Below are 62,868 nucleotides of genomic sequence, written 5' to 3' on the forward strand. Positions count from 1 at the left end.
ATCAGTCTACCTCTGCCTCCCCAGTGCACCACAACCGCCAGGCCAAAAGGGAGGATTTTTTAAAAATCTTATTTATGATAAAGCTGTGCCTTCTGGTTTACAGGTAAGATCTCTACAAGCTTGGCAGCAGACAGTGGAGCAGCGTCTGATTTCCTGGCATACTGATGTGCCTCCTATATCAAGTACTCTGGTGTCACCTAAACCTCCATTATTTCCACAACGTCAAGGCCCCTCTTCTGATCAGAGTTCTGATTGGTTCATTGCTGAGGATGAAGCTCCTCAAGAGAAATCTCTTCCGGAATTTCCAGACTCTGGTTTTCATTCCTCCCTAACAGATCAAGTTCGATGTTTGAAGGATTCTTTGGATTTTGAAAAAAGTTCCATAGAAAGCAGCGAAAGCTCCATGTTGGGGAATTCCATGGACACAGTGAAACACGGCAGAGACCCCAGCTCAGAGGCCATGATTGAGGAGCATGGTTGCTGTAGTAAGGAAAGCTCCAACAGTGAGCAGGATAACACGCTGCTCGAACAGTATTTAACTTCAGTCCAGCAGCTAGATGACGCCGAACAGAGGACAGACTCTGACGAGGTGGCAGGAGACAGTATGTGCCAGGTAGCCTGTTCTCAGGACCATGTGGCAGGAGACAGTATGTGCCAGGTAGCCTGTTCTCAGGACCATGTGGCAGGAGATAGTACGTGCCACGTAGCCTGTTCTCAGGACGATATGGCGGGAGACAGTATGTACCAGGTAGCCTGTTCTCAGGACCATGTGGCAGGAGATAGTACGTGCCACGTAGCCTGTTCTCAGGACGATGTGGCAGGAGACAGTATGTACCACGTAGCCTGTTCTCAGGACGATGTGGCAGGAGATAGTACGTGCCACGTAGCCTGTTCTCAGGACGATGTGGCAGGAGATAGTACGTGCCACGTAGCCTGTTCTCAGGACGATGTGGCAGGAGACAGTATGTACCACGTAGCCTGTTCTCAGGACGATGTGGCAGGAGACAGTATGTACCAGGTAGACTGTTCTCCGGAAAGCTTAGATGCCTCATCTCATAGTGAGGCTCACAGAGTATCTCCCATTTTACAGGATGGGATTAGCCAGACACCAGAGAAATGTGAGTTAAGTGCAGACGTTCAAGGGCAGTCCCCGGAATGTGATGCTACATTTCAGGTGTTGCATGTGGGTGTCATTGTGTAGCAGTGACAGAAACTCACTTGGATTTCTTAATGTTTTCAGTTGTTTCTTTTCTTTTGCAAAGGAGCAATCCTTCCCCCATTTTGTTATTGTTTATATGAAACTTGTATTCTTGCCCCCATATTTTTCAGATTTGAGATATTGAGCTAAGTCTTCGTTTTGATTGTACTAATGTACTAAAAATATTGATATTAAAAGGCATATGCACTTTATTTCTTAATAATGACACCAACAATGTTTCTTTTACATATTTCCTTTCAAAAACAGTTTCTTGAAGTAGTTTTGGCAATTTTAACAGGAGAAGTTGGTTCTTCTTAATTACATAGTAAAGAATATATATGTAAAGCATATGAGGACTATGAACCACTGAAATTGGCTGGACAGTCTCCTTGGACATAAAATGTTTTTTCCCCTTTGAGTTGAAGAAAGCCTTCTTATATAAGAACATTTAGGGAGAATAGGTTTATAGGAGTGTGTGTGTGTGTGTGTGTGTGTGTGTGCATGTGTGTGCTGGCGGTTAAACCAGAGAATGCCCTGAGAATGGTAAGCGTGTGCTCTGACACTCAACTATCAGCTTAACCTCTAGATTATGAGATTTTTAAGTGGGGTGATTAAGTTGCCTCATGACAAACTTTAGCTAATTTGTAGATCAGTTTTGAAGTAAATTATTCCATATAGGATTACTTGGGCTTACTTGGGCAAAGATTTTCTCTTTGATATGGAGAAAGCAGAACTGAGATTTATCACTTGAAATAATGCTGCTTTTGTAGCCTACTGACATTTATGTGCCAATAGTTTGGGAAGAAATATGTTGTAAGAAATCAGAATGCATTCATCATTATGTTCCTTACTTTTATTTCTCTTTTTAAAAAAGATTTATTTATTTATTATGTATATACTGTTCTGTCTTCATGTCAGAAGAGGGCACCAGATCTTATTATAGATGGCTGTGAGCCATCATGTGGTTGTTGGGAATTGAACTCAACTTCTGGTAGGGCAGTCAGTGCTCTTAAACTCTGAGGCCATCTCTCCAGTCCTTCTTGCTTTTATTTCTTTATGTATTCCACTAGAAGGGCCAAAATTATTCATTTTTCACCGTGTATGTGTGTGTGTGTGTGTGTGTGTGTGTGTGTGTGTGTGTGTGTGTGTGTATGAGAGAGAGAGAGAGAGAGAGAGAGAGAGAGAGAGAGAGAGAGAGGACCAAATCTAGGGCCCTGTGCATGCTAGGTAAGTACTGTGCCACTGAGCTGTGTCTCTGTCCTTACTTCACTCTTGACCATTGTCCCAAAGTGAAGAACGTTTAAAATCCTGCTACTGATAGATTGGGAATGCATTTCCCCCCCCCCCATATTGAATGTTTTATTGAGGGGGAGATAAGAAAATAAGGAAAGAGGAAAAAGGTAAGAGACACAGAGACAGGGCAGAAGGGGTGAGGAGACAGGAAAGGGCTTGTCTGCCCTTTAGAGAAACCATGGGGGTTGGGGGAGAATGTGGGAATGCATTTTTAAAAAGGATGTTTTCATCTAATCACTGAAAAGTGCCACCTTTGAAAGACAATTTAATTGTGGTGATTAAAAAAAAATAAACAAATAAACCAGGCTGGGTCTGGTAGGACATGCCTTTGACCCCAGCACTGGGGAGGCAGAAGCAGGTAGATCTCTATGAGTTCAAGGACAACCTGGTCTACATACTGATTTCCTGGTCAGCCAGGGCTACATGTGAGGCACTATCTCAAAACAAACAGAAAAACCTAACAATAAAACAAGAAAAACATCAACAATGAAAAAAAAATAAAAAGAAAGAAAAGGAAAAGAATAAACCTAAAAAAGAATATACCTGTGTTTTTAGAAATGACAATATTTGTTGGAATGTTGAAGATACATCTGTAAATCAAAGGTGACATTTGGGAGCTTGGCGTTGTATATTTTAGAATGTTCTGTATCATTTAATAGCACAAAGTACAAACAGTGCTTTAAAATTCCAGCAATACTTCTGTTCTCTAAATTTAGTTACTAAATATCATCAATTACTCTGTTACAGCCATTAGAACCCCCTTAACTGGAAGTATATAAAACAAAAGTTCTGCTCCTTCCAAATTAAAGTTGAGGACCACATGGTAGTCTTTGCTGACAGGTACATCATGGTGGCTGTACTTCCCTAGTTTATAAATACATAGCACTTGGCCGGGCGTTGGTGGCACACACCTTTAGTCCCAGCACTCGGGAGGCAGAGGCAGGCAGATCTCTGTGAGCTCAAGACCAGCCTGGTCTACAAGAGCTGGTTCCAGGACAGCCTCCAAAGCCACAGAGAATCCCTGTTTCAAAAAACGAAACAAAGTATGTAGCACTCAGGTTGAGAAGGCTTGCATTTCATCCTCAGAACTCCGGAATCCTTTGGAAAGGATGTGTTTCCTGTGTTTCATAAACAGAGCGACAGTCCTGTCTTCAGAATATTTTCTCTAATATAGGGTGTGTAACATTTGAGTGCATGGTGAATAAGAAGTGAAAATTTAACTCTCTGAATAATAATTACCTTTTTTACTTTGCATTTCTTTTAATATTTGATTTGTGTGTCATATCTGTGAAAGAGCGTGTGTGAGAGTATGTGAGTGTGAGAGAGTGTGTATGTCAGTGTGTATGTATGTATATGAGAGTGTGTGTGTGGTAGAGTGTATGTATAGAGTGTGTGTGTTTGTGAGAAAGTGTGTGTGCATTTGTATGTATGTTTGTGTGTGACAGAAAGAGAGTGTATGTGTGTGCGCGCGTGCACATGCGTGCGCGCATCTGCTGGAGGAGGCCAAAAGTTGGTGCTAGCTCCCTTGAGTCTGGGAGTTACAGGTGTTTGGGAGCTGTCCATGTGGGTGCTGGGATCCACACTCCAGCTCTCTGATGGAGCAGTAAGCACCTTAACTACGAGCCATTCTCAGCCTGATCTTTTATTCCTTTTTAAATATGAGATGAGGAAGTTTCGTATTTTTCTATTTTTGCAGTTAAGTGCCTCCTTTGCTGTCCACAGTTAAAGAAAAAGCATCTTACTGAGCTGTTACCAAAACTGTTCAAATTAATTTTCAGAAAGATGGCTGAAATGCCATGGTTTAGTTTCCCTGATTATGTTTCCGTTAGCTTTGTCCTTCTTTTTCTAATGGCAGGTACAGCCATTTGACCTGATTGACATTGTCAGCAGAATTTGTTTTGCTTGTTTTTCTACTCTGAAAAATGGCATTCAACATATTTTTATGAAAACTTTGGCAGGCTATGATAATTATTAATATTCTGCCTTTTCTTTTGTTTACACTAGATTTTAGAAGCGTGAGACTATTAACTAGCCTGCTTTGAGCTGTAGAGTATCTTGAATGCAGTTGAAAATACTGTAGAATCAGGATGTAGGAAAACTAAGGCATAGATTTAATATATTTTTATTGATTTAAATTATTTAAAAGTAATTTATGTAACTAAGAAATAATAACTATGTGACTGCATTCTTTATTAGATTGGCTGAAGAGGCAACAGACCAGGTAATGTTTAGGGAGCTGAAATTTGGGCTTCTTTTAACAGGAGAGATTTTGTTCAATTATGCTATTTTGCCTCATATAAGTTCTCTTAGTTATGGATATTTGATTATCAATTTAAATTACTGCAGAAGCATAAACTTGTACCATGTGAGAGTCAAAAGGAATCTTAAAGTTGTCAACTGAATTTTGTTATTATTATTATTGTTATTATTATTATTCAGTTCAAAAGAGGTACTGGCCTCACAGCAGGGACTGACTCCTTTGTTTTGAGTAGAAGCAGAAGCCTGGGGATGATGTCCGACTTGTGTACTGTTGTACAGTCAGTGGAGATATATTTCTGTATTCCAAACTTTTCTTAGACCTTCTCTGTTACCCTTTCTATTTAGTGAGGGAGAAAGTCTCTGTATTTTAAAGAGGAACACAACTTTTAAGGAGTACCTTTAACAGCCGAATTGTAGCAAACAGCTACATCTTGCAAAACTTTGAATGAATGTACTTCAAACAAACGTGACTTCATTACAATTGTTTATAAAGAGCAATGGTAGCAGTAGGGAATGGTGGTGTACATTTGTTATCACAGCACTTGGAAGTGGAGGCAGGGGGATCAGGAGTTCAAGGCCACCTTTAGCTACATAGTGAGATTCAGGCCAGCCTGGGCTACCTGGGATTCTGTCTCAAAACACAGCAATAGTGAAGTTAAAACTTCAGGAAAGAATCACTGTCTGGCTAGGCGGTGGTGGCACATACCTTTAATCCTAGCACTGGGGAGGCAGAGGCAGGCGGATATCTGTGAGATTGAGGCCAGTCTGGTCTATAGAGTGAGTTTCATGAAAACCTTCAAAGCTACAGAGAAACTCTGTCTTGAAAAACAAAGCAAACAAAAAATCACTGGGACTGCATTTATTTGATGACAGGTAATGTTGATGCCAAAGTAGATACAATTTTCTCAAGAAGTACTGATTTTGATGTTTCATCTAGCCTCTTATAGAACAACAGACCAGTATCTGTTCTGTTCTGTTCTATTCTATTCTAATCATGGCAGCTGATAATATTTAAGTAGTTTACTCTTATATGTCTCTTATAAAAGGACACTGTAATATGCATGTTTTAGAAAATGTTTGTTTGGTCATATAGTTGTATATTTGTAAATAACTTCATTCTTTAATTACATGAGTGCCATTCTTGAGTGTATGTTTTTCCTTTATTTAGTTTATTTTATTTTAAATATTAACTACATGGGTACCATTGTTGAGTGTATGTTTTTCCTTTATTTTAAATATATAAGCATCATAATAGTATATTTCCCTGTTGTCTATTTAAGACAAGTCTAGTTGTACTTTCCATAAATACTTTCAGGATAAATACTTTGCCTCAGCCTCGAGAGTAGTTGGGACTATAGGCATAGAAACATTAAATTTTAAATTTTAGTGATAAAGCCTGTTGTGCCATATTAAAAAAAAAAAAAAGTCAAGTAAACAAGGCCGTCCTCATAGCCTTGGAGAGAAATTCATCAAATTCATCACTTTCTTCTTAGGATGAGGTGCTTCTTGTCTGTGAATGAATAGAAATCACAACGAATTTTAATTCTTTTCTTGATTTTAGTGGCTACTCAATTCTTGTAATAATCTGTGTGTGTGTATGGTGCTGGCACTCTAGGCAAGCACTGTACTGCTTAACTACACTTCAGCCCTGTGTTTCAGAATATTATTAATGTTGGCAATAAGAGTTTAAAATTTGATTTTGTACTATTTCTTGATTTTTTTTTAATGTTACTATAGTGTATAACCTAAGATGGCTAGAGTATGATTGATGAAGGTTTACTATTTCATACTGTACTCTTCATTTGTATTTGAGTCTAATTTTAAATAAAAGCTTTATACATTTGGGTGTGACATCTGGTTATTTCAGTGATCAGCAGCCACGGTTATGACTCATGTACTCACAGTTAATGTGTAGGTAAAGCTCGGAGCAGTTTTAGTTCAGAAACTCCAGAGTGTTGATATTGTATAAAGAGAGTATGAGAGTCCTTCCCAAAGCCTCGCTCTTTCTTCACAAAGGAAGCATGGGGATTTATCCAAGGGACCTGTACATATTCATATGAGGGTGAGTCCACTTGGAAGCATCCTCAGTTAAGGAGTACATTTCTAAACACGATCAGTGTAAAGTCATAATTTAAAAGAAATGATAGACTGATACAGGGCCCCACGGGTCGCCCTTAGGGGAGAGGGCAGGTAAATACGGATTCAATGAGGAAGACAGCTTGGTTTACTAAGGAAGGGACAAGCCTAATATACCCTCCACCCTACCAGGGAGTGGGGGGAGGATCTGTTCTGTTTGCATCTGCTCATGTGACATGGCTGCTTTTCCTTGGTCCATGTCATCTCTTGCCATGGCTTGGCTGCTGTTGTCAAGGCCCCCAGGCTGACCCAGGTCGGCTTTCGGGAAGTATTTTCTACACATGCTCTTAATATTAGTTAGGAGCTATCTAGATAGGTCGGCTGTTAGGGCTTAGTCATCCCACAATAGACACATTATTTTAGGTGTGCTTAGTGCTAGGTCATGTTACAATGATGGACAAATACCTCTGGGCATGCTCAGATTTCACTATAACATTTTATAAATAATTTTTGGATGACTATTTTGTTTATGGTTTTAAGATTTACTTTTATTTTATGTGTATGGGTGTTTAGTTTGCACGAGTGTCTGTGCACCAAGTGTGTGTCCGTATAGAGGCCAGAGGAGGCTATGGATCGGCTACTGGATCTTTTGGAACTAGAGTTGCAAAGAGTTGTGGGACTTCCCCTTCCTGCCCCAAAAAGTTTTAGCTGAAAATAAGGAATGGATGCATTGAAGATGTATTAACATAAGCCTTGGCCCCCAACATTGCCTGCCCTTCATAGACACTAATATAGATAACCCTTGGCTTATGATCCTTGATTATTTCTACACACAGCACATGATGCCTATGCCTGGCATAGTGACGAGCCATGCTTGGCACCCCATGGTCTCACTGTGTAGTTCTGACTGTTCTGTGTCCTGGAACTCACTGTGTAGGAGGTTGTCCTTCAACTCACAGAGATCAACTTGCCTCTACCTCCCAAGTACTGGGACTAAAGGTTTGTGCCACTCTGTCCAGCCAACCACATACAACTCACATGGTGAGTGCCCTGGTCTCAGAAGGCAGTCCCAACAGAGGCAGGTACCCCATGTCAGGGCAGCAACAGCTATCAAGTTGTATCAAGGGTCAGGCAGTGGCTTATCTGGCAGCTGAAGAAGCAGAAGAGTCTCCAGGGCAGGAAGAGGGGAAGCGAGAGTTGAGAAATCAGAACTGAAAGCTGGTAAAAGACTGTAAGGAACAAAACAAGAGCACATGCTAGCCCTCTCTCTAGAACCAGTGAGCTGTCAAATCCTCAGGCCAGAAGTCTCACATGCTAGCCCAGCTCTAGAACCAGTGAGCTGTCAAATCCTCAGGCCAGAAGGTCTCACATGCTAGCCCAGCTCTAGAACCAGTGAGCTGGAAATCCTCAGGCTAGAGAGTTGTAAATACAGGCTGCTTAAGGGTCCTGGTCAAGGACTGTAACACTAATAGGCTTCTGATATCAAGGTATGGTCAGAGACTAACGACAGAGGGTGCCACTTGCAGCCACTCACTGCTGCTCAGTGCATGACAGAGGCAATGGAAACCTCTCCAGCCAGCTGACATTGACACAATGGTGATCAAGCTCAAAGCCTTGTAAGTACCAGAGAAGGGTCCTGCTACTCTCTTGGTACCTAGCCTCAGAATCTATACCTTGTTTTGTTTTTTTGAGCCAGGATTTTTTTCTGTGTAGCTGGGGCTATCCTGGAACTCACTGCAAAGATCAGGCTGGCCTTGAACTCAGGGATCAGCCTGCCTCTGCCTCCTATGTGCTGGCAGAACCTATACATTTTAAATGTAAATTTTTATTAATTCTTTAGAACTTCAGGAAATGTATTTTGATCATTTTCACCCTCAACTCTCCCATGATCCACCCCCAACTCCTTTCAATAACTTTATGCACTCTTAAAATAAAAATAAAAACAAACAAACCCAATTTGTGCTGCCTATATATTCACAGGTGTAGGACCATCCACTGGAGAGTGGTTGACCTACCAGGGCCCATACCCTTAAAGAAAACAGCATCTTCTTCCCCCAGGAGACACCAACAACTCAGTTAAGGGAGTGCACTCATGAACCCTTTCTCCCACCATGCTTGAATGTTGGTTGGTTTGATTTGTTCAAGTCGTGTGCGGGCAACCACAAGTGCTTGAGTTCGTTAGTGCGGTAGTCCTATCATGTCCTAAAGACAGTTGTTTTGCTTCAGTACTCTCTGACCTCAGGCTCTTACAGCGCTGTGGTCAATAAATATAAAGATAATTAAAGCCAGTTGTAATCCATATTAATTCTTCAACCTGTGGACACAATCTGACATCAGGGCTTCCTCCCCAGTCCCGCCTCTTTCTCAGATTAAAAGACCGACCCCACTGTGCTCCTTGAACTTTCGAGAAACACAGCAGATATCTTTTGTCCCATAATGGCCCTTCTATCCTCTAGGGAGTCCTCTCTGCTTCTCAGATTCACCAAACTGCTTCTGACATTTCTCCAGTTAAAATCTCCAAACTAGGACAATGAAGAATTGAGGATGGGGTTGGGTGGAGCATTCTGTCACTTTTGCCAAGAGACTAACTTCAAAGCAAGACACTTTCAAGGCTCTTCTATCCCCATGCTCTGGTACCAGGAACCAGCAACTCCATCACCGCAGGGACAGCGTTGTGGTTAGTTCTCAGGCACAGAAAATCCTGCTGAGGGAAGCTGCAGGACAATGCTAATGTCCTACGGTCACCCGTATTTGGGTTTCCAGAGGGGGACCAGCTCTCGGGCCAGAGTGCGGGAGGTGCACAGTCACCCGAGTACTAGAGCCCTGTGGCAGCAGACAGCACAGGCGGTGCCAACTCCTTGTCCTCGCCTCCGGGCACAGCGCCCTGCTTGCGCGACTGTCCGTCAACATCCCTGCCCCGCCTCTCCCGTAGTTGGACCAATCGTAGCTGGGGGTCGGGGGTGAGGCGCCGTAGCGGGGGGTCAGGAAGCCGGGAAAGAACGGCCTGGCTCCGAGGCCACTGATCCGAGAGTCCACGTCCTGTGGGAGGGCGAGCGGCGGGTGAGACTCGAGACCCGGTGAGTGCCAGCCTCGACTGTGCGCGGAGTGGGGCGGAGCTTGTCCCGGGAGCGCCGGGTGCCGCGTGCCTCGCGCGCCCCTCGGCTGCAGAGCCCTGTGTTCCACGAGAGGACCCCGCGTCCTTGGCGACCCCAGCCGGATGTGGGGAGCTGCGGCCCCGGGAGTCCGGAGTGCGTGCGAGGGCCCCGGAGCAGAGGCTCCGACCGAAGGCGCAGGCAAAGCTTCAGCCCTGGGTTGCGGCAGCCTGGGACAGGAGGATCCCAGCCGCCGCAGAGATGGGGCGGGGCCAGGCTGAGCATCTCCATCCTCAGTTTCTCCGCTTGCTGCAGCGGCGCTGCACAGGGGAGCGGACACTTGAGGTGGCCCGCTTCCCGAGAACGCAGCCAAGCCCCCTGTATCCACCTCCCATCCGTAACTCCCTTCTCTTTCCACACCCTGCGCAGAGAGATTGGCGACACAGCTCTCAGCCTCTATCGCTAGTCTCATTACTGCTCTGAGAGCCAGCTGTCCCTTGGCTGGTTGTCCTGTTATACTTTGGATTACTCTGGCCTTACTGAGCTGCAGTTTTGGAGGCATCAGGGTAATCATGTAGGGAGAAACGAGTGTGTGACAGGACTCAGTGTGATGTTAAGATCTTGGCTTGTGGTTCATTCTGCTTGACCGAAGGGCAGTGTGCTAAGGGGTTAAGAGGCAGGATTTTGCAAAATGAACATGAAATTGTTAATTTTCCTCTTGCTTTTCATCATTTACTTTGAAGGAAGAATGTTGCCATATTTACAAAAGATGAAGGATCACACTGCTCTGGTGGTCGTGTCCTCGTCCTCCCACTGCCATTATTTGTCATTTGGAACATTGGGTGTGTTTGAGCTGGCAGGATGCCTGGACCCTTGTGACTGATTCCTCTCAAGGGGACGGTGCACCATACTTTAACTCTACAGTGCTGGGCTCTGCCCCCTTTTGAATGGGTTTAACATCTTCTTTTCATGTCTGTTATTCTTATATATCCTCTGGGTTGACAAAGTGCTATAGTTTGCTACTGAGTAAGGAAACAAAGGGATCAATAGGTTTTCTCTACTGCTCCAGAATTAAGAACTCGGTAAGGCACAATTCAAAATTCACTTTAGTATTACCAACCCTTACTGATGTAAGTAATATTCTTGGCCACTCTATTTATGGCTCTTCTACTTGACTGTATAATATAGCTATCTAGGGACCATTAAGGAACAGTTTCAAGCTTACTCCTGTAGATTCTGGTTTCATTTGTTGTATGAGCCCATACATAAAAAACTTTTTTTTTATGTTTTTTTTTAAAGTTTTCATGCTGGGCAGTGGTGGCACACGCTTTTAATCCCAGCACTTTGGAAGCCCAGGCAGGAGGATCGCTATGGATTCGAGGCCAATCTGGTCTACAGAGAATGCCAGGAGAGGCTCCAAAGCTACACAGAGAAACCCTGTTTCGAAAAACCAAAAAGAAGAATAAATAATAATAATAATAATAATACTAAAAGGTTTCACAATGATTGTTAATGTGCCATGGCCTATTTCTCTCCTTATAGCACTTAATTTTGTGTGACTTACTAAGTGTCTCCATTTGTCATGCAGTCTCCATGAATGTATTGAGTCCTGCCTTGGAATACTTGGATTGAGGTCTAGGTGAGTGAGCATGGAAAGGAGTCCTGCTTCATCTGTGTTCACAGTTTGGTCCTGGTCTTGGATGGATCTCCAGTTCTTTCTGTACATCTTACTCTCTTGAGTCTCAAGTTCATTTTTGCTTGTTTGTTTTTTTTTAAGGCAGGGTTTCTCTTCATATCCCTGGTTGTCCTGGAACTCACTATATAGATCAGGCTTATAGATATCTGCCTGCTTCTGCCTCCTGAGTGCTGGGACTTCAGCTGTGTGTCACCACGCCTGGCTGTTTCTCAATATTTCTAAACTCCAGTTTTTGATTTCAGAGACCAGTTTTCTCTTCTGCTATTATTATTTCCAGATGAAAAATTAGAACATGCAAAGGGAGCAGGGTGGAAAAGCTTCATGGAGGTGATCCTATGAGCATATTAGTGTGACGTCTTTTTCAAAGACAGATCTCTATAGACTCTCAGCAGTGTCTAGGTAGGGCTCTGTGTGCTGTAGAACGACGTCTAGTCTTTCCCTGGCATGACTGTCCATGAGTAAAGCCAACAGAAGTCTCCAGCCACAAGGGGTGTCTTGTATTGCTCTGTAACCCTGTAATCCTGTTAGCTTTGTGTGCCTATACTCTCTGTCTGCATCACTGACCACTGCTTTGCGGATGCTTTGTGGCTCTGAATCACTGATGTACTAGTCTGAGAGGCTCCTGTTGGTGCAAACCCACAGACTATACCCATCCATGATGCAGCTGGACTTCTGTGCCTCCTTGGTCTCCCACTCTGAACACCGGCAGGGAAACCTATGTCCTCCAGGCCAGCTCTTTGAGAAGAGTTTCTGTAGTAGAGTATGTGGGGTCCTGATGACAGAGTCATTCTTTGTATTCGGAGCTATTTCCTGCTCAGAACTTATAGATATTTCACGGTGAGTGAGTGCCTTGGTATGGGAAAACTGCACCGAGGTGGGGCATGAGATATTAAATTAGTTTGGGCATTGTGTGGAGTTGTTTAGGATGGTGGATTTATTGTCTTTTTCATCTTGTGTCTTCTTCTCTCCTCTTCCTCCATCCTGAACCTGGGTCATGCGTTCTAGGCAAGCATTTATGTTACTTATATCCTCAGCTCACTTCCCTCTTCAACAAAGGAACTAACTCACTATAATATGAATGTCAATTTTTAGAAGGGAATTTCTGGCCCTCAGTACAGTGTGTTACAGAATGGACCTCTGAAATATTTGTTTTATGGATTGAATCAATGGGTATCATGTAAAGAGCTAATACTGTGGGGAACTGAAAAACATAAAATATTAGTCCAGGCACTGTGTCACATGCCTTTAATCCTAAACACCTGGGAAGCAGAGGCAGCTGGATCTCTAGGAGTTCTAGGCAAACCTGGGCTGCCTAGTAAGTTTCAGGCTGGCCAAGGCTACATAGTAAGACCCTGACTCAAATAACAATGACAAAAACACCTCTCAGAAAAGAAAAAAATATCATTAAGTTGCTTTTATTCTGATTAACTTCTTTAATTTTTAAATTGTATTCATTTTTATTTTATGTGCATTGGTGTTTTGCCTGCATTTATGTCTTTGCGACAGTATCACAGATCTTGGGAGTTACAGATGGTTGTTAGCTGCATGTGGGTACTGGGTCTTGAACTCAGGTCCACCTGGAAGAGCAGTCAGTGTTCTTAACCACTGAGCCATCTGTCCATCCTCTTTATTTTTTTTAAAGGATAGTCATGACTGGTAGATGTGTGGAGCGATTAGAAACACATACAAAGAGTAAGCAGCTGAAAATAAGTGCAGTGGGATTCTGAGAAGGAGGGCACGATCCTTCAGCTTAGTCTTGTCTCTTTCTGCAGCTAGGCTGGGGAAGGGCTAACGTGGTTCTTGTGGGATGGGAATGGTCCAGACAGGTGGAGTGGAGGAGTGAGAATAGGGGGCTTCTAGATCCAGCAGAAAGCCGAAGGGAGTGATGATGCATTTGGGTTATTGTAGCTACTTTGAACACTTTCCATCTTTGATGGGTGCCTGCCTACCCTCCAAGAAACTGCCCTTGAGAGCAAAATACTGGTATCTCTCTGTTTACCTGTATCAAATATCAATGATGTATTTGTTGTTTTGGGATTTTAATTCAATATGTGTATTACTTTTGCTATATGTCACTCAAACTTCATAGTTCCCAATTCATATGGACTGTATAGCACTTAATGTTCTTGTTTTTACACTTATTCCATCCTCCTTCAGTGTGTGTGTGTGTGTGTGTGTGTGTGTGTGTGTGTGTGTGTGTGTGGCCCACATGTGGAGGGTCAAGGACAACTTCTAGGAGTCAGTTCTCTCCTTCTATTTTGTGGGTCCTGGGGATCAAATGAAGGCCGTTGGGCTTGCCAGCAAGCACCTTTACCTGCTGAGTCATCTCACTGGCCCATTTTTAAGGAATAATCATTTCTTATAGAGGAAGAAGGTAGCAGCACCCCTTGGCTTACACCAAACAATGTCTCTAAGTGTATACACTGTCTCTCCCTAAGGTCTATAGTCCTGTATTTGATTTCCAGCCACAGGCTACTGGAGCAGTGGGTGCCGTAAACAAGCCTTTATCAGCTCTGGCACAGAGACTGGAAACACCGTCAGTGTTGGTGCAGAGCTGAACCCTTCAGCTGGAGCATGCCAGGGAACTGGTCAGAAGCAGCAGAAACTGGCGTTGTGAAAATGCAATTATTTGGGCCCCAACTCTAAACATTCAGGAGCGTAATTCCGATCAGGCCTTCTAGGGCAGCATCGAAATGACTGAGGAGAGAAAAGATCCCTCACAGCAGCAGGTGGAGAGTTTAATAATTAAGTAAATTTTTAAATGATGCTTCCAGTACCTACACATCTGGGGTCTAAAGCCATAATACATCATCAATTTGTATGCTTCAAGTTTTGTTTTTATAGAAAGTAACAAAATGTCCTTACACTAATACAAAAATTAACCAATTATTGAACCAGGAATTCTCATGGTATACAAGTTAAAAAAAATTCTCTATAGAAATTACTATGCTTTAGTGTTTTTTTTGTTGTTGTTTTTTTGTTTTTTGTTTTGGTTTTGTTTTAGGGAAGAGATCAGAGCAAATGTTTCATGTTTCTTTGTTTTTCCTCCTGGAAAATGTTGTGCATTATTCTTTTTTGTTTGTTTGTGTTTTTGAGATAGGGTTTCTCTGTGTAGCCACCCTGACTGCTCTGGAACTTGCTCTGTAGACCAGGCTTTCCTGACACTCATGGAGATCTGCCTTCTTTGCCTCTGGAGTCTGAAACTAAAGGTGTGCACCACCACCTTCCAGCTTGTATAAAAATAAGATGTGCAGATATCTGTTCTCTGCTATAAAAAGAGAAGTTATGGTATTCTATAAGTGTTATAAAATTATCAGAGCGAGAAAATAATTAAAATCATTACTGATTTGCAATACCTCCTCCCCAAACCCAACATCAGGAACAACAACATAAAGCCAGCAACTGGAAAAAAACATTTTGAATTTGTTGTGAGACTCTAGTCCTTTGTCTCTAAACATCTGGGAAAAAGGAATCAGGACCTCTTACAAACTCTTCAAGCTAAGTATTTTCCCCACATCTTCAGGGCAGGTGTCTTTCTTCCTACACCTTGTTACTTTGCTGAAGGACAAAAGGACCACCTGTCTGGAGCTGTAAACTTAAAGGCTGCTTTGTATCTTGCTGGGGAGATTGTGGTGTTCTGGCTTTCCAGAGGGTCAGGATGGCTTGCGTAGTGTTCTGGAACTCTGTACAAAAACATGGGTCCCTTCCTAATACTCTTTACATCTAATGAACACGGTGATCTCTTTTCTTGCTCTCCTCTATCCTTTCCCTGTCTCAATCTTCCTGCTCCCTCATGCCCACCTCTCCCCTCCTCTTCCTCCTAACTCCCTTTCCCTTACCCCAATGCTCCCAATTTGCTTGGGAGATCTAACCCTTTTCCCTTCTCCAGGGGACCATGGGTCCTCCTTTTTTTCCTAGATTTTCTGGTGGTGTGGATTGTAGGCTGGTGATCCTTTGCTCTATGTCTAAAATCCATATATGAGCGAGTACATACCATGTTCCTCTTTTTTGCGACTGGGTTACCTCATTCAGGATGGCTTCTTCTAGTTCCATCCATTTGCCTGAGAATTTCAAGATTCCATTGTTTTTTCTGCTGAATAGTACTCCATTGTGTAATTGTACCACATCTTCTTTATCCATTCTTCAGTAGAGGGGCATTGAGGTTGCTTCCAAGTTCTGGCTACTACAAATAATGATGCTATGAACATAGCTGAACAGATGCCCTTGTTGTATGAATGTATGTCTTTAGGTATATGCCAAAGAGTGAAATTACTGGATCTTGAGGTAAACTGATTCCCATTTTCCTGAGGAACCACCATACTGATTTCCAAAGTGGCTGTACAAGTTTGCACTCCCACCAGCAGTGGAGGAGTGTTCCCCTTTCTTCACATCCTCCCCAGTATAAACTGTCTTTGGTGTTTTTGATTTTAGCCATTTTGACTGGAGTAAGATGGTATCTCAGAGTTGTTTTGATTTGCATTTCCCTGATGGCTAAGAATTTTGAGCACTTTCTTAAGTGTCTTTCAGCCATTTTAAATTCCTCTATTGAGAATTCTCTATTTAGTTCTGTATCCCACTTTTTAATTGGATTATTTGGCGTTTTGGTGACTAGCTTCTTGAGTTCTTTGTATATTTTGGAAATCAGTCTTCTGTCAGATGTGGGGTTGGTGAAAATCTTTTCCTATTCTGTAGGCTGAGGTTTTGCCTTGTTGACTGTATCCTTTGCCTTACAGAAGCTTCTCAGTTTCAGGAGGTCCCATTTATTAATTGTTGATCTCAGTGTCTGTGCTACTGGTGTTTTGTTCAGGAAGGGTACATCCTACTTTCTCTTCTAAGAGGTTCAATGTGGCTGGGTTTATATTGAGGCCTTCGATCCATTTGGACTTAAGTTTTATGCATGGCGATAGATATGGATCTATCTGCAGTCTTCTACATGTCAGCACCCAGTTATGCTAGCACCGTTTGTTGGAGATGCTTTCTTTTTTCCATTGTATAATTTTAGCTTCTTTGTCAAAAATCAGGTGAGTGGGTTAATATCAGGTTTTTCAGTTTGATTCCATTGGTCCACCTGTTTATTTTTGTGCCAATACCAAGCTGTTTTCAGGACTATAGCTCTATAGTAGAGCTTGAAGTCAGGGATGGTGATGCCTCCGGAAGTTCCTTTATCGTACAGGGTTGTTTGACTATCCTGGGTCTTTTTATTTCCATATAAAGTTCTTTCAAGGTCCATGAAGAATTGTGCTGGGATTTTGATGGGCATTGCATTGAATCTATATATTGATTTTGGCAAGATTGCCATTTTTACTATGTTTATCCTACCTATCCAAGAGCATGGGAGAGCTTTCCATTTTCTGGTATCTTCTTTAATTTCTTTCTTTGAAGATACAAAGTTCTTGCCATACAGGTCTTTCACTTGTTTGGTTAGCATCGCCCCAAGATAATTTATGTTGTTTGTGGCTGTTGTAAAGAGTGATGTTTCTCTGATTTCTTTCTCAGCCCCTTTGTCATCTATACATAATAGGGCTACTGATTTTTTTTTTTTTTGAGTTAATCTTGTATACTGCAACTTTGCTGAAGGTGTTTATCAGCTGTAGTCCCTGGTAAAGTTTTTCGGGTCACTTATGTAAACTATCATATCATCTGCATATAGTGAAAGTTTGACTTCTTCCTTTCCAGTTTGTATCTTCTTGATCTCTGTTTGTTGTCCTGTTGTTCTAGCTAGAATTTCAAGTACAATATTGAAGAACTATGGAGAGAGTGGGCAGCCTTGTTTTGTTCCAGATTTTAGAGGAATCACATTGAGTTTCTCTCTGTTTAGATTGATTTTGGCAGTTGGTTTTCTGTATATTGCTTTTATTATGTTTAGGTATGTTCCTGTTATCCCTGATTTCTCAAAGACCTTTATCGTGAAGGGGTGTTGGATTTTCTCAAAGGCTTTTTCAGCATCTAGTGAGATGATCATGTGGTTTTTCTTTTTCAGTTTATATGGTGGATCACATTGATAAATTTTCGTATGTTAAACCATCCTTGCATCCCTGGTTTGAAGCCTACTTGGTCATGGTGGATGATTTCTCTGATGTGTTTTTGGATTCGATTTGCAAGTATTTTATTGAGTATTTTTTGCATCAATGTTCATCAGTGATATTGGTCTGTAGTTCTCTTTCTTAGTTGTGTTTTTGCGTGTCTTGGGTACCATGGTAATTGTAGCCTCGTAAAAAGAGTTTGGCAATGACCCTTCTGCTTCTGTTATGTGGAACATTTTAAGGGGTATTGGCATTAACTGTTCTTTGAATTTCTGGTAGAATTCTGCACTGAAACTATCTGGCCCTGAGCTATTTTTGGTTGTGAGACTTTTGATGGTCTATTTAAATTGCTTATCTGTTCTTGATTTAATTTTGGTAAGTGATGTCTAACCAAATTGTCTATTTCCATTAAATTTTCCAATTTTGTGGAGTACAGGTTTTAAAAGTATAACCTGAAGATTCTTTGGATTTCTTCAGTGTTCGTTTTATGTCTCCCTTTTTATTTTTGATTTTGTTAATTTGTATGTTCTCTCTCTTACTTTTGTTTAGTTTAGGTAAAGGTTTGTCTATCTTGTTGATTTTCTCAAAAAACCAACTCTTTGTTACATTGATTCTTTGTATTGCTTTCCTGGTTTCTACTTTATTGATTTCGATCCTCAAATTGATTATTTCCTAGCATTTACTCCTCTTGGGGGTGAGTTTGCTTCTTTTTGTTCTAGAGTTTTCAGTTGTGCTGTAAATTCTCTAGTGTGATTATTCTCCAGTTTCTTCATGTGAGCACTTAGTGCTATAAACTTTACCATATTTGCTGAGTAAGTGGTCGATTTTAGAGAAGGTTCCATGTGGTGCTGAGAAGAAGGTATATTCTTTTGTGTTTGGATAGAATGTTCAATAAATCTCTGTTAAGCCCAATTGGGTAATGACTTCTGTTAGTTCCTTTGCTTCTTTGTTAAGTTTTTGTCTGGTGGACCTGTCTAGTATTGAGAGTGGGATGTTGAAATCTCCCACTGTAAGTGTGTGAGGTTTTATGTACGATTTCAGTTTTAGTAATGTTTCTTTTATGAATGTGGGTGCCTTTGTATCTGGGGCATAGATGTTCAGAACTGAGACTTCATCTTGATGGATATCTCCTGTGACGAATAAGAAATGACCTTCTTCATCTCTTTTGATTGATTTTAGTTTAAAGTCTTATTTGTTAGATATTAGGGTAGTTACACATGGTTGTTTCTTGGGTCCATTTGATTGGAAAGTCTTTTCCCAACCCTTAACTCTGAGGTAATGTCTGTCTTTGAATTTGAGGTGTGTTTTCTTGTATGCTGCAGAAGGATGGATTCTTTTAGTCTGTGTCTTTTTGTAGACGAGTTAAGACCATTAATATTGAGGGATATTAATGACCATTGATTGTTAATTCTTGTTTGTTTTAGATTTGTTGTTGTTGTTGGTATTGTGTGTAGATTCACCCCCACCCCCCATTTCTTTTGGTTGTTGGTAAAGTGGGATTATCTATTGCCTATGTTTTTGTGGGTGTAGTTGACTTCCTTGGGTTGGAGTTTTCCTTCCAGAACTTTCTGTAGGGCTGGATTAGTGGATATGAATGTTTAAATCTGGTTTTGACATGGGATATCTTGGTTTATCCATATATAGTGATTGAAAGCTTTGCTGTGTATAGTGGTCTGGTTTGGCATCTGTGATCTCTTAGTGTTGGTAGAATATCTATCCAGGACCTTCTGGCCTTCAGAGTTTCCATGGAGAAGTCAGGTGTAATTCTGATAGATTTGCCTTTGTATGTTACTTGGCCCTTTTCCTTTGCTGCTCTTAATATTCTTTCTTTATTATGTATGTTTTGTGTTTTGATTATTATGTGGCAAGGGGATTTTTTTGTGGTTCACTCTATTTAGTGTTCTGTAAGCTACTTGTACTTTCATTAGCATGTCTTTCTTCAGGTTGGGAAAGTGTTCTTCTATGGTTTTGTTGAATATATTTTCTACACCTTTGAGTTGGGTTTCTTCACCTTCTTCTTTACCTATTATTCTTAGGTTTGGCCTTTTTACAGTGTCCCATATTTCATGGATACTTTGTGTCGAGATTTGTTGGACTTAAGATTTTCTTTGGCCAATGAATCTATTTCTCCTAGTGTATCTTCAATGTCTGAAATTCTCTCTTCCATCTTTTGTATTCAGTTGGTTATGTTTGCATCTGTAGATCCTGATCATTTGCCAAGTTTCCTATTTCCAGCATTCCCTCAGATGGTTTTTTTTTATTTTTGTCTCTATTTCAGCTTTCAAGCCATGTTTTGTTTGAATTATTTCTTGAAAATTTTGGTGTGTCTTTTCCTCCATTTCTTGAAATTTTTTTTTTTCGTTTTTTTCTTCCATTTCCTTAAGGAATTTTCTCATTACCTCTTTGTTGTCTATCATTGTCATAAAGTTGTTTTTAGGGTCACTCTCTTCTGCTTCATCTGTGTTGGGATATTCCAGCCTTGCTGGTATAGAGTCTCTAGACACTGTGGGGTGTCATATTGATCTTTCTGTTGTTGACTGTGTTCTTGTACTGTCCTCTACCCATCCCTTATTCCAATATGCTGGTAAGGTCTCCCCCCTCTACTGGTGGGTACAGGACAATGGTTCTCTTCAGGTGGGTGCAAGTAGGTCCAATATGCCAATGGCTCTCCTCTTCCAGTGGGCAGTGGTGGGAATCCTCCTGCGGGTGGAGGTGGGACCAGGATGCTGGTAGACTCCAGATAGGCCTGTCCACCAGGGCAGGCTCCCCCAAACACAATCTTCATGATGCTCCGAGCAGGACACTGGAAGGTGGGCTCTAGAACTCTAGAAATTTAATGTGCACTTTTATTCCATAATTTCTGAGTTTGAAGACATTTTCCATTAAAATTATAAGCTAAATAGTTAATATTCAATTATTAGCATCTCTGCATAGAAGCCTGGAGTTGGAAAAGGAAATTGAAACAATTATTTGGAGATAAGGTATTACTGTACCCGTTGGGTGGTGGTGGCACACACCTTTGATCCCAGCATTCAGGAGGCAGAGGCAAAGGCAGAGGCAGGAGGCCTGGACTACAGAGCTAGTTCCAGGACAAGCTCCAAAGCTACACAGAGAAAAAACCCTGTCTCGGGGAGGGGGGCAGATGTTACTGTTCCCAGGCCCTTTGCTTTGTCTTTGTGACTGGACCTTGGAGAAGATCCAGGGAAGGAAATGGACTTTTCTTCCTGTTGTAATTGATGAGACTTTCATTTCTCTTGTCTATTGATGGAAAACATGCCTCTTGAATCATTGCAGTCTCTCCTCTACAGAACTCTTAAGCTTGCTGGCAGAATAGAAGCAAATTAAACTGAATGCTCATCAGCGCTCAGCTCAGAACAAACGACGACATGGAGCTTTGAAGGTGGAAGTAGCATGGTGTCGGCCATGGGTCATCAGGACAAAGCCAGACAATGTGGACCACTTTCTTCAAACTACGAGTCTTCTGCTGTCTGTTTGCAGTGCTGATGGTGGTGGTGTTGGTCATCAATATCACTCAGGTGGAGGTGAGTGCTCAGATCTGGGGGTTTGGGCTTCAGTAGCCTGAGGTCATCAGGCAGCTTAGGCCAGCTGCATCTTTCCATCACTGTGGTATGCATTTGAGCATCTTAGCATCCATCTGCTGTGCCGGTCACCAAGGATGCAGGAGTGGCCTCTCTTGTGGTGCTAACATCTGAGCATATGTGGGAAAATACACAGAATAGTTATTGGAAATGCTTAGACTCGATAGAATGTGTTGTACTCTGGAGCTTTTTGTTTTGTTTACAAACAAGGGAGGTTCATTTAGCTCATGAATATCAGTAATTTCTGGATTTGGGAGATTTATTTGAGACAGAGTCTCACTATGTAGCCATGACCTCAAGCTCAGAGATGTCATTCCCTTTGGTTTTTTGAGTCAGGGTTTCTCTGTGTTATAGCTCTGTGTTATAGAACTCACTCTGTAGATCAGGCTGACCTTAAACTCACCAAGATCCACCGGCCTCTGCCTCTTGACTCCGGCCTCTTGGTGCTGGCTGGGACTAAAGGCGTGCACACCCCCACAGTCCTGTTGCCTCTGTCTCTTGAGTGCTGAATTTAAAGCATTCACTAGCACTCTGGACTTGGATTTGGGAGTTTTACATAGACTTCACTGACAAATATTTGTAATTCGAAAATCTTGAAGTCAGGTAGGTATATGCCCAAACCTGAACACTCAAAAATTTAAGTTTGGACTTTGGAGTAGTTCAGATTTTGGTGTTTTGGATTAAAAATGTTACCTACTGTATTAGGTTTTATTGTTATTCCTTAGGTGTCTGTTTGTTTCCCATGGAGAGACGGAAATGTTGTGGTTCTGGATGAGAGGGGAGGTGGGGAGTAATCTGGGAGGAGTAGGAGGAGGGGAAACTGTAATCAGAATATATTGTACACAAAATTGCAAACAGCTTTTTAAACCTCTTTTCAGTAAAAGAAAAAAAAAATAATGTTACCTACAACCATAGGTAATAATCATAATTGGATAATGTAGTAATCATGACTGGTATTGCTTGTGAAAGGAAGTGGGAGGTCTCCCTTCCCCCACTTAGGTCTCAGCCGCAGGCTGGCTTCCAGCTAGGTAGAGGCAGAGCACACCTGGTCATCTTGACTCCATTAACTCTGGCTTTTGCATCCCGTACAGTGAAGCCATGGCTTCTAAGGCCTGGCCTACTGGGGACTACTGTAACTAGCCTTGCAGCTGCCCTTGCGGTGGCGTGTGGCGTTGGTAGGGGCATAAGGCAAAAGCCAAATCACCAGCTCTTCTTTTCCCCCCGGGAGCAAGGAGAATGGCTACTTTATGGCTGCTTTAGAGTAAGGAATGTAGGGCTTCCCGAAGGAGGGGACCATGGAGCCTGGCCATGGGCTGAAGGACAGTTGTACAGGAGGAATTGATGTGTCTCTTTTGAGTACTGCTGTATGGCTGAAGGGCTGGGAACATGGCTCCCTGAGCCCCTCACAAGTGCTTGAGAGATAGTAGCTTGACTCTCTCTGCTGGACCCATATATGACCAAACTGAGTGAGTGGTTTCTATAGGAAAGATGGTAGCCCTTTTATTTTGTTGCGTGTGGTGACTTTTAGGATGCATTAGCTAAAACAAGGCATTTCTTCGCTTATTCAGGTTAGCAGAAGAATTTCTAGAGGCTAAGCCATAGGCCTTTTCATTTCCCCTGCTGGAAATTGTTCTCTGTTGTGTAGCAGAATGAGAACTTTCACGGTAAAATGGACACAGAGTCCTCCATGGTTTTTGCAAGCCATTGGGAACTTTGAAGAGCACAAAGTGATCCTGTTCAAGATTAACATCTTGAAGATTAAATATAACATCTAGGAATTAATCTCTTTTATTTGCTTACATGGTTCTCATGTTTTGCTGTAGGCAAGGCAGAGTCGGTACCATATTGACAATTCCTTCCACCTGAGAGCTGTGCTATAAATATACATCTAAGTATTGTGACAACATAACACAGCTCACAATACCTTTTGATTATTTTAAATACATCCGTGTGTGTGTGTGTGTGTGTGTGTTTATGTTGAGTGTGAATGCTGCTTGCCACAGCATGCATATTGATGCTAGAGAACAATATTGGATATTGGTCCTCGCCTTCCACTTTGTTTGAGACAGGGTCTTTTGTTGTCCTTCACTGGGGACACCAGTCTAACTGGCATGTGATCTTCTCAGCGGTCTCTTGTCCCCACCTCCCACCCCACTGCAGGAGTGCTGAAATGGCAGACACCTGCTATTGCATCTGGCTTTGCACCGGTTCTGGGGATTCAAACTTAGGTTCTCAACATTGGGTGGCAAGAGCCATCTCCCCAGCCCCAGGCCATCGAAGTGGCATTTCAGTGGCATTGAGCACATTCACTTTGTGCAGCTACCCTACTGCCTGTCTCTGGATCTGTTAAACAACGATCCATTCCTTCCTCTCCCTCAGCTTCTGACATCTAATTATCAATTTTCTGTCTGTGAATTTCATGAGTCTAGATGTTGCACTCAATAGGATCATATGATATCTTGTGACTGGCATATAGTGTAACTGGCATATAGTGTAATGTTCTCAAGATTCATCTATGTTGTAGCATGAATCACAAGTTCTGTTCCTGGGTAGGGTCTCATTCTATAGTCCAAACTGTAATGACACTCGCTATACAGCCAACACAGCTTCAAGGTCTTGGCAATACTTATGCCTCAGGCTCCCAAATGCTGGGATTACATCTGTGAACCACCATGCACCATTAACTTTTGATTCTTACTTGGGATGTTTAGACTCTTTATATTTAATGTATTTGCTGAGAGGATTGTGGTTATAGCATTCTGTTGTCCATCTTATTCTCTTCCCCCTTTCTGTCTTGTTTCACATTGAGAAATTCTTTTAATCCATTTTATCTCTTTTTGGGGGGATTCTTATCAATGAGTCTGTTATTTTAGTAATTCTTTTGGTACTTACAGTATATATATCTAGTATCACACTCTGTGGTCAAATGGTATTCCACTTCATGTAGGAGAGCACCTTGCCACACAGATATTCATTCCCTCCTCTGTGATTTTTGTGCTGTTAACATATATTTTACCTCAGCATGTTACACCCCACCCCCATTGTTTAAAAATTGTTTTGACATTGTCTTTAAGAATAATAAAAACCTGGTATCATATATTTAGCACATGACTTTGCTTTTTAAATTTTTAAAATATTTTTTAACTTAAGTTTGAAACACAAGCTTGTTTTACATGTCAATCCCAGTTCCTACACCCTCCCCTCCTCCCCTGTCCTCCCCCCCCCCCCCGACCAACCTCCATCCCATCCCCTTTCTGCTCCCCAGGGAGGGTGAGGCCTTCCATGGGGAGTCTTGCTTGTGCGTCTGTATTTCAGTCTTCGTAATAGTTTCTTTCTTTCTTTTTTTTTTTTTTTTGAACTGTCCTTGGCATTTCTTGTGGTGCAGGTTTGTTGGTGATAAATGTGTTCACTTTGGGTAGATTTGAAAAAAAAAATACCCCATCCAGCCTTTAAAAACCTATACTGCAGCTCTGGCTTTAACATAGTTTTAGGATTATAGAACAATTACACTGAAAGTGGAGTTCTCTTATTTACCTTCCTCACTCCAGATTCCTATTACTAGAATATGACAGAGTGATTCTTTTTATTTTCTATTTTTATTTCCCCCAAGCAGTTTCTCATCCATGCCTGCTCCACAACATCAGCTTCATGACTCTATTTTGCTTCATTGCATAGTTTATTTAACATCCAATTGATGAATTCTATTTCCAAGGACAGTGTAGCAGTCAGGGTTCTCTAGAGGAGTGGTAGACTGATGTATGTATGTATGTAATGTATACACACGCACACAGGCACACAGTCCCCATTAGTTCACCAGCATGGTGTGTATTCTTCCTACTCTATGGGAAAGGAGGCTCACTTGGCTCACAAGGAGGTGGAGGAGAAGCGAGGTGCATGTTTTTCTGACTGGGAATCCTGTACTCTTTATTGTGGATGCCATTCCCTTTATCAGAACTGGGGCACGTGACCGTCATGAGATGCAGGCTGCCTCGCTGCTCAGATGTCAAAGCCGAAACTCAGTTGTTTGGAAAGTTCTTGTTAATCTGGTCTTGTACCTCCACATTTCCATATCCTGGGATTTATAGTTCCTTTCATTACATGTTTTTAATTTTTTTCATTTGAAAAATGAAAAGTTCTTTGGTCTCTGTTGCCCCATCTTTGGTAACATCTGCTCTTCATTCAGACTGAGCTTAAATGCCACTGTCTTGTGACTCTTAAATTCCATTTTATGTGATCCCGTTGGTACTTTGTGGTACCAAGAAGATTCTCACCTTATCCTCAGAGTGTCCAGGTGACAGAGTCAGCATAATTTGCAATTGGGAGGTGGTGGAAACATTTGAAGGTGGGGCCTAATCGGAGGTATTGGGTCATGGGGGGAAAGCCAACGAGATGCCTATTTTGCTAACTGCACTGCTTCGAGGTGAGTAGCCTTGCTGTCCCATGCTCTGTCTGCCATGCTCCTCTGCTTTCTTAAAGGCCCAGATGGAAACCTCTCGAAGTGTGAGTTATTTTCTCAGACGTTAGTCACACTGACAGGAAGCTGACACACGTCTGTGTGCTCCCACGTCACCACACATGACTAGTAAACTGTGTTGCCCCAGCCATCTGTAAGACGCGCAGGACTTCACTCCTAATTTGTAAACCCAGGACCTGAGTAGTCTGGCCTCTTGAAATAGGCAGGTACACTTCAGGTTGCTGGAGCCTCAGCCACTTATGCAGGTTTTATCAACAACCTGGTTCACTCCTGCATGATTTCCTACTTAACCATTAGGGTGTAGGGTCTGTACTAAAAGCTACAGATGTATATCAGGAAGAGAGTCTCCCAGCAGCGAATTGCCCAATAATGGCCTTGATATTGGCTTTATGTTGCTGGGGGAAAGGAATTAGCTGTGCTCCCCCCAGATCACCTCACGCCAGGTGATCTTTGCGTGTATGAGGAGCCAAAGTGAGCTAAATAACTGCCGTGGTAACTGATGACTTTCCAAGATTCAGCAATTTGTTTCCTGCCTAGCCAAAGGCTTGCTGCTCATTGGTAAATGTCATTGTGGAAGAGCTTTTTTTTTTTTTTTTTTTTTTTAGAAATTCTTCTCTCCTCCCAGTTCCTCCCCACCTGCCATCTCTCCAGTCCCATTCCTCCTGTGTTTCCCTAAAAAAAAAAAAAAAAAAAAAAAAAAAAAGGCCTCCCAGGGTTATCACTGAACATGACATTACAAGTTACAAGTTACAATACAACTAGGAACAAACCCTTGTATCAGAGGTGGATGAGGCAACCCAGTAGGAGGAAAAGGGTCCCAAGAGCAGGCAAAAAAGTCAGAGACACCCTAATATTAGGATTCCCACAAGAACACCCAGCTACATAATCATAACGCATATGCAGAGGACCTATCTTAGGCACATGCCAGCTCTGTGACTGTCACTTTTGCCCCCGTGGGCCTCTATGTGCTCTGCTTGGTTGATTCTGTGGGTTGTGTTATTGGGGTGTCCATGATCCCTCTGGCTCCTACAATTCCTCCCCCCCTCTTTTGTGGGGTTCCCTGTCTCCCACTCCTGCTTGGTTGTGGATCTCTGCATCTGCTCTCATCAGTTGTTGGATGAAGCCTCTCTGATGGCAGCTGGGCTAGGCACCCATCTGTGAGTATAGCAGAGCATCATTAGGAGCCATTTCACTCATTTGTTTTCAGGTGCATTTGGTTCTATCCTGGGTCTTTGGGCTGTCCAGACTCTGGTTCCTGGCCATCCAGACCATGTCAGACATGGGCTCTCTCTCATTATGTGGGTCTCTAGTTGGACCCACTCCCTCAGTCTCTGCCACACCTTTACCCCAGCACATCTTGCAGGCAGAACAGAGTGTAGGCTTAAGGTTTTGTGGTTGGGTTGGTGCCCCAAGTCTACTGCTGGGAGCCTTGCCTGGTTATAGAAGATGGCTGACTCAGCTTCTGCATCCCCCATTACCAGGACCCTTCACTAGGGTAACTGTCATAGTTTCCATGGAATTTCTACTGTGTTAGGTTCCCACATCACTCCCCCCCCAGTGCCCCTCAGTTCCAGTTGTCTTTCCCAATACTTTCTCCATCCACCCACTCCCTCCTAATCCCTCCTGTTCCCATTCTCATCCACCCCCTAGTCCATCCATAAAATCTATTCTATTTCTCCTTTCCATGGAGATCCATGCACCCCCTTTCTTTGAACCCTACTTGTTACTTAGCCTCTCTGGGTTTGTGGATTGTAGCAGGACTATCATTTATTTAACAGCTAATGTCCATTTATGAGTGAGTACATACCATGTTTGTCTTTCTGGGTTTGGGTCACCTCACTCAGGATGTTTTTTTTCTAGTTCCATCAATTTGCCTGCAAATTTTATGTTGTCATTGTCTTTTTAACAGCGGAGTAATTAATACTCATTGTGTAAATGTACCACATTTTCTTTATCCATTCTTCAGTTGAAGGACATCTAGTTTGTTTCCCATTTCTGGCTATTTTGAATAGAGCCACTATGAGCATAGTTGAGCAAGTGTCCTTGTGGTAGGATAGAGCTTCCCTTGGGTATATGCCCAGGGTCTTGAGGTTGATTGATTTTTTTTTTTCTGAGGAACAGTCATATTGATTTTCATAATGGCTGTACAAGTTTGCCCTCCCACCAGCAATGTTGGAATATTCCTCTTGTTCCACATCCTCACTAGCATGAGCTGCCACTTGTGTGTTTTTAAAATTTATTTATTTATTATGTATACACATGCCAGAAGAAGGTACCAGATCTCATTATAGATAGTTGTGAGCCACTATGTGGGTGCTGGGAATTGAACTCAGGACCTCTGGAAGAGCAGCCAGTGCTCTTAACCTCTGAGCCATCTCTCCAGCCCATCACTTGTGTTTTTGATCTTAGTATTCTGACAGGTATAAGATAGAATCTCAGAGTAGTTTTGATTTGCATTTTCCTGGTGGCTAAGGATATTGAACATGCCTTTAAGTATTTCTCAGCCATTTTGCTTTCTCCATTGTGCTTTATCTGTGCTGGAATATTCCAGGCTTGCTGTAGTAGGATAGCTGGGCCATGGTGGTCCATATTGCATTGGCTGTTGTTGATCTATCTTTTTGCTTGAGATTTATCTTGCTTTCTCTAAAACAACAGATATTTGTTTTTCATGGTTCTAGGGGTCAGGAGTTCAAGCTCAAGGTGCCACTCAAATTTAGGGCCTGATGAGAGAGAGCCCCTTTTCTACCTTGCAGTGGGTCACCTTCTCACTGTTCACACAGGGTAGAGAGATCCTCTTCCTTTTCTTTGAGACAGGATTCACACTGTAGCCCAAGAGCACTTGGATGTTGCATCGATCCTCCTGCCCATTACTCCAGTATTCTGGGATACAAAGCTTGGGCCACTGTGCCCAGCGTTTTCTCTGTTCTCAAAAAACCACCGATACTGTTGTGCGAGTCTGTTCTAATGACCTCATTTAATCCTAACTTCCTTCCAAAAGATTCATCTGTAAATCATCACTTTAGGTTAGGGCATTGGTGTCTAAAGTTGGGGGCCATACCTGGTCCTCTAGGAACAAATTTAGATGGCTTCAGGTCTTCCCACCTACCCCTTCATTCTTGTTATTTTAGCCTTTTATCCAGAATGTCTTTTAATGTGAGCAAAGCTGTACATTGCAGTTTATTTGGCTTTAATAAGAAGCAGGATTTCTGAATTTCCTAAACAAGAACTACAGTCAGCATGCAGACCAGGGAAATTACCATTGGCCCGAAACAAGTTATTCAGAACATGATGTGTAACTGAGATCCAAGGTGTATGGCTACCACAAGGTACCTGTGACCTCTGAGTAATTTGGGTTTCTCTTAAATATATTGACTCATGTTTCTCCAGTAATGAAGTGGATGTAAGAAGGCAGCTTCTGGATGTAGTTGTCAGAGCTGGATACAGGTGTGGTGGGGCAGTTTCTGTTTCGACACCATGCCCTGCACTGTATGAGTTGTGCGACCACTGATGAGGCACTTAATGCCCTGAGTCAGTTTCCTGATTTATAGGTACAAATGCTAAAATGTCCTTAGTGTATCTGCCTAGCATACTGAATATACCACAATAGGCGGTGCATCCTGCATAGGATAGCACAGTGGATCCAAGCTGGTGATGCTGAGATTTGTGTACCTGAGTCTTAGCATCAGAGATGCTTTATAGCCAGCATTTCTTAGCTATCCTACTACAGGCTTTCCAGAGTTGACTAGTGGAAGCAGACCATCTTTCCCTTTTATGTTTGCTCCTGGTATTTTTTTTTAAATCGACACATCATATCTCCATGTTTACAAACTCAGTGTGGTCAGTAATGAGACCTTTTTCTTTTCTATTTTTGCTTTTTGAAACAAGATCTCATTTTGTAGCCCAGGCTGGCCTAAGACTCCCTGTCTTAGCTTAGGGCAACCTCAAACTTTTGGTATATGTGGGAAATGCTTTTTTTAAAAAAAAATACACCAAGCCATCTCCCCAGCCCTTGGCTTAAGGACATTTCACCCTTTCTTACCCCCTTCCTGTGCTGCAGTCTGGAGCTTCTAGAGGGATCAAGCAAAGGTAATCATGAGGCCATTGTACTTCTTTACAGTCTCATGTTCAGTGTCTGGAAAAGCCGTGATTTAATACACGTGGGCCTTATTGTTTAAAGTTGCTTGAGATGGGGGGCCCAGTCTGTTAACTGTAATAGCATGTTGGGGGTGGGGGAGAAATAACGCTGGAGAAGGAGAGGGAAGGGGATAAAACACAGATGGAACCCTGGACTCTGGGTAGGATGGGGTGCATGTCCCTTGTGAGGGTCTTTGTTATTTTATTACTGGTGATGTAGTGGGAGCCACATGCCTTCCCCTCGTGGAAGAGGGCGCGATGCTGTGATGGTAGCAGAGGTCTCTGCTACCAAAGAGTGAGTTGTTAGGGAATTCTTGCTGGTGGGGCAGGTAGGGGTGGAAAGGTGGGAGGAGGTTGGAATCCAAAAGGTTCATGTATAGGAGACTAAAAGAAGGGACTGTAGGATGGAATCCACCCTGCAAGACTACGGAGAGGAACAGATTTTAGCATCTTAATGTGGGTGTGTTTGCACCCATGTAGTTTTATTATATCAAACACCATGAGTGTACTAATAGAGAAAAAAGATAATCTATAGCTCTGATGGGTGAGGAGGAGAGGGGAAGGAGAGGGAAGGCGAGAGAGAGAGACAGACAGGCAAACAGACTGTTAGGGTTATTATAGTCAGGAAAAAGTGTTAGGAAAGTCCCTTTTGGTCCCGATGCATTTTTGGAAACTTCTGGATTGAGTGCTAGTTAGAAGCTCTAATTATCTGAATGAATAGCCCCAGTGATAATGAAGAAGGGAGGTAGCAGGGACCAGTGGTGAAAGACAGTTCCCATCTTGGAAGCAGTAAGTGAGCTTTAGTGGAGTGGTAGACCACTTTCTATTGAAAGAAAAGGTTACTGGGTCCAGGACGAGAGAATTGTGTGAATTTCAAATGCTTCCTTCCGTTTATTGTGACCAGGGGTGACAAGGCAAAGGCTCTGAGGCTTGGCAGCCTCCTGTCCCTTAATCCCATTTCCATTCTGTATTTCTGACCCTATGTTCTCCATGCAGTTAATATATCGGACAACAATGTTAATTAGAAAAATAATGTGAGGTTTTATATAGAGGAAAGAGTGCAGGAAGACTTATTCTTCTGATAAACTCTTTTGAGCGTGGCTTTATTTAAAGATGGTTTGTGTATTTTGCAGTATGCATCATAAGACTTTTAATTTCTTTCTCTCTTCCTTTTCTCTTTTTTTCTTCTCTTTCTTTCTTTTCTTCTCTTGAGACATTCTGTGTCTCTCTAGCTGTCTTGGCACTTGCTTTGTAGACCAACTGGCCTTGAACTCACATTGAACCACCTGCCTCTGCCTCCTGAGTGCTGGGATTAAAGGTGTGCACCACCACCTCCTGTCAAATTTTAAAATTTCTTATTAATGTCCAAAGAATTAGCTTTTTATTGTGGCATTTTTCAAGCAATACTTGATTAGGTTGTTTCTTTCTCCCCTATCTCTGCTCTGTCCCTTTGTCCTTCACTCCCCACTTGCCTAGTATAGATCCACTCTCACAATCACCTATTTACATGCATATAAATACCAAAGTTAGGACCCGCATATGAGAGAGAATATGTGAGTTTTGTCTTTCTGAGTCTGGATTGCCTCACTTAATATATTCCAGTTGCATCCATTTTCAACAGATTTCCTTCTTTTTAGGATTGATTATCTTATTTTGAAAATTATGTGTACACGCATGTGTCTGTGAGTTCAGGTGCCATGGAGACTGGAGCTATTGGAATCCCCTGGAGCTGGAGTTACAGGCTGTTGTGAATTGCCTATTGTGGGTTCTGGGAATCGAACTTGTATTCTCTGGAAGAGCAGTAAGCACTACTAACTGTTGAGTCTTCTTTCTACTGTAATTCATTTTTTCTTCATAGCTAAGTAAACTTCTGCTGTATGTATTACCTCTTCATTGTCCATTTGTCAGTTGATGGATATGATGGACATTTGCAGTTCTTTATATATACTAGGTATGAGCCTTCTGTCTGAGGTATAGATGCCAGAGATTTTCTCCCATCCCATATGGGAGCTCTCCATTCTGCTAATAGTTTCCTCTGCTATGCAGAAACTTTTTAATTCCACGTTATCTAATTTGTTGATTCTTTGGACTGGTTCCTTTGCCTTCTTGCCTATATCAATAACTTCAAGTGTATTACCTATGTTTTTCAGTGTTTCTAGTTCACTTTGAGTTGATTTCTGCGCAGGGTGGAGACATGGATCGAAGTTCATTCTTCTGAAGCTGTATGTCCAGCTTTGCTAGCACCATTTGTTGAACAGGCTGTCTTTTTCCCAAGTGTATATTCTTCATGCTTTTGTCAAAAATTAAGTGATCATAGTTGTGTAGGTTTGTTCTGGGTCGTCTAACCTATTCCATTGGTTCACATGTATGTTTTTTGTCTCTGTATATGCAGTATCTTTTGAGGATAGGTATTGTGGTCCTCCAGGAGCATCCTTTCTTTGCTTTGACTATGTGTGGTGTAATACTAGTATATTGGGACTTTGGTAAAGAAACCCGATTCAAAGCCGCTATAATACTAAAGAACATTACTTACTTGGAAGTCTGTAGATAGGCTGAGCATAGGTCTTTCCATTGTTCAGTGCTGCTCTCTTTCAAGTGTTGGCTTGTATCTGTGGCATCCTCCCTCATGGGTAGATGGGTAGAATCATGTTTAAGTAGTTGGGTAGTTGTTTCCTTGTTGTACATGTCTAGAAGACAAGAATGTTGGTTTTTTTTTTTTTTTTTTTTTTTTTTTTAGAAATGGCCTTAATAGAATCATTGTTTTTTGGAAGAGATTACTTGCATTTTTTTTTTTTCATTTGTAAGGAAAATCCAGCAGTTTCAGCAGTTACCAGGAGAGGACTATGATGTTGTTAGGGGACATTTTTAGTTGTTACTCTAGGGTTTGGTGCATGTGTCAATCTGGGCTCCAGTAGCCTTCTCCTGTGCTCTTGCCCATTGCTGAATGTAGGACTATCGCCTCATCTGTCAGGTCCACCTTAGAGCTAACAGGTCAGCAAATGGCTTTGCCTTTATCCATCAAGCAAGAAGTTGAATGGCTGTGGGCAGGTACCCAGTGCTTGTACTAATCTGTAGTTTATGATAGATTGAAGACTTTGGCTCTGAATGTAAAGAGATGACAGACTGGAGTTACCTTTGTTACTGGTTTGGAAGAGAGCTGCCGCCTGTGAAAAGAAAGCATATTGATTTTATTCGTTCCTTTATTTTTGCGACAAGGTCTTGTTATGTTGCCCATGGTGACCTTGAACTTGTCATGCTCCTATGCTAGCCACCCAAGTGCTGGGATTATAGGCACACAAAACTGTACAGGTGGTTCATAGATTGACACCAGTACGCCCCCCCCCCCATTTGCAAGAAAGCTGGGTGACTTAGCATTAAGTGACTGGTAATTCCTACACTTGGTTGCATTGGCCTGTCAGTGGATCTTGGGTAGTTGTTCTGGCTACACATGGAATAAAAAACACACCAAGAGAGGAAACATGTTAAGGGATAGGAAGAGTAGGGTATACATTGTGAGCACAAAACACATTATTTGGCCTTCTTAGTGTCTTAGTAACTAAATAGGAAAAGTGAGGCATACATTTCCTGAAATGTATTCTATAGCAAGGGGGAATTTTTCAGTGTCAGTTTTGGTTTTCTGCACAATACACACACACACACACACACACACACACACACACACACACACACACCACACTTTAAAATAATTTTAAAACTTAAACACATTTTTATCACATTCTTCCCCTCCACCAAGTCTTTCCAGATCTTTCTCTCCTCCCTCCCTAACTTTTAAGTTCTTTTTCAAAAACAAACAAAACCCCAAAACAATAAAACCCTCCAAAACCAAGAAAAGAAAAACACACCCCCAAAGGAAACAAAACACAAAACAACAAACAGCTGAAACCCTACAAATAAAAGCACACACACACACATACACACACACACACACAAAAAAAAAAAAAAACAAACAAAAAGCCCTGCAGTCTGTTATATGTTGGTCACCTTTTTCTGAACATGAGGCCTGTCCTGCAGTGGTTGATACACCTTATCCAGTGTCATTCCATTGGGGAAAACTGATTTTCCATCTTCTGAAAGGTGTAAGTGACAGTTCATTGTTAACTTTTATCCTAGTGGCTAGGCTTCCATTCATTAATTTGTTTCATTCATCCATCCATTCATTCATTCATTCATTCATTCATTTTTTTTTTCAAGACAGGATTTCTCTGTGTAGCTTTGGCTGTCTTGGAATTTGCTCTGTAGACCAGACTGGCCTCGAACACACAGAGATCCACCTCCTTCTGTCTCTTGAGTGCTGGGATTAAAAACATGTGCCACTACTCCTGCGCTCATTTCATTCATTCTTAAAAATATAATAAAATATGTATAACAAAGTAAAGTATAATAAGATAAAACTATCACATCACAGTTGGACAAGACAAGCCAACCTAAGGAAAAGATCCAAGAGAAGAAAGACACAAGATTCAGAGGCCCACTTGTTCAAACTCTCAGGAATCCTACAAAAACTCCAAGCTGGAAGCTATAATATATCCATGGAGGACCTGGTGCAGACTGGTGCATACTGCTGTGGTATCTGTGGGTTCAGATGAGCTTTGCTCATGTTGATTTAGAGGCCTTGTTCTCCTGGTGTCCTCCATCCCCTTTGACTCTTACACTCTTTCTGCTTCCTCTTCCGTGGTTCCCTGAGCTCCGAGGGGAGGAATTTAATGGAGACATCTCAGTTAGAGTGTGTGTTCCAAGGTCTCTTCTCTGCATATTGTTTGCCTGTGGGTCTCTGTATGTGTTGCTACCTGCTGCTGCAGAAGGAAGCTTCTCTGATGATGGCTGAATAAGGCACTGATCTGTGAGTAGAGCTGAATATCATTAGGAATCATTGTATCACTGCTTTTGTTTTGTTTTGTTTCTTTTAAGACCAGTAGTATTTGTTTTTTAACGCAGGCCTCTTGGCTATCTGGTCTCTGGTTCTTGGCCACCCAAGCAGTGTTAGGTATTGGTCCCTTCTCATGGAGTGGACCTTAAGTCAAGTCAGACGTTGGTTGGTTACTCCCAAAAGCTTTATGCCACCATTGCCCTAGCATATTTTGCAGGCAGGACAGATTGTTTATCAAAGGTTTTGTGTCTGGGTTGGTGTTTATGTTTTTCTTTTGGTAGCCTGCAGAGTACCTTCTTATACCTAAGACACTAGAACTATATGTAAGCACCAACTTGATCTCTCCATGTTCATTTTGTGTGGGTGTTGCTTCAGTTTGTAGAGAGCAATCTATTGCCTTAGCAACAGCTTGGATTGTTTGGGGATTTCCATGGGGTCCCTTTGCTCAGTAACTCAATTGGATGTAACACAGTCCCATTATTGGAAGCTTTGTTTGGTGATAAGAGATGGCCAGATGGGACTCTGTCTCCTCCATTATTTGGAGAATTCATTAGGCTTGCTTTCATATATTTTAGGAAGTTTCCACTGCACTAGGTTTCCATACCATCCCACAAATGCTCCTCATCTCTAGCTGTCTTTCTCCAAATTCCTTCCCTCAACCCCACTTCCCCCACTTTAACTCCATCTCCCCTCCCCACCTGATCCTCCTGGTCCCATCCATGCACCCCCAATCCATCTATAAAATCTATTCGATCTCTTTCTCCCAGGAAGATCCATGTGTCCCCCCGAGACCCTTTCTCTATTCCTAGCCTCTGTGGGTTTACCAATGGATTGTAGTTTGGTTATCATTCATTTAATGGCTAATATCCACATATAAGCAAATGCATATCATATTTATATTTCTGGGTTACCTCACTCAGGATGATTTTTTTCCTAGTTCCATCCATTTGCCTGCACATTTCATGATGCCATTTTTAATGTCTGAGTAATATTCCATGCTAAGATTCATATTCTGTACAGCTGATCCATCATGGGCTGTAGTGTCTGCTAAGCCAGCCTTGGGTTGCTTCACTTTATGTTGTGTACCAGTTTGCATTAACAACCTAATTCATGTTGGTCTCTGGTCCTATTCCCCCATCACCAATGCTGCAAGAATAATGTCTACATGGGAATATTGAATCCATTCCACATTTTCCAAACATTTGTCTAATATTCCTGCAAATACTTGGATTAGATCTAAAATGCCAAGTTCACTTTCTGAGGAGTCCACACAGAAGACAAAATACAGCGTAGCATAATGTCTATACACCAGTTTGTTGTCAGAACCCTCAATTGACAATCCTTCTGGGAAATTACAAACATCTCATCTCATTTAGATACCCAGATGGGATGTCTCCTCGATGATTTGCTGTTGCATAACTTCACTGTAGGGCTGGCAGAACTTGGAAAGCTACAGCTTTCTCTGGTTGTTGAAGATGAGGATGTCCTTGGTCATGCCTACACTGGACAGACCATGTGATTGCTGGGGTGGGGAGTGGAGGTGGGTGTGCAAGCCTTACCTCCTGGAGCTTATCCCCACTGCTTCCCCACCTGCCCGTTGATTTTATTTTGAAGCAACAGTGAGCCCTAAGTACCCTGGGATCTTGTTGTTCTTGGAGGGCAGAGGACCAAATATTGGCCCTTTAAATTCCTTGTTCTGTAGCATAGGGCTCCAAGTATGGTTGTTGAACACTCCAAGGTCAGTTATATCCATCTGGTACTTTAAACTACTGTGTAATATTTAGAAAAGCTTGAACAAAAACCAAACACTTTAAAATGAGCCAGATGAGACATATTTATATTCTTTAAGCAAGTTTCTGTGACAGATAACTAAGGGCAGGTCAATCTCTGCACCGATTTAAGAGAGTTCTGTATTGACTATTGATCTTAGCAATGATTTTATCATACATATTGTCTCCAAGTCACATCTTTTACCTTATGTAACTTACTCAGACCTTCATAACTTACACAAGATTACCAGCTTTCTTTCCTATTTTGGAAGCCTCAGCCATCTTAGTCTTTATATACCAAATACTTTTTTTTTTGTTTTGTTTTTTTGAGACAGGGTTTTTCTGTATAGCTTTTGAGCCTGTCCTAGAACTAACTTCATAGACCAAGCTGGCCTTGAAATCACAGAGATCTGCCTGCCTCTGCCTCCCGAGTGCTGGGACTAAAGGCATGTGCCACCAATGCCCGGCCACAAATACTTCTTTATTAAAAATATTTTTATTCTTACCTTCATCTTATTTGCCTTTTCCTTATTGTTCCATTTATTTTATTTCTTAATACCCTGATATATAGTAACATTAACAAATAATGTTCTTCCATGATTGCACAATCAATGTTAATGACATTGATGTATTCTGCCATAAAGATGGGTGGAACTCATAAAAATCAACTCATTGAATTTTCTTTAAATAATATTGAGGATGTCTAAGGAAAAAACAGGAAATGGTCTCATGGGAACAAGTTTCAGGTTTAGGTGCCCCTGGATGGACATGTCACATCTCACATTTTCACCATAGGAAGCCATCCTGTGAAATGCCATGAAGCATGCCAATGGGCTTGGGAAGGGACATTGTCCTTCTTCTGTTACTGGGCTAGGGTTTTGTTCCCAAGTCAGTGGGAGTAGCTTATCCTTCTCCAGTGTGACTCGGAACATTATTCATGATCAGCATTTGAACCTGGTGGCGCTTTCAGTGTTAGGGGACGAAGAACTCACTGAACTCTCAGTGTGATCTTTATCTCCCTGGATATTATGTTATGCTTGACACCCAGTTCTTCTCTTTTCCATGAGTGATTTCATAAACCACCTGTTAGTCAGGTTGTCTTTTTGTTTTTCCAGACAGGGTTTCTCTGTATTGCTTTGGAGGCTGTCCTAGAACTTGCTCTGTAGACCAGGCTGGCCTCCAACTCAGAGATCTGCCTGCCTCTGCCTTCCAAGTGCTGGGATTAAAGGCATGATCCACCAACGCCCAGCCAGGTTGTCTTCTTTAAATGATTAAAAAAAAAAGTCTATGTTTTTATTTTGTGCATATGTGTGAGTACCCCGGCCAGTGTGTGTAACTTGGAGAAATTGGTTCTCTTCCTCCACCATGGAGGCTCTGAGGATCGAACTCAGTTAGCTCATCAGGTTTGGTGGCAAGCACCTTTACCCACACACAGAGCCATCTCAGTGGCCCAGATGATGTCTTTTGATAGTTTAGTTGGCCTCAGGCTAATGTGGTAGATTATCACAATTTGTGGCTCTCACAACCTTTTTCTACATTCACACCAGTGTGATTGTTTTCTAGGAGTTATGGTCCTTAACCCAAGCCTTGCCTGGGTGTGGAAGCAGAGCCCACATCACTTTTGTGATCTCGTTTTACAGTAGCTCCAGACGGCTGTGGCCAGAGCCTGAAGTGCTGCCATGCTTCACCCATTCCAGGTCCCTGGAACCTCTCACAGCCTGAAGAGCCACCACATGTGTGTCTACAGGTCCCAGTGAGGCTTCTGTGGTGCTAAGCAGTGAATTAAGGGCCTTCAGCACAGTGCTACTGGGATGCATTCACTGTTGTTTTAAATTCCAGGTCTGATAAGTTCAGAATTCCTGCTGTACCTGATGTTGCTTCTTCTGAGTGCTATCTTCATGGTCTGTTTTTTTTTTTAATTTTTAAAAATTTAATTTGTCTGCAGTTTGTTGTTGAATTCAAACATGATGAGCTTGGAGAAAGAAACGGTGCTGTCTGGATTTGGAGTAAAATGGTAGCATGTATGGGGGAGGGGAAGCGCTCTGCTGTTCTGTGTTTAGCTTGAGGCCTTGGTGATCATGTACCCCTTTGCGTGGATTTCTTTAGTGCGTGTTTGGTTCCTATCCTTGGTACAGGCTGGAGTTGGAGGTTGTCTCTTTTCCCAAGTGGGTTTAGGTTTTGGAAAAGTAGTTTCTCACCTTGTGTCTTAGTTAGGGTTTCTATTGCTGTGAAGAGACACCATGTCCACTGCAGCTCTTATAAAGGAAAGCATTTAGTTGAGGCCTGCTTACAGACAGGTTCAGAGGCTTAGTCCATTATCAACCTGGCAGAAAGCATGGTAGCACCCAGGCAGACATGGTGCTGGAGAAGGAGCTGAGAGTTCTACATCCAGATCCACAGGCAGCAGGAAGAGAGAGACAATGGGCCTGGCTTGAGCATCTGAGACCTCAGTGCCCTCCCCCAGTGACACACTTCCTCCAACAAACCCACTTCCCCTCCAGCAAGGCCACACCTCCTAATAGTGCCACTCCCTGAGAGCCTATGGAGGCCATTTTCATCTAAGCCGCCACACTTGGTCAATACTAATCAGTATTATTGTTTAAAAGATGGCTTCTTTCTCCATTACCCGGCTAGCTGCTCTGATAATTCATTGTAAGAACCCACATACAGCTCCTAGAAGTAAGACTTGTGAAGCTATGGAGACCTCTCTATTAATTTTTCATTAATCATACTTGTTAGGATAAAGCTTGAAGGGGCCCTTGTTGTGGGGGGACCATGGCGGATTCCATGGCAGGCAAGGGTAACCAAGGTGGGGGATAAACACAGCAGGCAGACGGAGTGTGAGAAGTTTTATTAGAAAGGGGCGGGGGGGTAGGAAAGAGAAAAGAGGTAAGAGACACAGAGATGAGAGGGCGGAAGAGAAGAGGGAGATAGGAACAGCGGGAAGAGAGCTGGAAAGAGTGTGAGTGGGCAGCATCTTTCTTTTAAAGGGTCCTTTGCACCTGCGTGTGCACACGTACTCATGGAACCCTGGGCTGACCAGGGTACTCTGCCAGGTGACAGGGGCAGGCCAGCGTAATGCCTGAATCCTAACTGTGAAACTTAGAGATTTGTGTGCCTAATATTCAGAGAAGTGTGGTTTCTGTCATCTTTCTCTTTAGTACTTGGACCATGAGACCCTCTCAGGGACGTTCATCGACAGTAGCGGGCAGTTTGTTTCCTCGCAGGCAACAGGCCTTATCCGGAATCCGTATTGTGGTTATGAACACCAGACCCTGTCCAGTCAGGAACGCTTAGAAGAGGATGCACTGCTTGCCGCCTCCAAGTGGCAGGTGCATGATGTGGACCCGGTCCCCTTTGTGAAGAGCACCGACCCTGCGTCCAGCTACTTTGTCATCTTGAATTCTGCAGCCTTCTTCAGGGTGGGGAGCCAGCTGGAGGTGTTGGTTCACGTGCACGATTTTCAAGGGAAGCCCAAGAAGTACGGTGGAGACTACCTGCAGGCCAGAATTCACTCGCCCAAACTGCAGGCGGGGGCCGTGGGCAGAGTGGTAGACTACCAGAATGGGTTTTACAAAGTGTTTTTTACCCTGCTCTGGCCTGGCAGAGTCAGGGTGTCCATATCTCTGGTTCACCCCAGTGAAGGCATCAGAGTTCTTCAGTACCTGCAGGAAGCCAAACCAGACAGGGTCTATTTCAAGAGTCTCTTCCGCTCCGGAAGGATATCAGAAACAATGAAGTGCAACGTGTGTCTCCCGGAAGTCTTCCCCTGTGCAACTTCACAGACCTCTACACTGGGGAGCCCTGGTTCTGCTTCAAACCAAAGAAGCTGCCCTGCAGCAGCAGAATCAACCACTACAAGGGCGGGTACATGAAGGGTCTGCTGTCTGCTGCCGACAGCGCTTTCTTTCAGAGGTACGTGGTCCCGATTCTGTGGGGTGTGTGTGTGTGTGTGTGTGTGTGTGTGTGTGTGTGTGTGTGTAGGGAGAGGGTAAAGGTGTGTGTGTGTGTGTGTGTGTGTGTGTAGGGAGAGGGTAAAGGTGTGTGTGTGTGTGTGTGTGTGTGTGTAGGGAGAGGGTAAAGGTAGGTGGGTGTGTGTGTGTGTGTGTGTGTGTGTGTGTGTGTGTGTGTGTTTTCTGCCCCATTGTCTTCGTCACATTTGTAAGTATGCATTATCTATCTGTCCGAACCTGGCCCGGTTCAGAAGAGGTGTTGCATAAGAAAACGGAAATTTGCACTTTTGTTCAGTGTTTTAAAGCGAAGTTTAGTGCTGTTTAACTTCACGTTAAAGACCTTTACCTGTCAATGTTTGTTCTTACTCTGCTGTGTTTTATGTTAGAGGTACACGCCATGTTTATTGCTACATAGGCAAGACCACTTGTTCACAGAACAGGGTTTTTAAAAATCCAAGAATATCGGCTGTGGCTCAGCACATGCTTGTGGCAGAGGCTTGACACCTGAGTTCTGTCCTCTGAGTCCACATAGAAAGCAGCACACATCTGTAATTCCAGCGCTGTTGTGGCAAGGTGGGAGGCAGAAATATGAGAATTGTCCAGAAGCTTGTGAACCACAGACCTGGAGTATGCAGCATGGCAGAAACAAGACCTTAGCAAGGTGGGAGACAAGAACCAGCTCTGAAAGAGTAGTTCTCTGACCCTGACCCCCACACTATGGCTCTGTCTACTCAACTCCCTGCTCCGACCCCAGAGTAGAGGTATTGAGGGCTAGTCACTGGTGCTTGAGGATCGCGTGAAGCTAAAAATATGAAGAAACAAAAGACCAGCTTTTAAATATTATAAATGTTTATCTGTAGTAAAAGACTATGGCTACGGCAGTATTATTGAGTTACCTTAGTAAGCATAGAATCAAGGCGTTCCAGAGCAAACCCTGCATTTTAACAGCTGTGGAAAGTATTATGGTATTGTACTGAAATACCTATTTTGAACACAAAGCAGAATGGTTTTTCAGCAGTCAGTATGTGTAGTAATGGGCAGGATGAAAGATACAGAATCAGTCTGAATGAAAATTTGTGTTTTCTTCAACAGTGCTTGTAATTCTGAAGTGAAATAACAGTCCTGGGGAAAAATTATGTAGGATAACTATTGATGACAGTAGCTAACTGAGTACTTAAAAAAATAACTGAGTGGAGTTTAGTATTTCCAGCATAAGCAAGTGGTAAATATTTGCTATGATAATGCCATTTCCCCTTTCCTAATCATTATATATAAGCATGCATTAAAGTCTGTAGTGCCGTCTTGCTTTGCCAGCGGCCACATCTTATGGGCGTGGTTTCAGGTGTGCAGCGTGACCCCTATTAAGGAAGAGGAGGGGCTGGCTCTCTCTCTTGGGTTGCCCTGAGGGCATTAGAAGGGCAGAGAGACTACATCTTCTGGAGCAGGAAGACTGTGGCAGTTACTTACCATTATTTGTGTAAGTGCTTCCTAAGAACACCAAATTATCATTTCTCTTGGGTCTGGTGGACTCATTTAAATCCCACCTTCAAAAGTAATTTTGTAAGTGTTTATAATTACTAAGTGACAAGAAACAAACAAACAAACAAAACAAAAACCAAAGAGTAAATGAAATTATAAAAATACCTGGCCAAAAAGCACAATCATTTTAAAAAAATGTATAAATCTATATATTAAGATATTTAAAAGATTGTTTTTTGTGTATATGTGTGTTTTGCATATATATATATGTACACACACACATACATACATACATACATACATACATATATACACCATGTGCATGCTTGGTGTCCAAGCTTGGTGTCCATGGAGGTCAGAAGATGGCATCGGATCCCCTGGAACCAGGGTCACAGATGCTTGTGAACCACAGCATGGATGCTGGGAATCAAACCCAGGTCCTCTATAAGAGTAACATGTGCTCTTAAACACGGAGCCATCTCTTCAGCCCTAATAAATAATTTCTTTTTTATGCAGTCAAATGCTTTATACCACTGAGCTATACCCCCAATAGTTTCTTTTTTAAACTGAAATTTTTTTCATACAACATATTTTGACAACAGTCTCTCTCCTCTCTACCTCCTTCTGGCTCCTCCCCCAAGAAATGCTTACTTGTAAGACTCCAATAGAGAACTATTTTGGTTGAGTAAAGTTAGACATCCTGAAGTTTTAATATTTTACAGCCACTCATATTGGTCAAAGAAATGTTTTCATAGAGCGGATAGTTAGAGAAGCTTCTTAAATAAAACTGCTTTTCCACTTTCTACAAGTCTGTTTATGGTCCTGTCATGTATTTATTTACACAGCCAGCAGAGGGAGCCTGACTCCATGCATTTAAGACCAGTATTCTATATGGCTGAATAAAAAACAAAACAATCTTTCTGTCCCACATGCTTTCGGGGAGGAATAGAGAGAGAGAGAGAGAGAGAGAGAGAGAGAGAGAGAGAGAGAGAGAGAGAGAGAGAGAGAGAGAGAGAGAGAGAGAGAGAGAATGAGAATAAGAGAATTATAGGTTTGAAGAGAAAACTGACTCTAGAGAAATGTCCAGAGACCTACAAGGATGACCCAACTAACAATTTGAGCATCAGTGGAAAGGCTACCTTAAATGCCCTTACCTGATAATGAGATTGATGACTAACTTTTCTACCATCATAGAGCCCTCATCTAGTAGCTAGCTGATGGAAGCAGAAGCAGACACCCACTCGTAAACACTGAGCCGAACTGGAATCCAGATGCAGAGAGGGAGGAGTGATAAGAAAATGGGGACAAGACTAGGCTACAGAAACCCACAGAGACAGTAGACCTGAACAAGGGGGAGCTCGTAGACCCCCAGACTGATAGCTGGGAAACCAGCATCGGACCGACTCAGACCCCTTGGACGTGGGTCTCAGTTAGAAGGCCTGGGAAGTCTAAGGGATCTCTGATAGTGGAACCAGGGTGTATCCTTGGTGCACAAAAGGACTTTGGGAGCACATTCCCCATGGAGGGATACTCCCTTAACCTAGAGGCAGGAGGGAGGGCCTAGTCTCTACTGCAAATGACTTGACAGATTTTGTTGATCCCTCCTGGAAGGCATCACCCTCCCCTGTGGAGTGGGGGGGGGGGTGGGATGGGAGGATGGTGGTGGTGGGGCATGGGAGGGAGGGAGAGGGAACTGGGATCTCGATATGTAAAATAAGAAAAATAAGTAAATAAAAACAAAAACAAACAAAAAACAAAACAAAGACAAAAAAGTCCTACACATTGTAACGTGTACGGTTTTTCTGTCTGCCGTTTGGTCTTCTGCCATTGCGCCAGCCCCAAATAACACACAGAGACTCTGTATTTGATACAATGTTGTTGGCCCTGTTACTTTTTTCTTATCGGCTAGATCTGCCTTAATTATTAACCCATTTTTGCTGATCTATGTATTTCTCTTACCGGGGAGCCAGCGGCATACAGCTTTCTCCAGACTCTCCATCTTGACTCCTCCTTACTACTTCCTATTTCCTCCTTGTCTCCTAGTCCCTCCTATCTTCCTTTCCTATTGGCCAACAGTGTTTTATTATTAACCAGTATGAGAAACATATACAGAATGACATCTCCCAATGTAAAATAAGAAAAATAAGTAAGTAAAAACAAAAACAAACAAAAAACAAAACAAAGACAAAAAAATCCTACACATAAATCTTAAAGTTTATTTATATTTATTTATTTGGGTTTTTTGAGACAGAGTTTCTCTGTATAGCCCTGGATGTCCTCAAACTTACTCTGTAGACCAGAATAGCCTTGAACTCACAGAAATCTGCCTGCGTCTGCCTCCCAAGTGCTGAGATTAAAGTTGTGTGCCACCACTACTTGGATATTTATACATTTTTTTAAGATTGAGTCTCACTGGCAAGAACACCCACCTTCTGGACGCAGCCTCATAAATGATGAAAATTACAGGTGTGTGCTACCATGCCAAGTGTCAAGAGTTTTATTTCTTTTAAGTTTGAAATTAAACTTATATTTAAAAATGTCATATGTGTACTGTATTTACATATTTGAATCTTGAGCTCAGACCCAAGAGTTACTATTTTTCACCGACTATGAGCAGATTATTTCATTTCTATGCTTTTCCCTTTTTTTTTTTTTTTTTTTTTGCCTGTATGTGAAGAATATCCAGTTACTCCACTCTGGAACTGGGTTGACAGTCTGTCTAGTGACACCCCAATGAAGAAGAAAAGCATGGCTATAATTTAACCAAGTTCCACGTGGGAAATAGTGGGATAAAGGGATAGGGAGTCGAATAGCAAACCATATAAAGAGATTCCTAACACTAAATCCCACCATTAGAGACAAACACACACACAAAACCCTGTTACTACAGAAAGAGAAAACGATGTCTTGTGCCTGCTGTGACTTGCAGATCCTGGGAGTGGCTGGTTAATGGCGTATTGGAGGTGGTGGTAGAATCATTCTAGGGCCCTCTCTGGCTGGGATGTTTGCTGGGGAAAGTGTTCGAGGTCATTTACATTTGAAGGAAACCTAATAATTTTCATTTTGTTATCCTTCACACTGCTGAAGTTCTAGGTAGCACAAGGTTATCTCAAAAGGAAAAGATGACTGACCTTGAAGATCTCCGGACAAACTGTTTTGAGCTCCCTGGAGTGCTCTGAGTTTGTTCTTGTCTTTACCTTTGTCCTTGCTCAGGTTAGAAAAAATTAAGACGCTTTGCTGTCATTTTGTATGTTTGAGATAGGATCTCACAGTAGCCCAGGCTGGCCTGGAATTCACTATGTAGCACAGGCTGGCTGATTTCTAATTTGTGGTGATCCTCCTCATTTTCCCACGTGTTGGAATTATAGACAGGGTGTCTGTACCTGGCTGGCTTTGGCGTCTGGTTCTTCAAACCATAGGTGGACAATTAAGAATCTTTGTTCTTTACCCTTAGGAGAGAGAAAAATGTTGGTTTTGGAAAGACTTTCTCAAGGATTCTAAGGGCAGACATTTCAAGATTATAGTATCACAGAGAAGTTCTCATTTTTTTTTTTAAACATGATTTGTACTTTTTTTCTGGGCATAGAGATTCATACCTGTAACTCAAACTCAGGAGGCCAGGGCAAGAGGGTTGGGAGTTCAAGGGTAGCCTGGGCTCAAACAGAATCAAACATAGCAGGAAAAGGGCAGGGCCAATAGCTCAATCTGTAAACTGATTGCTGTACAGACATGAGGATTTGGGTTAGGTCTCTAGAGTGCACTGGAGGTGGGGGGGGTGTGGTGGTGTACATGTGTGATCCAGCATGGGGATGGCAAAGACAAGCAGACTCCTGGGGCTCACAAGCCAGCCAGCCTAGACCACTTGGTGAGTCCCAGAATAGTGAGATACCCTGTCTGAGATTGTTCTCTGGCCTTCCTACCATACATGTACTCACATGAACATGTACATATATACATATATTCCTGTATTCACACATACACACATAACCCCAACCAACCAAACCAAAGCAACGGAAAAGTAAGCAAACACTAACTCCCAGCTGCTTTCAGTTTGCGGGAATACTTTGATGTTATCACCTAACTTTTTTAGATTCTAGGTTGTTCTATGTTTTTTTCCTCACTGTCTGTCTATTGTTTATTTATGTGTGTGTGTGTGAGAGAGAGAGAGAAGGGAGAGAGAGAGAGAGAGACAGAGAAAGAGAGAGAGAGAGAACAGTGAAAACATACTGAGGATTTAATAAATTTCTCTTCAGTGTATATTACCTCTCTCAAGAGCCCTAGTTTATTAACTCTTAGTCTTGGTTAATTTTTCTGCTTCACCATAAGGCATGGTGAAGGCATATGTATTTTTTTCCCATTTACTGATAAAAATACACAACTGCAAACAAATGTCTCTGAATCTTAATATCTTAATCTAAGCTTGTGCTTTTTTTTTTTAATTCCTTCTAAAGTGGTGTCAATATCAAAATGCCGATCAACTCCAGTGGACCCGACTGGGTGACTGTGATTTCCAGGAGAGTAAAAGGTAAAAATGAGCTTGATGATGTTTCCCATTTATTTATTTATTTATTTATTTATTTATTTATTTATTTATTTATTTATTTTTATATAACCAAGTCCATTTAAATTAAAACAAACATTTATAGACAATATTTGGGAATTTGAGCATCATTCTTTCCAAACTACTTCCTGCTGGTAAGGGGCGCTGTCATGGGGGATTCTAAGAAGATGCAGAAATCCTGGCTGTAGTCTTTAATGCTGCTTTGTCCAGCTGTTTTGAATGTAGTAGGATCACCTGGTACTCTGTTTCAGGCAGTCTGGCTTGATCAAACCACATTAGTCTGGAAGGAATTTACAGCTTTTCATTTTCTGTGGGTTTTCCTTTTCTTTTAAAAATATTATTATTATTTTTTATTTTATGAGTGTTTGCCCTGCATGCATGTATGTGTCCTCAGGAGCCAGGTATGGGTGTCGGATCTCCTGGAACCAGTCTCAGAAGACTGTGAGTACCATGTGGGTGCTGGGAACGCAGCCCAGGTCCCTCTGCAGGAGCAGCCACGTTTTGAACCGCTGAGTCATCTCTCCAGCCCAGATGTGTGGTTTTGTTGTTAAACGGATTGATGGACAAGACGTTTTCATCCATTCCTATGTCCCGGCTACTTCTGAGCACAAATTGGGAACATTAGGGACTCATATTAAAAATCAGCTGGGTCTTGTGTACTTAATTCTGGGTTTTCCTAGGCGTGCTAATGTAAAAGTCTTCTTTTTCTTCCACTATACACTGTGTATCTCTTCAAGAGCCTCTAGAGCTGTGTTGTCCAATGTGGAAGCATTTAGCCTTTTGTGGCTATTAAGACAAAAATGACTCAAAATGAAATAAAATTAAAAACCCAGCTTTTAAAAGTCACAAACTCAGCAACTTCATTGTGTTTGGTAGTATGTAAAAAGTTCTGTTGGATAGTGTTGTACTGTAGATAATTAAGACAGGAATATAGATAATGAACACAGGAAGTGTTAACCACGTGAGTAGAGGATGGACTTGTGACTTGGTAGAACAGTTCCGTGCCCATTTTTAGCAGGCCCTGGGCTCAGTCTGTGGCTGACCTGGATGCACACCAGCCCGTGCGAACTGATGAGTTGATGCAATTCTGATATACAGGTGTAAGTGTTAATAATGAAGAGGGAGACTGAGGCTGGGGGACTGCTCGAGTTCCAGGCGAACTTGAACTACATAGAGAGTTGCAGGATAGCCTTGACTACAGAGTGAGATTTTGTGTCAGAGCACAAAAACCATAAAAGAGTGAAACTCAGAGGAGTAAGAGTGATGTCTTTCTGTAGTAGAGGTAGAGAGAAAGGAGACTTACAAAGGAGAAACAGCTTTGTGGTTACTGGAGAACGCTTGCCTCTCACACTGCATATATCACCACCCCTTTTGCCACAGGCACTAGGTATATACTACACATGCATCCAGAAAGATGGCAATTGTACATGCTTGCCTGATGTAAACTGTGCAGAATGGATCAAGCAGCCAGGACCACCTCAAGGGGCACGGTGCCCCTTTGTTTTCCTGCAAAACCAACCCAGTGGTACCCAGAGATACTGCATCCACCCAGAAATCATAAGGTTCCCCCTCCCCCAGTTAATTTGAGCTTTAAAGTGTGATAGTTACATATTTTAAAACACTGGTATCTGGTTCAGAATTCATGAAAAATTATAATGATATAAAAAAAGATTTGTAGACCAGATACACAGTCTCTGGCTTCCACAGTTAGGTGGCATCTCAGCCTTCTGATAAAGATCTGTATTTCATTAATATTGAACCAGATGGCTTGCTCACTGTAGGATGTATGTGCAGAGCATCATCAGTGGAAATACTTACCTTCAGCTATCAGGATTTCCTTTGACCCATGGCCAAAGGTGTTAGTAGATGTCTTGTTCCTCAATAGCACTGCTCTTCAAGCTTCTTGCTCCCACAAAGGAATCCGCCCCTTTTTCCTTTCCACTCTGCCATGCTTGCCAGGCTTGTGACATTACCAGGTGTCCTGTAGAGTGCTTAATAGGAGGGGATTTTCATTCTTCAAATTTGTAATAGTGGAAAATTCTATATCAAGTATGGACAGAACCCTCAGGAAGCCTCCAGGAGCCAGTGTGGAAGCTCAGCTTCAGTACTGAGGAACTCGTGGTCACACTGCGAGCCTTCTGTTTGCATTATTCTCAAGAAGATGTCTTACAGTTTACCTCTGCCGACAGGACCCAAATCATCCAGGAGTGATATGGGCTTGTGATGTACTGTTTTGGGTAGAGAGAAAATAGATTTAATTCACTTAGGAAGGTTCTTGTTTTTAAATGGAAGAAAGTAACTCAGAGTTATTAGGCACTGAATACTCAGGCTTTGAGTGAGGAAGTCACATTGTAGCAGGAACATAATTAGGGGAAAATGTTCTTTGTATATCCAAGGAGCTCAGATAGAGAGGACCTCCCAGAAGTCCACATTGACCAGAGATAGCACTTGGCGACCCTGATCAGGCTCTCTGGTTTCCTTCTACTTAAACATTATGTTTCTGTTTAAACTTTCACCCACTAATTTCAGCTTCTGTTGGATTCAACGGTAGCAATGATTTCTGTGACATTCCTTTTAAGGTTTTTTTTTTATTTGTTTATTATGTATACAGTGTTCTGTGTGCATGTTTGCAGGCCAGAAGAGGGCATCAGATATCATTACAGATGGTTGGGAGCCACCATATGGTCTCTGGACCTCTGAACCTCTGGAATAGCAGTCCATGCTTTTAGCCTCTGAGCCATCTCTCCAAATCCCTCCTTTCAGATTTATTAATTGGAATGCTGGTGTGAAGAAGGGTTGTCCTTTTTCAAGTGTACATCGCTATAGACTTGTCATTATTTTGTTTCTTATATTTTTAAATAGCTTTATTTATCTAATTTTTTTGAGATAAGGTTTTATTATGTAACCCTGGCTATCCAGAAGCTCAGTATGTAGAACAGGCTGGCCTCAAACTCATAGAGAGTGCACCACCATGCCCAGCTATTTTGTTTTTGAGCTAAAACTCAGCTTAACTCAGTCACTATTTTTGTGTGCCAAAATTGTTCCAAATTTGACAATTGAAAACATTGTCAGTTTGGATTCTGTGAAGCCACGCTGGTCTCAGATATGAGATCTGCCTGCCTCAGACTCCTGGGTGCTGGCATTGGGAGCAGGTGCTACTGATCTCCTCCCCTTTGAGCTATGCTCACCTTTTTGTTGAGCACTTCCTAACTTCCTGACACCATAAGATGTTTAGGCTCATTTTGTATCATCCCCACCCTAGCCTTAAGAGTTCAGAATCCTTTCTTACACACACACACACACACACACACACACACACACACACACACACACCGAAATTTAAACAGGAAAATGATGACATGTAAGCACTCTTTTACTAGGCTCTGAATAACATTGTCAAGGAAGACTTTGAGATTGATTTGAATGAGTTCATAATCGTTACCCCTTACTTATTTTTTCTATGCTTCTATATTTTGAAGCTTTTTTCCTCTCTACAGGTTTTTACTATTTATGTGTAAGTGAATTCATTTTCCCCAAAGACGTATATTTAGAGTGCACTGTGTTGCTTAAGACCACCATACTACCACCCAATGATGCTATAATTTCAGTCAAAAGCATGAAACAGTTTTTAGATGGAGTTTACCTGCTTGTCGAGGGTGTCTGGTGGCAGACAGACTTTCCCAGGGTCAGAATCACGGATGACTTTTCATTAATATCTGTACTGTAGTCACTACACATCCATGACTAAACGACTCAGCACCCTTGTTGAAGATTTGAACTCATACTTACTGGGGACCTTGCTCATCTTTCTGAGATAGTCCCCAAACGTCTGCCCACCCTTCTCATGGTATTCTTTTCATCCTGTTCTTTGTTGAGGAAAATGCTGTGGCCCTTTTCCTCTCATTTTGTTGTTTTTGCTCCAGTTAGCCCTCACTAGGCTAATGATGATGATGATGATGATGTGGAGATGTACAGTGCTACCCCCACCCGCAGCATCATCATGTCACCATCATAAGAGCAGCAGTGTCTGCTTGCTAAAGATCACCTCAGCTGGGCTTGTTGACTGTTGGCATTCTCTCACAGAAGTGGGGATCTGGGAGAGTCATTGGTCTGTCACCTGAGTACCCAGCTAGCTTTCTCGGCCATTTGCCTTACCTGCGTGGTCTTTGGGGGCTTGGGTGGGGCTAGAGTATGTAGGCTGGGGGAGACTACGGAAAGGGACTCAGTCTGTTGCCACTGAGAAGTCAGCTCCTGTTCCAATGTGGCTGCCTTAGAGCCACCAGCATTCCCGTACCAGTGACCCCTCATTCATGCTGATAGAAAGCCCAGGAAACTGGTTTCCCAGAGTGAGCTTAGGTAGAACTGACCATGGTTTGTTTGGGGGACTGTTGTGGGTGGGGCATAGATATTAGTCTCCCCTATGGAGAAAATTCTTGCTACACATGGGATAGCACCCTTTGGAGAAAAACATCAGCTTTGGCCCTTGAAGAGAAGTCAAGATATTTAGAGAAGGCAGGACAGTACTTTCGAGTAATCAAAAAATATGTCTTCTGCTTTTACACAAGGATTCTAAAAAGGTTTATTTTTGAATAAGCCAAATACATATTTATATTTTGCATAAACACCTGTCTTAGTTAAAATTTTCTCTTTACTAATATTTGGGATAACAACTTTGTAACATCAATGTTTTTTAGTCTTTTTTATTTAGAAACAATCTTATTTTACATATCAGTTCCCCTGTTCCCTCTCCCATTCTCCCATGTCCCCCCATGACCCCCCCATCCACCCCCACCCACTTCCCAATGATAGTGAGGCCTTCATGGGGGATCATCAAAGTCTGTCACATCAATTGGGGGAGGGCCTAGGCCCTTCTCCCTGTATCTGGGCGAGAGAGTATCCCTCTATAGGGAATGGACTCCCAAAGTCTATTTGTGCACTAGGGACAAATACTGGTTCCGCTGTTAGAGGTCGGATAGACTGCCCAGGCCTCCTGACTGGCACCCACATTCAAGAGGGTTTGGTTCCGTCCAGTGCTGTTCCCCAGCTATCAGACTGGGGTCCATGTGCTCTCACTAAGTCAGGTCAGCTGTTTCTGTGGGTTTCTCTCACACAGTCTTGACTCTTTTGCTCATTCCTCCTCCCTTTCTACAACTGGATTCCAGGAGTTCTTGCTCTCCCTCTATTCTTTCCCTGACTCGATCTTCCTGCTCCCTCATGTCCTCCTCTCCCCCTCCTCTTCTCCCCCTTCTCTTTCTCCTAACTCCCCTCTCCCCTCCCCCATACTCTCAATTTGCTCAGAAGATCTTTCTCTTTTCCCTTCTCTGGGGGACCTTGTATGTCTCTGTTAGGATCTTCCTTGATTCCTAGCTTCTCTGGATTGTTGTGTATTGTTGGCTGGTAATCCCTTGCTCTGTGTCTAAAATCCATATATGAGTGAGTACATACTGTATAATTTTTATTTTTGTCTTAATTTTTATTTCAAAGAAATAGTAGATTGGGTGTTATTTTATCATTTTAAGAGAATTTCATATCTCAGTGAACTGAAGGCCCATAAAGTTCCAAGAAACACTCTTTAAGCAACTTTTTGCAGTCAGGAAACACTGTTGTACAAATTGACCATAAGGGGGCAGTATAAGCATGCACATTCCACTCTTATACAGCACCCTGTGTTTAAAGAATGGCCGTCAGGTTCAGTATTGATTTGCTTTGCTTGACTAAACTCTGGTAGTAAATATAATTAACATTCTCATGGAAATGGTAATTGCTTCCCGTGTGGTATATACTTTTCTTTTTAACACGCATTTGACACAAAATAACTGAATCTGTCAAATTACTGGGGGTAAAACTGTAACTTCAAAATCACTTTTAATTTTCATCCCAGTAAATGTTTTCTTGTGCCCCAGATGCTTCTTTGTAGCTCTCTGGCTATACAGCTTTGATACATTAAATCAAGGAGGACAGGCGAGACAGCTCAGCTGTAAAGCCCTGACTGCCAGCCTGATAGCCTGAGTTTGATCCCTGGCACCCACATAGCAGGAGAAAACTGACTCCTACAAGTTGTCCTCTGGCTTCCGTATGTGTACTGTGGTGAGCTCCTAATAATAATAAAACAACTGGGTAGTTTTTGGGAAGCCGGAAGTGAAGCAACATTTGATAGCATGCTGAGGTTTTGCCCACTGGGAATTTTGGTCTTGTTTTGTGATGGTGTCTTGCTGTGTGCCTAAGTTGGTCTTGAACTCCTGAGCTCAAGTGATCCTCAGCTTCCTGAGTAGTGTAGCTATGACTCAAGTGTGTCCTGCTGAATCTGGCTAAGGAAATTACTCTTGAATAAGTCACAGAAGTTTGTTTCTTCTACACTTTATTTTGGTAGTCATATTTACCAATCTAAATCTTTTGCAAAATACCAGTTACTTTTTCACTTAGTCTCTGAATCAATGAAGAATTAGCAGACACCTAAGAGGGGGAAATGCACTATCAGGGAAATCCTGTTATCTCTTTGTTATATGATAACAGGAAATGTCATCCATAAGTTAGCAGACCAGCAAATATGTGGGATAGTTATATTTATGGAAACAGTTTTCACCTATTTTTGGAGGTAAATACCAGAATATGTTATATTTTTCTGTTTTCTTTCCATAATCTAGCATGCTAGAAAATATGCATTTTTAAAGAGAGAATTGGAAATACAAAATCATTTGGATTGAGACAGTGTTAGGGAGTTAAATAACCTGAAAATAGTCACAAATAGGAGGCTGACTTAAATTTCTAGGTCACACAGCATTTCCATTCCAGTTGTGGGTTAATGGAATGATTAAACTGTGTTTGTTGCTGAACCCTGGGGTGTATGAGGACGTGGCATAAAAATGATTGGTGTTATTTGGAGATGATGGATTTCAATGATTAAGAAAGGAGAAAGTTCATATCCTCAGGGAAAAGATGAAAGAAATGACTTGTGTCTCTGAGCTCCTGTTTCCTTCTGATGACGTGGCGTGGCAATTGAGAGGCTGGGCTTTGGTTCTCATCCGAATGCTTTAGGTTCTGGCCAGTGTCTGTGTCAGGTCCCTGCCCTTGCTCCATTTGCTTGCTCTGAACAACGGGAGTACCAGTGGGAACTTTAAAGAGATTGTGTGAGCTTCCGAGAAATGATGTGTTTCGTTTCCCGACCCAAACAGTGCCCGTAGCAGAGTTAACTTGCAAGGGATCCTAGCTAGCATTGAAGCCTTGCCATGTGTTGCTTCTGCATGGTACTAGCTAGAAGATGTTAGGGCAGAGAGATGTTGACTCTCTCAGTACCATGTGTAGCTAGGCTGCAATGGTGAGTGCACATTGCTGATGCTTTTAAGTGCTGCTTATGATTCTAAAGACCTAGACCACTTGTGGAGAACGATCCACCACATGGCATTGCTTTCTTCTCTAGTTGACAGTGGTGGTTTTCCGAATGAAAATTTAAATTTAGAACACATGGATTAGAACATTTAATGGACCAGGAGGCATTGTATTCATATTACTATATTAATACATATGTGTGCATATAATCATATATATAGAACTTATTGTGAGATTAAGATATCATTTGCTTTCAGGCATGGGGATAAAAAAGGATGTTCTCATTCTGAAATAATGCTGGGCAGATACTTTTCCTTGGGTTTTGTCTTCCTTTATTTTGAATGTTGATGAACATACACACAGACACAGGCACACACAGACACAGGCACACACAGGCACACACACTCACACACACACACACACACACACAGCCACACAGGAAAAAAAACACTCCACACCCACGACACACACCACTTCAAAGAAACAGACACAGACACACACCACACACAGGGACTGCCTGAAGTGCCCTTCTCCCCCCCCCCCCCGTGTGCCCTCAATACCCCCACACCCACACACCCACTTCTCCTCTTCCCATTTTAGTATGGGGGGGAAAGCCTGGGATTTCTTCAAGCTATGACAACAGGAAGTACTGCCTGTAACCTTGCAGGCCAGCAAATATGTGGGTATAGTTTTTTTTTTTTTTCTTTTTGTGTGTGTGTTTGTTTTTGGAGATGAAATTCAGAATCTTATAATAGATTTTTTCCCCTTTTCTTTGCAGAAACTGATGACCTAGACATATCTCAAGGTTCAGGAACTTTTCCTTCTGGATATTTCTACAAAGACCAGTGGAAGCCCAGGAGGTTTAAGATGCGCCATTTTAACGACCCTGATAACATTACAGAATGCTTACAGAGAAAAATGGTGTATTTGTTTGGTGATTCAACAATCAGGCAGTGGTTTGAATACCTCACTATGTTTGTCCCAGGTTGGTGCTTTTGCATTTGGACATTCCCGTGTGTGAAAGCAGATTTGAGATGAGCAGGCTCCTTTGGTGCCCAAGGGAGGCATCAGGTGAAGAGGCAACAGGACTAAAGAGTCACCTTAGCTCTGGGAGATGTGTGGTATCTTCTGGTCCGCAGTAGAGTCTTGTACTGGCAGAAGTTGGAGTTCTCACCGGAGGCTTATCCTGCTGTCTCTCTCTGGCCTTGGATGAGTCATTTAGTTCTCAGATCCCTCATTGCGCTGTGTCACATTAGACCACCAAACTATGTCACCGCACAAGTGTCTTCCACTTCTACTAATCTGGGTTATAAAACAGTTGGCCGCTTCCAGGTGTTTCTTTTCCTGTTCTGTTTGGCTCACCTGTAGGTCTCTACAGGTTTTAACTGCAAACAATTAGCCAAATGTGACCTTGTAGCAAAGGCATCCATGGGGCCTCTCGTCCATGGGACTCTGAGATAGAGTTGACTTCTGTTGAGAGACTCTAGGCAAGTCCCAGCATTCTTAGTGTCTGCCTAGCTCTGAGACTATTCCTCAGATCTAGAATAAGACCTACTACTAACAGGAGGCACTCTCTTCTCTAAGGTTGTGTGCTTATCTATTAAGGAATAGGTGATGCTCTAGGAACTATTTGTGTGTTTCTGTGCACATGTGTATATAGGTGTAAATGGGTGTGTGTGAAGGAATGTGCATGGGGGCTGAGGTATCCTTGGGTGTTGTTCTTAGGGTCTGTCCGGCTTGTTTTGTGAGACAGAGTCTTCCACTGGCAGCAATACTGAGAGACCTGGCTGTCCCTGCTTCTCCGGCACCATGGTTGCAAGTATGTGGACTGCCTCCCCCTTTTGCTTGAGTTCTGGGGATCAGACTTAGGTTCTCATATTTGTACAGAAAGAACCAATTGAGCCACCCCTCAGCCTTTGTGGGGACTATTTTTTTTTTAAGATTTCTTTACATATTTATGTATATTGGTGCTTTGTCTGCATGGTCATCTGTGTACCAGAAGAGGACATCAGACAGTTGGGAGCTGCCCTGTGGGTGCTGGGAATTGAGCTCAGGACCTTTAGAAGAACAGTGAGTGTTCTTAACCCACTGTGACATCTCTCCTGCCCTGCAAATAGTTGTTTTATTTTTTAATAAAATAGTTTGTGTGTGGTTGCTTATGGCTTAAAAAAAAAATAACCTCTAATTTACTTTTTTAAGAAAAGACAAGGAGGACATACATGGTTCCCTGGAGAAGGGGAAGGGACAAGATCCTCCCGGGTTGGGGCAGGTGGGAGGAGAGGGGGTTAGGATAAGAGGGGAGAAGAGGAGGGGAGAGGAAGGCATAAGAGAGCAGGAAGATTGAGTCATGGAAAGAATAGAGGAGAACAAGAAAAGAGATACTATTTAAACCATTATAGGTTTCAAGAGAAATCTAGCTCTAGGGAAATGTCCAGAGATCTACAAGAATGAGCCCAACTAACAATCTAAGCAATAGTGGAGAGGCTACCTTAAATGCCCTTCCCCTATAATGAGATTGATGGCTACCTTATATGCCATCCTAGAGCCTTCATCTAGTAGCTGATGGAAGCAGAAACAGACACCCACAGCTAAACACTGAGCCAAACTCCTGGAATCCAGTTGCAGAGAGGGGAGAAGTGATGAGCAAAGGGGTCAAGACCAGGCTGGAGAAACCCACAGAAACAGCTGACCTGAACAAGGGGGAGCTCATGGACTCCAGACTGATCACTGGGAAACCAGCATAGGATCAACCCAGACTCCCTGAACATGGGTGTTAGTTAGGAAGACTGGGCAGTCTATGGGGCCTCTGGTAGTGGATCAGTATTTATCCCTAGTATAGGAATGGACTTTTCGGAGCCCATTCCAAAGAGAGGAATACTCTCTCAGCCTAGTCACAAGGGGGAGGGTCTAGGCCCTGCTCCAAATGGTATGATACACTGGAGATCCCCATGGAAGGCTTCACCTTCCCTGGGGAGCAGAAAGGGAATGGGATGGAGGTTGGTGGGGGGAACAGGGAGGGCAAGGGAACTGGGATTCACATGTAAAACAAGCTTGTTTCAGATTTAAATAAAAAATAATAAACAAAAGGAAGTAGATTTTACCTCAAAAGATGGAAAGTCAATTCCAGCTTTTCAACGGACAGACATGGTTGAGTTCAGTTATTGAAGCAAGTTAAATATCTGGAGAAGGAAGTAGCGATGGGCAGGCATTGTGCTGGGTAAGTCTTGGTGCTGACCGGGCAGGCCTTCAAGGCATCTGCAGTTGCTTCTTCATAATTTCTGATGACATAGCCCGATATTTCCTTTAATAGCAATGATCACATTGACTGTTTTGCTCATTTTCCACCAGACCCTTTTGAGACAGATTTTTCATCTGATATAATAACAGCCTTGTGTGGGTGCCTGATCTTTATCAAAAGAAGATGACAGCGTGAACTTTGCTTCACTGTAACTCTGGAGGCTGCATAGTAATGAACTAAGGAGGAGAGGACTAAAGCAGAAGCTTGAGACAACAGAAAGGAAAAAATGAAATCTGCCTTAAACCCCCTAAGGGAGAGGGTCTGGAGAGATGGCTCAAGAGGTTAAGAGCACTGGCTGTTCTTCCAAAGGTCCTGAGTTCAATACCCAGCAACCACATGGTGGCTTACAACCATCTGCAATGCGATCTGGTGCCCTCTTCTGGCCTGCAGGCATACACAGTATGCATAATAAATAAATAAATAAATCTTAAAAAAAAAAAAAAAAAAAAAAAGAATAGCCCTTAAAGGGGAATATAGACTATTACAGTCTGATTTTTAGAACTGACTATGAACTGTGAGGCAAATCTCCGATGTCTGTCGTGGCCAACTCACGGCACCTGTGGTAGTGGCACTGGGTAGCTGCTAAGGAAATGTGAAGGGAATTGTGTTATCAACATTTACTATGTATGTGTGTATTTAATGTGAGACAGGGTTTGCTGTGTAGTACCCTTGCTAGCCTGCAGCTTGCTTTATATTCATCCTGGCCTTAACTTTGTGGGGGTTCCTCCTGCCTCTGCTTCCCACATGCAAGGAACTGGACCCAGAAATACAACTTAGAGGAGGGGAGCAAAAGGGTTTCTAAGTTGTGCTGCCCGACTGCCTTCCTCCCTTCCTCCCCCTCTCTCTTCCTTTCCTTTCCTTTTCTTTTCTCTAGACAGGGTGTCCCTATCTGGCTGGCCTGGAACTCACTACATGGACCAGGCTGGCTTCAAACTCATAGAGATGCCACCTGCCTCTGCTTCCTAGTGCTAGGAGTAAGGGCGTGCCACCACCACTTAACACCGTTATTTCTTATGTAAGACAAGTTTTCTTGTAGGACAGTGGTATGGTTTTCCAACCATGAGATAAAATTAAAAGTCAAAAAAACAGCGGTTTTCTTCTTTTGCTTACTGGGGGGGGGGGGGAAAACTTTTTCTCCCCTCTCTAGTTCAGGAGTATAATTTAGATTATTCTATGTTCTAAAATTTCATTTGTTTGTTTACCAATTTTGAGGTAAAAATCTCTCTGTCACCCTGGAAGCTTTGAACTCAGTAATCCCCCACTTAGTCTCCTAAGTGCTGGTATTACCAAGTATATGCTACCATTCTTGGCCTAAAAGTTTATTTTTAGTCAATAAATAATTGCATGTATTTTAGGGTGCAATAGGCTATATTGCTAGAATGATCTTATCAAGCTAAGTAACATACCTATCACTTCATATACTATTTATTTTGAGAACATTTAAAATCTCTTCAGGTGTTTCTGACATGTTATTGTCAGCTACAGCCACACTGCTGTGCAGTGGGTCTTACAAACAGACTCTTCCAGATTAGCATAGGAACCCTTGATTAACTACTCTTGTTTCTCATGCTCCCCTACTTCTATGGGTTGTTTCTTCTCTGGGAGTTAAATCTCTACAAATAATTTTGTTTAGTGTATTCCTATTTTATTTATTTTATGTGCATTGGTGTTTTGTCTGCATGTATGTCTGTGCAAGGGTGTCAGATCTTGGAGTTACAGACAATTGTGGGTGCTAGGAATTGAGCTTGGGTCCTCTGGAAGAGCATCCAGTGCTCTTAACTGCTGAACCATTCTTGAGCCCTCAGAGAGTTAAACTCTTAGAGTCTGCTAAGGAAAGGTTATGGAATATTTATCTTTCTGTGTCCAGCTTATTTCACTTAGCATGGTATCCTTTTAGGCTTATTCATATTTTTGCAAATGACAGGATTTTCCAAAAGATGTGATTACTGAAATGTGCTCATAAAACAGAAATTACAGCCCCCATCCTAGAGGATAGAATACTCACCTATTAGAAGAATAATGTATGAATACCCAACTTTATTTTTAAATATTCTGTGATCTGTGAAAATAGCACCATTTTCTTGGCTTAATGGCTGTAACCATCTTAGAACACACGTGGACTCTCTCACTGATAATATTGCTTATTATGTTATGTTTTCAAGTGATTTGAATAATTAGAGCACTAGACTAAAGGTCCATTGATACAAAATGGGACACAGAATAGGTATTACTTTTTTTTTTTTTACCTCATGTATTGATTTTTTTAAACAAGGAAGTTCTGAAGTGTGTTAGCACAGAGATCTACACCACAGTCTCTGAATGTAATGATGTTGGCAATGAAAATTCACAGAGAATCTGCCCAGTGAACAACTTCCTTATCAGCTTCTGCTAGAGAATAAGTACTAATTTTAAACTTACATTGCCCCTCTTTGTTGTACGGCTATTTCTGGAAACTGTTTTGCAAAGCCAGTTGAATATTCCAAAATGTATGTGTTTAGATGGAATGTTTCATGAATTTGATCTTTTTCCTTGTTTCAGATTTAGTGGAGTTTACGTAGGTGGTCCCAGAACGTTGGTCCCCTTCCTTGCAGTGGATCAGAAGCTTAATATCTTGCTCCAAATATCGCTGCCACGGTCCACCTATCCGCTTCACGAGTGTCTTCAGTAATGAGCTTCACTACGTGGCAAATGAACTGAATGGGATTGTGGGAGGGAAGAACACGGTGGTGGCCATAGCTGATGGTCCCACTTTAGCACCTTCCCCTTGAAGTATACATCCGGAGGCTCAGGGAATATCCGGCGAGCAGTGGTCCAGCTCCTGGACCGAAGCCTAAGACTGTGGTTGTCATCCGGACAGGCAATGCCCAGAGCTGGGGCCTGAAGTGAGCCTCTTTAACAGTGACTGGTACAACTTTCAACTGACACTGTCCTTCGGAGGATGTTCTCAGGGGTTGGAGTCTATCTTGTTGATGCCTGGGAGATGACCTTGGCTCATCATCTACCCCACTAGCTGCATCCCGATGAAGTGATTGTGAAGAACCAGTTGGACATGTTCTTATCTGCCTTATGCCCCTTGGAGACCTAACTGACTTCAAGTACACTAAAGGAATTGCATTCAGTGACTTTCCTGACTTGTGGTGAAAATTTGTGATTGACTTTATTGTGGGGCAGATACTATCAACATGTTGAACATTTCAAAAAAAGCTGTACTTTGCATAATGACTTGTAAGAACTTAGGCAGTATAGACTGCATCTGTATCTACCTACAGGACTTTTCTGTCTTGACTTAGCCATCGTAGAGCTCTGATTAGCGCATCTACACACTGTGTGCCCTTGTAATTAAAGAAGCTAATGGGTGTGTTTGAACCAGCTTCTCCTGGGGTGGAGATTCCTTGCTAATGCCTACAAGAAGTGGTTTGAGTAAACAGAATGGATAGATTTGGTTGGCAGTACTGTTTGCCACTTACCTGGTAAAGGAATGGGACATGTCTTTATGAATAGCCACAAGGATCCCTCCTCAGGAACAGAGAGTGTTTATTGTCAGAGGTTCCCTGGCCATGCTGAAGACTCTGTATCTCAGGAGTTTCTATTGACTTTTTTTCCTGAATTACTTGTAAAGGCCAATGTGTGTGGTCAGAATTTTTATAATAAGGATATTAACAATGTCCTGCTTTTATCTAGGAAAGAAACAAAACAGAAGAGCAAAAATCTGTGCTTTGGATTGGTGTTCACATTTGATAATTATTTCTTACTTGATTCAGCTAAGTTTTATGTGATGAATACTTATTCTAGAATAACAACTTTTGGAAATAAATATGTGAACAGAAGTTTGCTTTTATGTTCTAGAGCTTGTGGGTTTTAAGAACTGATTTTTATGTAAAGGATGCTGCTATCATAAAATTGTAGAGTTTCTCAGTCAGTGGTTTCCAAGTGTTTCGTTTTAGCTGTCATGAAGTACATGCCGAAATTAAGACATTACACCAGACAAAGTTAATAAAATTAGTGTAAGGAGTAAGGTTTTTCCCCCCACCGCTGGTCTTGTCCCACCGCTGTGCCCCAGCCCCAGATAATGCCAGAGATGCTGTATTTGATATAATGCTGTTGGCCAGTTACTTGTTTCTTATTGGCTAGATCTGTCTTAAGTATTAACCCATTTGTTAATCTAATATTCCCGTGCTTTCATCTTACCGGGGGAATGGCGGCTGGCGGTTTGTTCTCTCCAAACTCTCCATCTTGACCCCTCCTTACTCCTTCCTCTTTCCTCCTTGTCTCTAGTTCCCCCTATCTTGCTTTCCTATTGGCCAACAGTGCTTTATTCATTAACCAATATGAAAACATGTGTGCAGAATGGCATCTCCCATCAAATTAGGTATTAAAATCCATGACAAATATTTTGATTTGGACATAAAGTACACATATACACTGTCTCATGCTTGGGAGTAAAAAGCTACTATTTAGCTATCTGCTATTCCTTTTAGCTTGACCATACTAGGCAGGTGCTCTACCGAGTTACATTCCTAACCCATTACTGGATATCTGAAATTAAGAGGATTGGCCATTTTTATTGAACTTTTTCTTATTAATATTTAATGGTTTAAAATTAAATTTAGGATCATTTAATAAGTAGTTTTTGCATTATGGGGGTTATAGCTTACTTTTATTCCTCCTAAACAGACATGTCTAAACACTGGGGTGTCTTGGGAGATGAAGACAGATGCCCAAAGCTGTATCTGTCTGTGCCCTTCAAAAGTGAAAATTTAGGCTTTTAATGTGAGCATTCCTTTCCTACTCTTGAGGACCATTAGTTATAAAATATTTTGGGGAAAGTTTTGTAATTGGTTTGGAGTCTGAACAGGCCAGTGAAGTTAAATATGTTAAGACAGCTTAGTTTTTGTGCTTTTTGGACTGAAACTGATCTTGGGGGCCTTGCTATATCACTGAGCTGAACCCCCAGTCCTTAAAAAAAAAAAAAAAAAACTTTTAATCTTAAGAGAAAGTCTCCATAAGTTCACAGGTTGGTCTTGAACTTGGTTTGTTACCTACAAGGCTTTCATTTGCCATCCTCCTGTCTTAGCATCTCCAGTAACTGGATGTATAGGCTGTGCCACCCCAGCCTGGTTAAAATTGCTTGTTCTAAATGGCCTATAAACTTGCTGATTTTGTTAAAAATGAATTAGGGACTGTATCTCCAGGGACTATGGAATTAACCTTTGTGAAAAATACCCAGAAGATTCTGATGCAGTTGTAGGGTTCTACATTTTGAGGAACAGTGACAAAGAAAGAATGATCTAGAGAAGTAACACTGCCAATCTATTTCAATACTTTATCAAGTACTTAATTCTGGTCACCATTCAATAATGAGGTGAAATTAGCTCCATTTTTACAGGAAGAACTCAAGTTTGAATTGGACTAAGGCACCCGGAGTCCATCACCCTGCTTAGCTACAACTAGTTTGTACAGAGGTTGTATGCTTTGAGAACTTGTAAACATTTCAGTAAGGAGGCTTGGGAGGAAGGCAGAGCATCGCTTTCTTAGTGATGTTTCTAGGACTGCCCACCACTGGTTTAGAGTGATTTCTGTGGCTGATTTCTTGTCACCTTGTTCAGTTTTTGCTTTTCAGTTTGCTTGCACATGGTCTTCAGGTTTGGTGCAGTTTCTTGTTGAAGTCCTTTTAGCACTTTCATCCCTCTTTTGTGTGAAGATTTTTATAGAAATGAAATGTTACCTAAATATTTCCCAGAACAGTTAGG

General features: G+C 42.2%; 1 protein-coding gene and 1 pseudogene across 2 annotated transcripts in view; both read left to right on the forward strand.

Moving 5' to 3' along the window:
* The window catches only part of LOC127226733 (centrosomal protein of 97 kDa), a 21,709-nt gene extending 20,287 nt beyond the window's left edge, over nucleotides 1-1,422 (forward strand). For both annotated transcript variants that reach the window (XM_051190858.1, XM_051190848.1), the window contains one exon: nucleotides 104-1,422. In XM_051190858.1, coding sequence (XP_051046815.1) covers nucleotides 104-1,201 — 1,098 coding nt within the window. In that variant the 3' untranslated portion in view covers nucleotides 1,202-1,422. The remainder of the gene's footprint in view (nucleotides 1-103) is intronic.
* An 8,371-nt stretch (nucleotides 1,423-9,793) lies between these two features.
* LOC127226744 (NXPE family member 3-like) lies at nucleotides 9,794-60,203 on the forward strand (annotated as a pseudogene).
* Nucleotides 60,204-62,868: the final 2,665 nt, after the last annotated feature.

Source organism: Phodopus roborovskii, unplaced genomic scaffold (assembly GCF_943737965.1).
Source record: "Phodopus roborovskii unplaced genomic scaffold, PHOROB, whole genome shotgun sequence".
Taxonomy (NCBI): Eukaryota; Metazoa; Chordata; class Mammalia; order Rodentia; family Cricetidae; genus Phodopus; species Phodopus roborovskii.